At 60.7% G+C, this 55,982-nt stretch overlaps 14 protein-coding genes across 14 annotated transcripts; 7 read left to right on the top strand and 7 right to left on the bottom strand.

Annotated features, from left to right (window-relative positions):
• Positions 1 to 1,397: 1,397 nt before the first annotated feature.
• On the top strand, positions 1,398 to 4,398 carry BXZ73DRAFT_83156 (uncharacterized protein; the record flags this gene model as incomplete). Its single annotated transcript, XM_048023872.1, has 5 exons — positions 1,398 to 2,618; positions 2,670 to 3,363; positions 3,413 to 3,687; positions 3,924 to 4,215; positions 4,259 to 4,398. The coding sequence occupies 5 exons, from the start codon at positions 1,398 to 1,400 to the stop codon at positions 4,396 to 4,398; spliced, it is 2,622 nt and encodes an 873-aa protein (XP_047871131.1).
• A 972-nt stretch (positions 4,399 to 5,370) lies between these two features.
• BXZ73DRAFT_83155 (uncharacterized protein) lies at positions 5,371 to 6,030 on the bottom strand (the record flags this gene model as incomplete). The annotated part of the gene is made up of 1 exon (XM_048023871.1): positions 5,371 to 6,030. The coding sequence occupies one exon, from the start codon at positions 6,028 to 6,030 to the stop codon at positions 5,371 to 5,373; it is 660 nt and encodes a 219-aa protein (XP_047871130.1).
• A 1,530-nt stretch (positions 6,031 to 7,560) lies between these two features.
• Positions 7,561 to 9,770, bottom strand: BXZ73DRAFT_83154 (uncharacterized protein; the record flags this gene model as incomplete). Its single annotated transcript, XM_048023870.1, has 4 exons — positions 7,561 to 7,928; positions 7,982 to 8,069; positions 8,125 to 8,550; positions 8,607 to 9,770. The coding sequence occupies 4 exons, from the start codon at positions 9,768 to 9,770 to the stop codon at positions 7,561 to 7,563; spliced, it is 2,046 nt and encodes a 681-aa protein (XP_047871129.1).
• Positions 9,771 to 10,482: 712 nt separating this feature from the next.
• On the bottom strand, positions 10,483 to 13,009 carry BXZ73DRAFT_83153 (uncharacterized protein; the record flags this gene model as incomplete). The annotated part of the gene is made up of 11 exons (XM_048023869.1): positions 10,483 to 11,051; positions 11,103 to 11,190; positions 11,238 to 11,341; positions 11,475 to 11,655; positions 11,716 to 11,831; positions 11,880 to 12,005; positions 12,110 to 12,184; positions 12,244 to 12,393; positions 12,446 to 12,708; positions 12,741 to 12,835; positions 12,941 to 13,009. 11 exons carry the CDS (start codon positions 13,007 to 13,009, stop codon positions 10,483 to 10,485), a joined length of 1,836 nt encoding a protein of 611 aa, XP_047871128.1.
• Positions 13,010 to 13,351: 342 nt separating this feature from the next.
• BXZ73DRAFT_83152 (uncharacterized protein) lies at positions 13,352 to 15,781 on the top strand (the record flags this gene model as incomplete). The annotated part of the gene is made up of 3 exons (XM_048023868.1): positions 13,352 to 14,374; positions 14,424 to 15,555; positions 15,606 to 15,781. The coding sequence occupies 3 exons, from the start codon at positions 13,352 to 13,354 to the stop codon at positions 15,779 to 15,781; spliced, it is 2,331 nt and encodes a 776-aa protein (XP_047871127.1).
• An 836-nt stretch (positions 15,782 to 16,617) lies between these two features.
• BXZ73DRAFT_83151 (uncharacterized protein) lies at positions 16,618 to 17,457 on the top strand (the record flags this gene model as incomplete). Its single annotated transcript, XM_048023867.1, has 5 exons — positions 16,618 to 16,735; positions 16,783 to 16,820; positions 17,035 to 17,151; positions 17,175 to 17,295; positions 17,336 to 17,457. The coding sequence occupies 5 exons, from the start codon at positions 16,618 to 16,620 to the stop codon at positions 17,455 to 17,457; spliced, it is 516 nt and encodes a 171-aa protein (XP_047871126.1).
• Positions 17,458 to 19,818: 2,361 nt separating this feature from the next.
• BXZ73DRAFT_83150 (uncharacterized protein) lies at positions 19,819 to 20,478 on the top strand (the record flags this gene model as incomplete). The annotated part of the gene is made up of 1 exon (XM_048023866.1): positions 19,819 to 20,478. One exon carries the CDS (start codon positions 19,819 to 19,821, stop codon positions 20,476 to 20,478), a length of 660 nt encoding a protein of 219 aa, XP_047871125.1.
• Positions 20,479 to 21,669: 1,191 nt separating this feature from the next.
• Positions 21,670 to 23,295, bottom strand: BXZ73DRAFT_83149 (uncharacterized protein; the record flags this gene model as incomplete). The annotated part of the gene is made up of 3 exons (XM_048023865.1): positions 21,670 to 22,029; positions 22,141 to 22,569; positions 22,672 to 23,295. 3 exons carry the CDS (start codon positions 23,293 to 23,295, stop codon positions 21,670 to 21,672), a joined length of 1,413 nt encoding a protein of 470 aa, XP_047871124.1.
• A 4,138-nt stretch (positions 23,296 to 27,433) lies between these two features.
• BXZ73DRAFT_108458 (uncharacterized protein) lies at positions 27,434 to 29,231 on the bottom strand (the record flags this gene model as incomplete). Its single annotated transcript, XM_048017159.1, has 3 exons — positions 27,434 to 27,468; positions 27,531 to 28,053; positions 28,119 to 29,231. 3 exons carry the CDS (start codon positions 29,229 to 29,231, stop codon positions 27,434 to 27,436), a joined length of 1,671 nt encoding a protein of 556 aa, XP_047871123.1.
• A 2,830-nt stretch (positions 29,232 to 32,061) lies between these two features.
• Positions 32,062 to 33,884, top strand: BXZ73DRAFT_108457 (uncharacterized protein; the record flags this gene model as incomplete). Its single annotated transcript, XM_048017158.1, has 4 exons — positions 32,062 to 32,641; positions 32,700 to 32,731; positions 32,793 to 32,975; positions 33,657 to 33,884. 4 exons carry the CDS (start codon positions 32,062 to 32,064, stop codon positions 33,882 to 33,884), a joined length of 1,023 nt encoding a protein of 340 aa, XP_047871122.1.
• Positions 33,885 to 34,920: 1,036 nt separating this feature from the next.
• Positions 34,921 to 35,704, top strand: BXZ73DRAFT_57609 (uncharacterized protein; the record flags this gene model as incomplete). Its single annotated transcript, XM_048021597.1, has 3 exons — positions 34,921 to 35,086; positions 35,143 to 35,257; positions 35,308 to 35,704. 3 exons carry the CDS (start codon positions 34,921 to 34,923, stop codon positions 35,702 to 35,704), a joined length of 678 nt encoding a protein of 225 aa, XP_047871121.1.
• Positions 35,705 to 36,198: 494 nt separating this feature from the next.
• On the top strand, positions 36,199 to 36,672 carry BXZ73DRAFT_57605 (uncharacterized protein; the record flags this gene model as incomplete). The annotated part of the gene is made up of 1 exon (XM_048021596.1): positions 36,199 to 36,672. The coding sequence occupies one exon, from the start codon at positions 36,199 to 36,201 to the stop codon at positions 36,670 to 36,672; it is 474 nt and encodes a 157-aa protein (XP_047871120.1).
• A 5,284-nt stretch (positions 36,673 to 41,956) lies between these two features.
• Positions 41,957 to 42,722, bottom strand: BXZ73DRAFT_93547 (uncharacterized protein; the record flags this gene model as incomplete). Its single annotated transcript, XM_048026682.1, has 2 exons — positions 41,957 to 42,404; positions 42,652 to 42,722. 2 exons carry the CDS (start codon positions 42,720 to 42,722, stop codon positions 41,957 to 41,959), a joined length of 519 nt encoding a protein of 172 aa, XP_047871119.1.
• Positions 42,723 to 50,541: 7,819 nt separating this feature from the next.
• BXZ73DRAFT_83145 (uncharacterized protein) lies at positions 50,542 to 51,659 on the bottom strand (the record flags this gene model as incomplete). The annotated part of the gene is made up of 6 exons (XM_048023864.1): positions 50,542 to 50,623; positions 50,677 to 50,816; positions 50,881 to 51,009; positions 51,069 to 51,225; positions 51,272 to 51,480; positions 51,543 to 51,659. 6 exons carry the CDS (start codon positions 51,657 to 51,659, stop codon positions 50,542 to 50,544), a joined length of 834 nt encoding a protein of 277 aa, XP_047871118.1.
• Positions 51,660 to 55,982: the final 4,323 nt, after the last annotated feature.

The following is a 55,982-nucleotide window of genomic DNA, read 5'->3' as shown; positions in this document are numbered from 1 at the left end:
TTGAGCACCGAGGCGACATACTCCTCGCCAGGCAGGCAGCACTGGGCGCTGCCGTACTCGAGGAGTGCGCCAAAGGCCCAACAGGGGATGCTTTCAATGCCTGCGTCGTATTCGGCCACTAACTCAGCGAGCCTTTCGGCGGCCGTTCGGAGCCAGTCGTTCAAGCGCTCAGTGAGGTGGGGGTCGGTGGTCTTGACTCGTCCAGGGCATGCCTCGCACACGTGGTGGATGGCGGACGCGAGTTGGATGAGCTCCTCAAGAGCAGCGTCGGGTATGGCGCCTTGGCTCATTTCGGTGGCCTGAGATTCAGCGGGGAAGAGGGAGGGCCACAGTGAAGGACACGGGGGGAGCGACTGTCAGGCGCGGAGGTTGGCAGGAACGCGGGGCGGGGGTTGGCAGGAAAGCGGGCGGGGGCTGAGGAGAGCGCGGGCCCCGTGCGCGTCCTCCCAAGACGTGGCCGCCCCGTGAGAAACTGCCCCTGCTGGCACCGCGCCTCACAAAGAAGCCGCCTGGCCGCCTCAAGTCCCCACCAGCCGGCCCATACGCCTTCTCACCACCATTTCCCCATCTGAAAAACGCCTTTTGCCTGACCCCATGGCTGTTGGTTTCGGAGGTATGTCGGGATGTGGCTTGAACGCTGGTTTTTCTGATGGCCATGCAGTCTCCGGCGGGCCGCAAAATGGATCCGAGGCCAGAGTTGGCCCTCTGGAGATTCCCTCGGAATGGTTCTGCACCCCTTCCGCCTCCGAGACGACCTTTGAGCCTGGAAACGAAGCCCCCCTATCATCCGATTCATGCATGAGCACACGCGATGAGCCGGGGATGCTTCAGCCTCCGGCTGACTCCGCACCGTCTAGCGGGCAACCCCGAGACACCCCCGAGAAACGGCCCACACACTCTGACCCACCAGGGGGTTCGGCTGTCCAGACACTCAGTCGGCCCCAAGTCCAAGCCCGATCGCCCATCTCCCCACCAGCCCTTCCTTGGTGGCTGTCGCTGATGGGCTTGGCTTCCCGCTGCGCCTGAAGCCCTTTCCTTCGCCGACTCGGGCGCACATGGGGGCCATTTGCTTCGATACTCCGTCTTCGACGCCGGCAACCCCCACCATCTTTCGAGACTGCCTCTTCGGGCCTTCTCCCTGCCCGTCACCGACGTCCTACAGTACGACCGCCAAATGGGAAGCAGGCCTCCCCGCGACACCCATGCACGCACAGCCGGCCCACGATAGCACGCATGGCCACGTTTCCAGTAACCCTTCCGTTGCGCCGCAGCCATCCAGCGAACCGGCCACAGGCCCTCGCAGCCCTCCTGTCGGCCCACCAGCAAGCGCCCCCCCCCATGCGCTTCCAGGATCCGATATAGCCCACCTACTCCTTCCCCAAGTCCCAGCTCAGCCGATGTATGTCGATCCAGGCTCCGTCAACCCAACTTCCGGTGGTGCCCTCTTCTCCGTGCATGCACCGCTGCCCACAATCTCCCCTCCCTTCTTTCCATCCCCGCCCCCCAGGGCACGCAGCGCCAGTCGCTTCAAAGCCCCTGTCTCCCCCGACCGCTCACAATGGGATACATCCGCCGCTGCCTGTCCGCCAAAATCAGTGGAGGACGAGTATTTCCCACCACCGGGCGTCACGGTCTTGGAGCTCATGGTCTGGCAGCCAACACATCAAGCCCCGGATGGCACCTCTCCAGCGGAGGGGATAGTGGAGTTTTCGAATGACGAACGGACCCCGGCATCCGAGCTCCCTTTGTGGGTCTACGAAGCCCACCACCCTCGCGTGGTGCTCCCCTCCCTGCGGCAAACCCTTGACCGGGCTGGGTCGTTTCAATCCGTCATTCATCCTTCCACCCCCGGCCTCCGCCACCCTCCTTGGGCGATTGCGCTATTGCGCGCTTACGACGCCGTCTGGGGGGGCAAACTCTTCTGGGAGGAGAAGATGCGATGGATCCACCGTGCTGCGGTGAGGGAGGGGTGGGCCACAGCTGATGGCGAGTTCGCACCCAGCATATTCGACCGCGTTGATGCCCTCAGCATCCCTCTTCGCCGCATCGCAGAGGCGCTCCTTTCAGACGCACCGCTTGACGTGGAAGCTTTCTCGGCCTGCCTTCCTGCTCTCCAACGCGACGCTCAAGTAGAATTCCCCGACGGAAATTTCGTGGTCGCCGGGCCCTTCGTTTCCTCTCCCCAGACTCCACCTCCCGCGGCCGCGGTTGCAGACGCCGTCGACGCCCTCATCTCGCCCCCCAGTGCCATCATCATAGCCCCATGGTATGACGAGGGGGCAGGAGGCTGGGTCGTGGTGCAGTTCATGATCGCCCCAGCCCACTGCGAACTGCACTGCCCTTTTCAGGCCGCAGGGACTCCTGGCCCGGACCTATTGGCCGCCATCCATGAGGCAAACAGAGAAATCGACCTCCGCCTGGGCCGCCCTGTCACAGAGTGGGTGGTGGCCAGATTATTTCCGCCGTTGCACAAAGATTTGAAGATCGCCTCATCTGGTGCGATCGCCTACGGCATCCTCCACACAGCGGTTAATAAACGTGGCATGCATCCGGAGCCACCGCTGGATGGCTGGTGGCGCCTGAAGATGCTGGGCGACGCCGCTCTTGTGCGGCAAAGGGTAAGCCCTGATGCCCTCCCACAGGCATAGCGGTGCTAAACGGATTTCTAGAACGGGTCTCCCCTGCACGCTGATCGCCAGGGCGCACTTGACTCAGTCTTGGCGACCAGCCCCGTGTCCAGCGATCTCCAAAATGCGACACCTGTGGCCCCTTCCCGCACTGACGTCTCCATCCCGGGCGCCCTGTGCCCTGAGGCGCCCTCCAACGCAAAAGCATCGACAATCGCGAACCCGTTCAGCCTGATCATGTCTCGCAAGGTAAAACAAAGCGCCGTGAGCACCCCCCACACCACATTCTCCACGGCACCAGCGTCAAGCAAACTGCCAGCCCCACTGAAGCGTCCGGAAATGCCCGCGCTCGCAGCGATGGTGGCAAGAAATGCAGCGACGCTGGCGGCGTCGATCCCTCCAGCCCAACAAACCGCACCGTATGACGACCTGGCAGCAGTCGAAGCCCGGCTTCGCGCTGGCGTCACACGCGGCGTGGCCGCCGTTGGCTCCCTTCCGTCGACTGGAGAGAAACGTGCTCCGCCAAACGTGTCCCGGAAACGCGTTCGGGCAGGGAGCGACTTAGGAACGCCGCCACCGGCTAAGAAACGCAGGGCTTTCCTTGAGCCGCGGGGCGCTGCTCAGCAACGGGCCCTCGTTTTGGATGCCGGGGCGGCCTGGCCCTGCGTCAGCCCAGTGGACCTGTCCGGAGGCCAAACGGACCCCGGCGCCCAGACCGCAAACGGCAGGCCGAATGGTGAGCCGCTTCTTTGGTTCCCCGGCTCCCTGCTTAACTCCATCGACAGGCGGGCTCACCGGCCTGCTCAATGGCGTCGTGGCCAAGATGCAGCTCGCCGAGCAGAAGCTCCTTGCAAAGATCACAAAGCGCGGTGACGACGTAGGAGGTAAGGGTGGCCGGGTCTCCGAAGCCTGTGCGCTCATTGGGACGGCCCTGGAGGAGCTGAAAATCGCCCAGCAGGCGGCGGGCGAAGGCGCTGCTTCAGCGGACCTCTGGGCCACTGATCTAGCAGGCGTGGGGGCAAGAGGGGCTCGTCCCACAGCGAGCAAGGCAGAAAGAGAGGTGGATGAATAGCATGATGCGTGTTTATGATCCATGCATTCATATCTTGAAAAGCTTTCGAGCGCTTCCTTTTTCCACCCCGCATCCGGGCACGCCCGCGGCGATCACCCCCGCCGGGGCTCGGGTCCCATGCGCAAGTCCCAGCGCCTTTACAGCCTACGTGGCCATGTCATAAGCAGGTGCCGCAGGGCCGCGGCTCGCCCCATCCTCCCCATGAATGTGATCACCGCTTCCAGCTTCTGGCTCCGGAGCTGCATTCTTCGCAGCAGCTGTTCAAGACCCGCCCCACGACTCCACAATGGGCGATAACCGGAGGATGCGGGTTTGACAGCGGCGCCACGCCTGAGTCCCCTTCCCCACCAGAAACGCTGCGCGAAACCAGCTTCGACCCCCTCACCCTCCGCATGTCCGCTTCGAGGGCCATGTGGCTGACCTCTCGCGTCCCTCTCAAACCGCACCAGAAGCTGCGTGCTAGCAGCGCACGCGCTTCCCCGGCGATGCCTCTCACCGGCCCGGGCATAAGCCAATGTATCCCGGTGTTCCTTTGGTGCGTCATGTTTGCCTCATGCAGTATGCTACGCGCCGAAAACATTCTTCCAACATCCTTGTAGATTTGGAAACTCGAGTTCTGATTGGCTGACGATCAATGTCTCGTGGATGTTTCTCAAAAAGTCCCCACGTGAAGACATACAACATGATGCAGGCATGTAACAACAAAGAAACGGACCGTAACAGCGGCTAATGCCCGCGGCGTCTCCCAACGCTGTCTCGACCCGGTTGCGCCTCGAGCGTGGTTCATTGTATGACTCGCAGCTGGTTTAAGCAGGGCTCGGGTCATCTTTAGTTAGCACCTGTACTAGTGTAGTTGCTTGCCGCGGGACACGTAAACTATGCTGGTTTGGGGGCGGCTAAGTGACATAATCGCCCGCCTCCTCCTCCTCCTCCCCTCGGGACCGTAGGCAGATTCCCCTGCGCATCAGCGCCGATTCCCCCGCGAATTTTTTCTCTTCCCGTCTCGACCTGAAGTCGTGAGTGCGCTCTCTCTTCCGCATTCTCTTAGGGCTTCGCATCACGCCCTCTGTTGGCTCACTTTGCCCCGTCGCTTTCTGTGCGCTTCCCTCCTCTCCTGGGCCATCTATTCATGCAGTGACTTCCATGGCCTCTTTTTTTATCCGAAAATAGCGCGTCGTTGTCCTCCGGGTCGTGCTATTGCGTTCTTTCCCACACTCATTCCGCGACAGACATCCCAGGCGGATGCAGGTTAGGCTGAGGAGACCATGCACGGTCCCGCGGTGATGTACCGCGGCCGTTGTTCTGGTGAGTCCTCCACTCTGCTCTCCTGCACTTGCAACGCCCACCCACGCCCCCTGCCGCCAGCCAAGAACGTCTGCTTGGACGTCCTCTTCCTCCTCCTCAGTGCCGCTCTCCTCCATCCACATCGCCCGCCTGCGCCAACCCCTGCACCACCCGCCTCCGCGATGCCCTACGCTACTCACCCGCACCACCCTCCTCCTCGCCCTACTCCGCCCGCCCCTGCCGCCTCCTTCGTGCAGCCCGCCTCCTTCGCGCCACCCTCCTCTCCTGCGCCGCCCACTGCCCCGCGCCACCCTCCTCTGCGCCGCTCGCATCTGCACTGCCCACCTCCGCACGCGTCGCCCGCTTGCACGCTGCCCACCACCCGCGTCACCCTTTTCCTCCCACCTCATCCGCGTCTGCGTCACCCACCTCCACATCGCCAAGTCCGCCCGCATCGCCCGCTGCCTCCCTCAAGGCCTCACCTCCGCCCGCGTTGGCCATCTGCGCCACCGCGTTGCCCGCCACCTCCATCCCACGCTCCTCTGTGTCGTCCCAACCCACGTCGCCCACCACCTTTTCATCCCGGCCCTCCCTGTCCTCCCGCGAGCCCTCCGCGTCGCCCCCTGCCTTCACGTTCCCCACCTTCGCGTCGCCTGCCCTCGCGTCGCCTGCCCTCGCATCGCCCGGCTTCGCGTCGCCCACCTTCACGTCCCGCGCCTCAGCCTTGCCATCCCCTCCGTCCGCCCTCGTCCCGCCCACGTCCTCGCCCTCCTCCTCTGCGTCGCTCGTCACCGCGTCGCCCTCTTCCGCCCCCACGTCCTCGCCCGCCTTCTCCACGCCCACCTCCGTGCCCACCTCGCCCGCCTTCACCTCGCCGCGTTGCCGGCCTCCGCGCGCGCGTCGCTGCCTCTTGGCGCCGCCGCGTTGCCTGCGCCCACGTCGCCCGCGTCCCGCACACCCACCCACCGCCTCTGCGCCCGCACGTCCGCGTTGCCCACCTCCGCCCGTGTCGCCCGCCTGCACCCGCCTCTGCCTCTGCCTCAGCATTGTTGTGGGATGTGGTATACCGTGTTACTTGCTAGTCTGCCTGTGTAATAGTTCACTGATAAATATATTTTGATCACCAATTGCATACAAAGTGTGGTGTGAAACAAAGGAGGTGAGCTCAGGTGGCAGGGCCCAGGGCAGTGTCGCGCCCGTGCCATGGCTGGTGCCTGCGTGAGCAGGCTCGGGGGCGCAACTGGGCCGGCCGGCACCAGATGCATCCGCACCTGCCGATCGATAGGCTTCCTAGTTGCGTGGTGAAAGCCTTGTGGCGGGCAGGCAGTGAGGGGAGACCATGGCCGAGGGGCGCTCTGGTCACTGTAGCGCCCCGCGTGTTCAGTCCTAGTGAAAAGCAGAGCGCCCGTCCGGGAAGGTCGGGCCCGATGCTGGGCAGAACACGAATGTGAGTCGCGATCCCGGACGGTCCGCTTGAGCGCGAGGCCGGAGTGCGACGCGTTCTGCGCCGCTCTCACAACCAAAGCGCTGGAGTGATGGGTGGGTGCGCTTTGAGCTGCGTGGGTGCGATGCGGGAGGAGACGAAAGGCGATGGCCTTTTGCGCGCTAGCGCGCGTCTCCCTCATCCGGCAACCACCGGCAACCCACGCCTAGAAAGCACCCGTTCGGCCGAGGCGCTCGTTCGTTGGGCCTCGTTCGAACCTCACGCTATCGCAACAGATGCATCTGGGGAATCACCACCGTAGGCTTATAACGCAGCTGTTATGGCCTGCTCCGCCGGTCTGATTATGGGCTGCAGCGCGCACCTGTAACGGACGCCTAGCATACGATCGCCCGCCACCCTGCCTTTATATTCTTGCGCCCGCTTCACTGTCTCGCCACGCGATTGCCTCCTGGCTCCTCCCCGAGGTCAAGCGCGTCCCTCTAATCCGACCCTTCTTCCTGCTCGTCTCCGACTCGCCCGACCTCCGCGCTCCGCGACCGTAACAGCAGCATTGTCTCCGCTCGGATCTACATTGGAGCAGCGGGGCCCCAGTCACTCCGCCAGTTTGGCGCCTGCACTCGCTGCCAGCCCGTTCCAAGCCAATCCAGTTTACCGGCGCCGCCTGCTGGCTTAGCACGGCTGGCTCTGACCGGGGCCTGGCCGGCCGACTCTCTGTCCTGTAGTAGAAGCGTCTGCGCAGCCAGTCGATCTTGGAACAGCTGGCGCCCTGCCGCCACCACTGCCGCTCTCGCCCAGAATGAGCCGCCTTCACGTTCGCCCACGGTACAAATTTGCGACATATCCAAAAACATTGCGGCTAAGGCACAGGCTACTTCATGCAGCAGGCGCGCATAATAGCGCCCCAGACCTACGAATATTGGAGCTCATCTTCGTCCGGGTCGCTGTCCGGTCCGGAAGCCGCTGCTTTCTGTGAGACGGGCGGGCCCGGGGGCCGCACAGAAGGGGCGGCCGCGCCCGGGAGCAGCGCACCTCCCTGGGGCCGGCCCGCCACCGTCCCTCCATTGCGCCACGGAGGGCTACAAGGTCATCGGAGAAAGCGTCGAGGGCCGAATCATGGCCCCGAATGTCCACCTCTAGGCCATCAATTCGCTCATCACGGGCCCGGCCGCAGGCCTCCAGCCTGTGCATCCAGCCTGGACCCGGGACTCAAGGGCGGTGAGACGAGCCTCCAATTGCTCGAAACCCCACTGGGGCGCGCTCCCAGGGTGTGCAGGAGCGAAGGCGGGGTTAATGGGGCGCCTGTGCGTGACAGTGTTGCTGGCGCCCTCCACGCTGCCTGGAGACGGGTCGGCCTCCATATCGACGGCCGCTCCCGTGGGCTCTACTGAGGGAGGCGTCGCCCCAGGACTGCCGTGGCTGCTGAGAGCCATAGGCGGCCTCATCCGGGCCCGTTTGGGTGGGCGTTGGTCATCAGTCGGTGTGCTATAGCCGCTGGAGCCACCTTTTGCACGCGCTCAGAGGGGGTGTGTGGGCCATAAGAAGTCCGCCGCTTACCCGCAGAGCTCGACGGAAACTCGGCACCGTTGTCCTTCTTGACGGCGGCGCCGCTTCTTCGCCGGTGCGCCATGTAGGCCGGGTGATCCTTTGGGCCGACGCGTTCATAAAAACGGCAGCGTGAAGGCAGCTTTGCGGCGCACCTTTGAAAGCTCGCCCTCGCTCATCGTGACATCCCCAAGCCTCCGTCTGAAATCCCGGGGGTACTTGAGGCCGATGACATCCCCCTGAGCGATCGCGCGATCGCGCTTGCGCTTGTCATTCCAGAAGGCGATGACATCCGCGCCCCACGATGGGATGTCGGCTCTCTTCATGCCCCACAGCTGATCAGAGACTTCCACTGGCCAGAGGCCGTAAACCTTCGGGTTTGCCGCTTTAATCCCATACCGAAGCATCTTGTAACGGCCCGTGTCGCCAGCGGTTCCACCCGAGATGGCATTCAGCTCGCAGGGCAAGTGTTTTTTGAGGCAGACGAGGCAAGTGGCCTTGCGGTCGAGGGGGTAAAACTCGCACTGCTTCCCGAACAGCTTGCAGGAGCCGCATCGCCGGTCTACGCGGTCTTGAGGGTGCTGGGGCCGCGCGTTAGCGTGTTTGCTCGATGTGACGCACCTAACTCGATACTTACATAGGGCATTCGGCCAATCGGGTATTTTGTGGTGAGCTGCAACGGAAATTCTGGAATCCCGGCCTCTGGTGGAACAAAAGGCCTTTTCCCTCCCCGTGACTGGGCAGAAGCAATGGAGGGTGCCTCGGGCGGTGGAGGCGTGGCGATCCCGGGAGGACTGTTGGATGGCCTGGATGACGACGACGAAGGAGAGGAACCTGCGGATGAATTGACCCGCCCGGAAGCGCCTCGCGAGGCCGGGCTTGCAGGGCGGACTCCCGCGGCTGGGGCACTCCAGCCGTGGCCTTTCGTCCTTGTTGTCGCCATGTTCTGGAGGCTCAGTGGTGGGAGGCGGATGGCGCGCTTGCCTCTGCTGTTGGCACTCCGTCGCGCCAGTTCACGGAGTCCCGATGGCCCGGGGGTGCTACTGCCAGTCACTTCATGCGGCTTTTTGGTTCGCCCCGCCCCGGCTGTTTCGTCACGTGCCCGCTTTTTCGGAGCTGTGCCGGATAACGGTGTGGCCATGGGACTGGCCTCCCGTGCCGACGGAGGGCTGCCGCGGCTTTCCCCATGGTGCTTTGCATCATTTGTGCCGTATTCGGGGCGACTGGACGCGGAGCCGATCTCCGGCTGGCCCGCAGCATGGCTACTGGGGGCGCGCCCCTGACGCATCGCCCTTTCATTGGGCATGCCGCCCACGGAGCCGCCAGATCCGTGAGACAGATTTGGGGACAGGCGGCGAGATACGAAGGCAATGGCTGGAGGCGCATGAGACGCGGCGGCAGGAATGGTGGGGAAGGGCGCACCTTCGGGGGCCCAGTCGACCGTGATCTGCTCCAAGGGGAGCACCCCTAGTGGCCCATCATCGCGGCCCACGAACGCCCTGCCCTCCTGCGCGCCCAGGATCCGGATGATGTGGAAAGGGGAGGGGCTGTACGCAGTGTCTTCCTGGCTTCGTGCGTATTCGGTGATGGCGCCAAGAGCCCAGCACGGCAAGGAATCGATGACAGGCCCCGCGTCCACGAGGAGGGCCCCAAGCTCCACCACGCAGCCCAGCATGAAGGACTCCCATTCACGCAGGATCTCCTGCCTTGAGGATTGCTGGTCTGGTCGATTTTCGCATAGGTGGTGGATGGTTGAGGCGAACTGCCTTATTCGCTCCACAGGAGGGGTGGCTTCTGGCATGCTGATACTGCCGTGCTGGACCAGGATGAGATAGTGAGTCACAACGATCTGGTGCCAGGCCTGCAGTCCTGTGCAGAAGTAGAGTGAGTTTGGAGCAAAGAGATGGGGCACGCGGATGCTGGCTGGCGTGCCTCTTATTGCCCGTTCAGGGGGTCTTAGGTGGCAGCCTCGTTGCTTGTTTATGTGATGGGCGCCAGCTGAGCACGTTAGGTATCCTTTCCCCGGGACACGTGCTCGGGCAGCGGTCTCGCCGCGTTCGGTTTCCGCCGGGGATCCACCGGAGTCGCTGCCGGCCGGCGTGCGTCCTGCGCCGACCGTCAATCTCCGCCGGCAACTAAGCCCCGCAGGCACCCGTGCTCCGCCGATGCCGACGTCGGCCACCAGCCGATGCTCCCCTGGTGCAGCTTGGGTGCAGCACCCATTCCGCCCTCGCGGTGCTCACTGCGAGACCGTTTTGCATTGTGGACACGGCAATGCATCGAAAAGCGCATTCTATTGATCAGTCGCTTGGCCTCCAGAGCCTCGATTCGAAAAATGATGTACAGCAATGGGGCGGTGCATACGGCATACCGCCGTCGGATGGCCCGCGCGTAGAAAGCGCCGCAGGCGTCGCATGCAGGCCCTGTGGGGCCAGGACGGGTGGCTGCAGCGCGCCACAAGACGAGAGCGCCAGCGCACCCCATCTGAATGGCGTCACTCGCCTCCCATCCCATCACTGCCGATCGCTCTGTCCGTGGCGCCAGAGGCCCTGGTCGAAAGCCCCCGCGCGCTCCAACCGATCCTCGAGGAGCTCGACGCGGGCTGCGAGCGCTTTTGTGCCGGAGGCCTGCTCCAGCAAGCGTGCCTCAAGCGCCGCGATCCGTGTCAGCAGCCTGTCCCCACCCGCGGGGTTTCCCAGTGCTGTGCTCCGCACCGAAGACCCGATGCCCCTCAAATTGCTGCCCGCCGGCATGGGCTGGGGTCCAGGAGCATGCGCCGTCCAGACACCTGCTGAGGGGTCAGTGGGGATCAAGCTGGCTCCTGCCGGCCACGCGGCAGTGCTTCTCAAAGACGGACCTCGTCTTGGGGGTGAGTCGCTTTGCCCCGCGCCAGGAATCGATGAAGCACGGTGCTCTGGTTTCAAGTGGGAGTCTGGGGAGTCGGCGAAGTGCGCTGTCTTTCGCGGGCGCTTGCGTGGCCGCTCGCCGTCCAGTGCCATATCCGAGGACGGCCCGTCATCGCTGGATCCTGTGAACGGCTCGCTCTCCTCACTGTCGGACGACGCCCTCCACAATGCATTGGCTACCGAAGGGCGTCAGGGTCATCGCGTACACCCCAGCAAAGTGCTCTTACCTTGGGCTACAGTGGTCGCTTTCGCAAGGTCGATCTTTGGAGCTCGCTGGAGCCGATCCTTGGTGTGGGCCATGTACTTAGGGTGATCCTGTGGCCTTGTCGGGGTGGGCTCCACATCTCAACGAAGAGGCTTACCTCGGGGACCTGCTTATCGGGCATGCTAACCCGTCCGAGCTCTTTGCAGAGCTTCTTCGGGTATGTGAGGTCACAGCACTTTGCCTTTCTGATGCTCTTCGCGCCTGTCCTTGTCGTCCAATGCACATCAGCTCCAAGCCCATCCGGGATATCCGGTTACCAGCCATAATCCAAATGTCGGAGACCTCCACTGGCTCGTAGCCGTAGACCGTGGGGTTAGCAGCCTGGATGGCAAACCGCAGCATCTTGTAGCGGCCGATTCTGGCAGTGGTGCCCCGGAGATGGCGTTGAGCTTGCACTTTGTGTGCTTTGACAAGCATGTGAGGCAGGTCGCCTTGATGTCCAACGGGTAGAACTCGCACGGCGTCTGGAAGGCCTGGCATGCGGCGCAGCGCATGTCAATGCCGCGGCCGGGATGCTAAGGCGTTAGGGTGATTTAGCATTCAGCAGACTGGGCACAAACAGAGAAGCAGCTGACGTAAGGCATCTGGCCCCTGGGGTACCTCTTGTGCAGATCGCTAGGGTGCCGGGGAATGCCATACTCAGGAGGCACCACGTGCGTGTCCTTCTTGCGGGGGAGTCGTTTGCCGTCGCCTGCGGTGCGTGGGACGGAAAGAGATGGAGAGGGTCCAAAGGGCGCACCTGGGGGCGGAAAGCCGTCTCCTTCGTGGCACGGTGGCCCGGCACTGGTGGAAGCCCCTGCAGTGGCGGTTTCTTCCAGCGTTTGAGGAGGAGGAAGAGACGCCCGCGCGAGGGAGGATCGGCGCGCTGCCGGGATCAGATGGGTATTTTGTTTTCCTGTGGAAAAGGGAGACGGGGTTTGGTCTTCACTGAAGCTCAGCATAAGCCCCTGCTGGTGAAGCGCTGCTCACCTTCGGGCTTCTTGGGACCCCCCCTCTGCCTCTTCCCCCTGGGCCCCGTAGCGGCAAGTTGGGCCGCCTTGCCTTCTCCAATGCCCCAGGGCCAAGATGAGAAAGGTCTCCCGAGAGCAGCCCTGGGCACATACCTTTCCTGTCGGCAACCCGTTCATCACTACTGCCATCGCCGGAGCTCCCGCTTTCAGAGCCGGAGGCGGCGCTGTCGGAGCCACTGATGCTTTGGGACCTCGACGGCACGGCAATGCCATCGTGGGCCTCACCCAGTAAAACCGCCATGACTGTCGCAGACTAAGACACAAAGGGGCGCAGAACAGAGGAGGGTCTACGCACCGGCTTGGGCCCATTCCAAGTCAATCTGATTCAACGGGAGAATGGCGTCCCCATCGTCCTTGCAAACCAAACCCATTACCATGGCGGCATCGCTGGGCGATAGATTGTCGGGGGAGAAGCGTTCGATGTTGAAGGCTGAGGAAACATAGCCGTGGCGTTGCTGGGACCTGCCATATTCAATAAAAGCACCGAGGGCCCAGGACGGAAGGGTGGTGATTCCGGCGTCGTGGCCTCCAATGGCATCCGCAAGTTCCTCCGTTGCCCTGAATAAACATTGCTCGAACCGCTGGCGCACCTCAGAAGGAGCCTTTTGTCTGCTTGGGCGATGCTCGCAGAGATGGTGAATGGCGGATGCCACCTGTTGCACGCGAGATCTGAATTCTGGGCCAGCTTTCATTGAAAAGGCAGTGTGCGAGCTGTGGAGATTGAGTGAGGGATCGGGGTGAGAGAGAAAGAGAAAGAGAGCGCATGGGCCGCCTACTCTAGGCCACACACAGCTCCAGTCACCGTTGCCCTCGTAAGGGCACAGGCGCGTGCGGGCCGTGCCCACCCGCGTCCAACCATCGCTCGCCAGCGAAAGGAGCCACCCACGCGCTACCCCCTCCTCCTCCCTCGCGCGATCTCCCAACGACTTTAGGCGCTCCATTATAATTCATTCGGCTCATCACAGTTCTTCTAAAGGTGCGCCTGATGACGCTTCCCCAGATTTGGTACTGATGCCCACCAGTCGGACATGGACGCCGAACCTCGCCATGGTGAGTGAGCAGACCCCAGCGCCGCCTCGGCAAGAGCATGGCTGACGCGCTTTTACACCCAGCTCCCAGAAGCACACTGCGATGGGCACTTGAGAGCCCTGATAGGTCGGATTGGGACACAAGTGCGGCGTATGAAGCCCCGCGGTCCGCCATGGGCACCTTTTTTCCCAACCCCGCCCCCACTGTGGCGGAGCTCGTGCGCTGGCTGCCCACCCACTCGCCTCCGGAGGGGTTTACGGGGGCCCAGGGCGAAGTGGTGTTCTCTAGTGAACAAAGAACGGCCCCGGCGGAGCTTATTCTGTGGGTTTTCGAACTCGACCATCGCGGTGTCTCCCTCCCCTGTGAACGGGCCCTCCTTGAATTGCCGTTCTCGGCCCAATCGGTCATACACCCCGCAGCCCCACACCTTCGTTACCCCCCTTGGGCAATTCTCGTATGGCGCATTTACCAACAGGCGTGGCTCCATCAGCGAGCTTGGGCGAGGGTTTTTCGGTGGGCAGCCGCTGCTGCGGATGCAGAGAACTGGCCCGACGGCGACCTTCGCTGTCTGCTCACAAAGATCGACGGCCTGCCCGCTTTCCACCTTGAGCTCACCCTGCATGCTGCCACAATCCTACCTCAAGGCCTTCTTTCGGATGGCGCCTTCGAAGACTACCTAGGCTGCCTTCAGCCGCTGATTCGCCGATCGCCCATTTCCGACCAGACGGTGCTCGCCGACACCTCCTTTGCCGCGATGGTGGACGGGCCTGAGGAAAGCCTCGCCATAGCGACGGTTCTGGGAGCATTATCCGAACCACAACAAGGACTCATTCTGGTGCCATGGGCCAGTGCCATCAAGGGCCGCTGGGCCGCCGTCCGTTTCCATATCCCCAGCTCCCGGTACACGGTCGTCGATCCGCATGCTGGTTCCGAACAGCTGAGTCCAGAGATGGAAGCCTTCGTTCATCGCACGGGGCGGGCAATCGACAACCACTTGGGCCGGTGTAGCATTCGATGGGCCCAGGAGGAATCGGCGATGGCGACGCACCTCCCGTCTGGCACGATGGAGTCCTGCGCTGTGGTCTACAACTCCCTCGAGCGGCTGATCTGCCCCAGCGTCGTCCCGTGGGATGCTGCGAAAGCGGGATGGCACCGCGGAAAAATGTTCATGGCTCTGGTTGGCCTCTGGGAAACGGTGAGCAGGCGCCGTTTTCTTGACAAACCCGACGCTGACCCGGATGCAGAACGGGCGCCCGCTGCGATGGCCTGGCCGATGCCCACCGTGTGACATCACGACAGAGCTTCGCAGATTCGACGACCCATTTACAGAGCACAGCGCCAAAAGCGACATCCTCACACCAAGCAGTGCAATCGCTTCCGAACGCAGTGCTCGGCCTTGCGATCCTCGAGATGCCCAGCAGCCTTCAACCGGCAGTAGCCAACCAGGCCGCCGAACACCACCGCCTGCCCTCCAGTCACGCCCTGCATTGCCCACCTCCCTTCCCGCGCACTCACCCGCACTTCCGTTGCCCAGCAGCTCAAACGCGGAGCTAGTTTGGGCGATCCCTCAGCCACAGCACCCAGGGCCTGCTTCACGTGCTGGCCTCTTCGGTCCTGGCGGCGCAGACGGCTTGGGCCCACTGGGAGCGGGCACTGGAGTCACTGCTTTTGCCAGGGGCCACACGGCTGTGGAGGCCGCCTCTGTGGCGGAACAAGAAACGGGGCAAGTGGGCCACGTGCGCCCCTATGGCCTCGGCGCATCGCCGTTCTGGCCCAGCGCAGACACATCTGCAGGCCCTGGGCTATGGCACGGCGGAATCGCAAACGGGGCAAGCCGCGGGGGCACAAGCCGGCCCCTCCTTTTCGCAGATGACACCTCTGGGGCCTCTACGGCTGCGGGCAATGCTGGCCTGCTGGGGCCGGCAGCAATGAGCCATTTGCTGCCCGACCTCTCAGCGCTGCTCAAGACGCGCCCCGCCGGATGGCAGCTCCGAACGCAAACCCCCGTGCATTCCCGGTCGCCTGAGGTGCTCCGCGCGGAGGGCAGAGGTCCCCCACAGCAGGCCATTGGGACCGTGGGCGAGGAGGCGCCAAATCAAGACCATCCGAAAGGCCCCGCAGGCCCCAGCGGGCCTGTCCTGCACGCTGCTCCATCGGCCAAGAGACGACGCGAAGAAGACAGCGACCCGGGGGCAAGCGGTCGTGAGGCCCGCCCGCCCGCGTCGAAGAAGCCACATGGCGATGCGCATAGCGCGATGACACTGCCCCCAAGGCAGTCAAGCGAGCCATCCTCCGCAAGCCAGCTGGGAGGCAACCAAATGGCGGGCGCCCGTTCGATCGAGAGGGCGGACGGCAGCGATGGCGATGTCGCCTCCGGTGAGCGCAGCCTTCGGCCTGCATTCTCCTCCGTCCTGACCAGTTGACAGTCTTTCTGATGCGACACCTGGGCGGTGTGAGGACGAAGGTGCTTCTCGCCCGAAGCAGACTGGAGCGGGCCGTGGATAGTGGCGACTGTGGCGTCGTGGAGCAATGCGATCTGCTGCTCGAGCAGGCCTTGGCTGGCCTCAAAGTCGCGAAGGCCTGGGGCCACGATGCCCCGTAGCGGCGCCCTTCCGTAGCATGCGTGCTTCGGAGCCCCTTGCCGTTATTAGATGCCATAGTATAAGCTGCTTTCATGCCGCCCTTGAAGCTTTGCTCTCGCTGGGCTCTGGGCATTGCGTGTGCGCCGGTGGAGCTGATCCCCGGCGGCAGTTGATCTCCGGCGGCGGCCGTTGTCCGGCAGCAAAAACGCAGGCCGCCAGGCGCCTCTCTGCAGGGCGCCCGACGCCTCGCCCATCCTCAGCACACCATTTGCCTCCCCATGGAGAAGAGGCGGTCAGTCTCCCATTAGATCCCATCATTGCTACGAAAGGACTGCCAGATCGCACGCCAGGCATTGGCGGCGGGAACAGAAGAGCGTATTCGATACATACACGACGACAGCTCAGGCTGCTCAGGACGCATGCGCCCACTTCCTCCAAGTGATGCGCAGTTGACGAGGTGGAAATGTTTTCCTGCATTGTGGCAACTGGCTCGACAAACCCGAAGAGCAAACGGACGGGGGCCGCTCCGAGCTGCAGTTAGCGCGCTCGAGAGCGAGCACAACCACAGCATTCGTGAGGGGCCCCCATATGTCCTCAGCTGTCTGCATTGGCGCTCGCCGAGATGAATTTGCACTACCCGCGAAGGTGCGTTCATTGGCATCCCGCTCACAACCATGTGTGGCTCATGAGTCCCCAGCTTTGCTCCCGCCGCGAACGTGACCGGCCCCGGAATTTAATCGCGCCAAACGCAAAGGGCGCCACGGCGCTGCTCGTGGAAAGGCCGGGCCGGATACGCTCGTCGTCGTTGGCAAAAAAAGGAGCCGTCATGGGCCACAGACGTGGGTGATCACGGACGATGTGGTCCGTGCTGGTATCCCTGTGGCATGCAGACGCCCTTGCATGCGCCGTGGGACCTGCGCGGGAGACCACTGAATCGCGGAGAAGGATGCCGGGGCAGAAGCGTGACGGGTGCGGTATGCTTGCTGCCTGAGGGGGCATGGGGCCTGAGGCTGGGCGGCAGGTTTGACAGAGCCTATTGTCGGCATTCAGAAGGCACAGGTAATACCGAACCTTCACTACCGGGCGCCAATATGCCCCTTATCTGTCGATAAGGGGGTGTATTAGAGGCCCACGCCATCATCTATTCCCCCACTGCCATGTGTTTCCTGAAGACAGCAAAAGGTATATACTACGTTGAGCTTGTGTCCCGCGTAGTAGAGGTCGCTGTTGCTTTCCTTGCCGAGATGATCACCGCTGACCGCTTGAAACGTAGATATCGGACGTTGCCCCGACAATATACTTGGAATGCCCGGTGAACGGCTGCGAATCGGTAGAGGTCGACTTAGACCCGTACGATGTGGCAAGTAATGCCGACGCTCCAAAGCTGTATGTGCGCTGATAATATGCGTCTAGGCATTGGTCTTTCCGCGTCCGAATTTTGGCCAAATGGTCCGGATCCGCGGATTCGTTGAGCAGGACAACGCGTTTGAGTGCAAAGAGCTCATAACGGCACAAGAGGCGACGTGCACCGACGGTATGATCTTATCGGCTTAATATCTATGTTCGCTGACCAGGCCTGATAGAGACCACGCCTCGTATGGCCCTCTTCCAGAACGGGCCTTGGCAGCTGGAGGAGAAGCAAGTCAGATTACGGGATAGGAATGCGCATCGTAAACCTTTGCATCGGAAGGTTTAAATGAAAAAATTGTTCCCGGTGTGTGCGATTGCCGGAGCACCGGGCATGCCGAAGCCTATTAAAGTGCTAAAAGGCGGAGTTTCCGGCACAGAACTCACTGCCGGATGTGTGCAATCGCTATTGCCGATGCGGATGCGTCTATGCAGCTAAATACAGCGCATAATCTGCTGAAGAGGTCTGGGATGCGCCAGACGCACGGCGCGGAGCATCTCTGCGCTTTGCCTCAAAAGATGTGTTGGCATGCGGCGGTGTGCAGGGCAAAAGAGAATTGCTGATGGGACCCCCAGGCGGCGTGGCGACAAAGGCGCAGGCTTCTGCCCGAAGCAGAGTGGCGGATCGATGGATGGCGGCGAATGTAGCGCTGTCTGGCCATCGGATGCTCTGTTTAAGGAGGCCTTGGCCGGCCTCAAAGCCGTGAAGCCGTGGAGGTGCGGCGGCCCATGATAGCGGCCTCCCGTCCCAGGCACACTCTGAGTGTCTTTCCCGCCGTCAGCAGCTATAGGACGTGCGGCTTTTGTATTGCTTTTAACAGCTTTCCCAGTTTCAGGGCCACGAATTCCGGCTGCCGTCAGCCCCTCCGTCCGCATTGGGCGCCCTATAAAGCCGATCTCCGGAGGCTGTTGATCCCCGGCGGCAGTCGATCCCCGGCAGCATGCGATGCATGGCCTCTTTTTGCCCCCCCTTTGCATGAAGCCATATCACTGCCACGCCCCGGTGAACCCCCTTCGCTTCGCTCTCTTCAAGACACTCGGACAGACCTCGAGCCGCGCGGGCGATTCAATGCGATGTACACCCCGTGCGCCACACCCGGGTGGATCCTGCGGATTTCCTCGGCCACCCGGCGTCTTCAAGGGCGTCGGCTCTCTCGGCCTATCACGGGCTCCAGGGGGCGCCTGGGAGCCACGGTGTGATCAGGGCTTCCAGGAGGTCAGGGATTCCGCTTCACGCGTTCCTGTGCCCAGGCCGGCCGGTTCAGTCAGGAATCACGACAGCGCCGGCAGGCAGGGACGGTGATGCGGAATATATGAATGCCTTCATTGCCAACACACCGCCATACAGATTGCACGCCGATGCCTATTTCACCGCTGTAGCATACAAACCTCACTCAAATTGGGGACGAAGCCGTGCATGGTGCTAGCAGCGTTGCCTGAGAAGGAGAGAGAGACGAGTGTGGCGACGGGCGCGGAAGCAGCCATCTCGTCTAAGTTTGCGCGCAGTGAGGGCAGCATGGCGACGCAGGGTCGCAGGCGCGCTGCTCGGGCGTTCAGGACGCGGGCCACGAACGGCGCGAGGGGGTATGCGCGGAGCGCCACGACAAGGGCGACACGAACGGCGTCCGATGCACACGTCCCCGAGGCTAAATCCGAAGTGTGCGCGTATGGTCCATGAGCTCAGGGGCGAAGGAGGAGCGCGAACACGACGCACCCAGATGAGCAAGTGCACGACGAAGCGCAAATCGTGGTCGCGGGCAGGCGGTCGTCCGAGATCTGTGGAGAACCGCGTGGGCATGGCACACAAGCGCGCACGCGCTCGGACAGGCGGACGCACCCGAGGAGGGCTTGCTGCAGGCGCGGGAGGCCTTCGGAGGTTGGCCAGCGCTGCGTCGCAGTCAGTGGCTGGCAAGGCACGGGAGACGAACCTCGAGCACCAGCATGCCCGACGCGGCTGCCGCGAAGTGGTTGTTCCACAGGAAGCGCCTCGCCCCCTTGCCCTGCTCGATGCCCGCGCTGCTGGTACCCAATCAGTGCCCTCCAGGCCAGAGACTTTCGGGATGGGGTGGGGACTCAAAAGGTCCCGGGCAGGGCCTGCATCGAGCCGCGCTCTTCCTGCGACACGCCTTTGTAGCGCAGCATGGAGCACGCGTGGACGACGAGGACGTCCCCGTGGCCGAACAACGCGCCCTGTGCCTGTGAACGTGCGAGGAGGCCCACGAGCGGGGTGAGGTCCGTCGTGAACGGATCTTACGGGAGCCTGCCGAGCCTGTCGGCGTGAAGCTTGAACGCGTCGAGCAGCACGCCTCAGCCGCAGATCCCGTGCTGGGCCTAATCTACAGCGAGCGGGTGCACGATCAGTGCATGGGCCACGATGTAGATGAGGAGCGAGGAGATGGAGCGGAAGAGAGGACGCACTGTGGATCCCGTACTTGGCCAGCTCTGCGCTGACGTCGTCGGGGCCATGGATGCTGAGAGCGCCGTCTTTGAAGAGGGAGCGGTCGACACGCTCAATGATGCCAAACTGTTTTATCCCGTCTGACCACTGCGTGCCGGATTGGGCAGATAGAACGTAGACACAGACACACCATTCTCATGCGTGGCCTCCAACTTGAGCGCCGCGATGTCCACTCCTATCGCATTGCACGCCATGCCCGTGAGGCCTGCCGTGAGCGCATTCCGCTGCCTGCTGTCAGTGGCAAGCTTGGGTGAGAACGTCGTGCGTTTCAAAGAGCGGGACGGCAAAGCTCGACGGAGCAGTCGAACCCTCATGGAGTTCTCCATCGACGCCCTTGGCAGCCGGGGCGACACGGGGAGAACGGCGCAATGCCACGTGTGCAGAGGCCCATCAGGATTCTCAGAGGAGGACTGGATGTGGGCATTCATGGCACTCACCTCAGCGTTCAGACCCCACCCATCGCCCGAATCCCTCGCCCTAACACTTGCAAAGGCAATTGGCCCATTGGTGGCGCTATCAATCGTCTTCATGGGGCGTGTCGAGGGCGCAGATGGGAGGAGGAGACAGGCGGCCCATATTTGGCGCCCGCGGCATCGCGATAGCGCGCAGCGTGGGCAGGCCCACCGCGTGACCGCGAGCCCGCCATGGAATGGCGCTATGGCTTCGAGGAACGCTCCCTCCGTCTCTTTCTCAACGCAAGGCGGGCACAATCCATCAGCGCGGTGCCCGCAGCCGGGCTCGAAGAACAGGTTGAGGTGCTCCAGGACCGTAGACGGGAGCGCAGCTGACAGTTTCGACTGTGTGGCGCGCCGAAGCATAGCAAACGAGGCTGGTGATGAGCGAGGCCTGTGAGAAAACCGGAAGCACGTATACTGACCCTGTAACTGACGGATCGCCCGCCGCCCTGCCTTTATATTCTCGCGTCTGCTTCCCCGTCTCGCCACGCGATTGCCTCCTGGCTCCTGGCTCCTCCCCGTCGCCTCTCCTGCCCGCACTCCCCGCTACCGCGAGCCTCTCCGAGGTCAAGCGCGTCCTCTAATCCGATCCCGCCTTTCTGCTCGTCTCCGACTCGCCCAACCTCCGCGCTCCGCGACCGTAACAATGTGTACACGATTGCAATTCTAGAATAAACAGTCCTCACATTGTCCCACGCAGATTGCGACATCGCGGCCGCATGTGAGGAAGTCCTCAGTGTGAGCAACAGCAGCTGGAGTAATACGCAGTAGGCCTCAGTACGGCGCGCTCGAGAAGAGTGCAAGACTATATAATCCGTGCCTGTAGCAATGCGCAATACTGCACCATTTTGAATTATTCGAACGTCATGCGTCACAAGCCCTCCGAAAGTTCGAAATATCTGGGGTCAGTCACGCATCACAAGCCCACAGTTCGAAATCGCTGGATGGGCGCTTCCCGGCATACGCATTAATTCGTTTCGTATGCCCGGAGCATTTTCGGCCTTCTGGGCGTGCTCTGTGCTAACCCGTGGCATAGATGAGTGCTTTTTTTCTCTAATGATGGTGCACCCAGCGTGTTAAAGACAGTCTGGTTCGAATATTTCAGGGTGGTCACGCCAGCCCGGCCCCCAGTTCGAATCCACCTGGCGTACTTGGGCTGTCACGCACCAAGGCCCGGTTCGAATAATTCGAAACGGTACAGTGGAATACAGCACAGAACGAGCAAAGTGGGATGAAAGTGAGTAAAGAAGTGCGCGTTCACCCTCAGCACGGCACGCTCGAGAAGAGCGCAAGACTGAGGGCAGCGCTGCGCGGGCGGGATGGTGTAAGTGACGAACGCGACTGACGGCTGCGGACTGGCGCGCGTGTATTTCAGCAGGAACGAGAGAACGCGAGGCAGGAAGAAAAGTAATAGTGTCGTAGGATAGACCGTGGCAGAGCGAAAGTCCGGGCGGCATCGAGATAAACATGGGCGCACATCGCGCGCACCACGCGGTGCGGGATCAGTGTGCCGCGAGCGTGGACGGCCAACGTCCGGCGACGTGCCGCTTGCGGGGCGCAGGTTGTGCTCCAGCACTCAGCGTGAGTGTTAGCACAGGCGCATCAATGGGTGCCCCCCGTTGGATAAGCTCGCGCAAGCGGTGCCTTCTTCACGCCCGATCTCGACCGCCGTCCGCCTTGTCCCAACGCTGTCAACCCGCCACCACCGCTCAACGCGCATTGGTCCATACTTCGCATCCTCCTCCCAGTCCTTCCGGTGCGTGAAGTCGGCCGCTCCAGCTCGGGGCCAAGACATCGCAATGGCGCGCAGCGTGGGCAGGCTCGTCGCGAACTCCTCAGGAATGAGGCCACGGCCTCGAGGAATTTCCTCTCTCTCTCGGGACACCCCTCTCCCCATCCCACGGGATGCCCGCAGCCCGCAAAAAGAAGAGATTGAGGTGCTCCAGCGCTGTCGACCGGAGTGCATCCAGCAGTGCCGACTGTGTGAGGCGTTGTGCGCAACAAAAGCATAGTCAGTGAGCCTGGTGAGAAGGGAGGGGTGCAGGAAAACTGGACTGACCTTGTAGATGACAGGCTTGCACTTTCCCTCTGTGACGGTGATCTCCAGGGAGCGCAGGCGCGGATTTCCCTGCAACAGGAAGGCCCACATCTGCCTCGCGTCGTCCGAATTGCCCGCCGGCGTCGGCGCACTCCACCGCGCCGGCTCCGGGTCGTTCAAGACGGCCCGCCGTGAAAACCCCCAGGGCGATAGGCCGGGTGGCGCGTACAAGGGGGGCGAGGAGCCGAGCGTCGTTCGTTTTGACGAGCGGTAAGCAGACCTCGCCCAGGGATACCAAGGGGACTTCTCCCAGGCGCTTGGCGCTTTCTGCAGGAACGCCGATGCAGCCTGAGATGCGGAGTTCCGCAAGGCGGAGGGGACTCCGGGAGCCATGTGCCGGCATAACCAGCGCCGCAGGAGGGCCACACCACTGCAGCTGAAGATGGCACGCTTTGACGTTGGCGCAGGCGTCAACGAGAACGGCGGCGATGCTGGGGAGGCAGCGGAGGGAAAGCTCCCTGACGGACGGGATAGTTACTGAGGGGTATGGACCAGGGATGGCCGGCCCGCCTCGTCGGATCTAAAGCGGAGAGTGCGCAGTCTCGGGGTGCAGGAGAGGGCGGTGACGAGGGCGGCGACGTCGATGGTGATGCTACGAAGCCAGGAGTTGGTGAGCTCGAAGCAGAGGGAGGTGAGGTTTGGGGCGGCCAGGACCATCGGGAGTTGCTGGACGGCCCACGGCCCCGTTCCAAGGAAGACCACCTGCTCGAGGCGGCCCATGGCGCCCAGTGGGACCAAGCCGCACTGCGGACTCTGAAAATGTCCGAGGTCGTCGAAGTAAAGGCGTTCGAGGCGTTCTGTCGCAGCAAAGAGGCGACTTATGTGGGCGAGGTCGGGGTCGGTGAGTCCACAAAGTTTGAGGCGGCGAACGTATCGACCGCGGCGGAGCTCGAGGAGGGGGCCGCTTGTCGATAGGACTTCGGACAAGGCCAGCACTTGGAGGCCGGTGGAAGGGGGCTTCTCGGGGATGTCGACGGTCAGCGATCTAAACGCATCGGGGACGTGCAAGAAATAAAGCCTTTTCGCTGTGTGGGACAGCGAGAAGGCATTTTGCCCATCCAAGAGCGCGAAGACCATGCACAGGAGCTCGTTGGGAAGGGAGAGGAGGCTGAGCATGTCTGAATGAAGGCCGTGTTCTGGGAGGGAGTCGTCGCAATAAAGCCGCTGCGGCAGGGGGGAGACGGGTGGGTTGGTGGAGGGGCGTGGTGGTGGGGCCGTTTATGCATCCGTCCCCTGGTTAGGCCACGTCGAGTGAAGAGTGCGGCTGAGCCGTCAGCGGTGTTCCTTTCTTTGCGCAGTCACGGCCAGAACAAAGGGGCCTTGCGGTGGGCAGGCTCTCGGGTAGCGAGGCATGCGGAGCTTGGCCCCCGGCGGGGATCGATTGCCGACCGGATGGGCGCTGCCACCCGGAGCCCGTCGGAATTCAACCCCCGGCGGGGCTCGATTAGCGACCGGACCGGGGCCGCCTGCTGGCATGCCGTGGGCGTAATCCGACCTCCGCCGGGGATGGCATATCGATGCCCATGGGCTTGCCGCCCACACGCGTGGCTCGAGCGGCGTTCCCCCATTCCCACTGTGGCTGAGAGCTAGCTGAGGCGCCGCCGAGCCTGTGGCCCGGGGGCGACGTATCGCGTATCGATGGGAGCGCTTTCCGAAAGGACTGGGCTTCGCGCCCCCTGCATTGTGGCCGCGGTCCCCGCTTGCCACGCGGCGATGAGCCCGTCAAGGGGTCTTCTTTGTCTTGGTCGACGCACGCTCGCGAAAGCCGGGCCTTTGTTCGCCTTTTGCAGTGCCGTCGCGCCCTGAGCATGGTCGCCCCGGCTGGCTGGCCCTCCGCTCTCGCCTCGGCAGACTGCCGCTGCGCTGTTCTTTGAGCGTCGCTCTGTGCGTAGGCCGGGGTGCCACAGACGGGCGACGGCTCTCGTGTCATAGCTGCCCATTCCACACAATCCCACGCAACGCACAGCGCGCGCGTGGGTCCCCGCCTCCCCTAGCTTGCGACTGACGCGATCTAGGCCTGTGCAGCATCGAGCAAAAGACCGACGCGCGGGTGGTTTGCCTTTCGACCGGGACGAAATGCGCCTGACAGTTCAAGAATCGGCCCATCAGCGATGCAGATGCTCAGCCGGATGAAATGCATGCTTTCTGCCAGCTTCTATCCGCATTTCCTCCCAGCAGGCGCCCTGCATTGCCCATCACGATGCGCCGTGGCAGCGCCGTTTCCCTATTCGGGCCCCGCGTATGCGTTGCTTCTTGCCGTTTGCCGGACGCCTGTGCGCCCACTCAGCCCGCCCCCCTCTGTGGCGACATCATGACCGGGGCCGCCGTCTTCAGCCCCTCTGAACGCGTCTTCAGCCCTCTAAAACCTTCTGAAGCCTGTGCGTTCTCACTGGGCTTCAACCACGCAACGCCCACGCATTGCCCACGTCTTTTCTCACCGCACCGCCACGTCGTTTGCGTCGCCCCCGCGTCCTCTATCTTGTCCCGCCACTGCCATGCGCCAAAGAACCGATAGGGGCGACGTCGGTTTGTGAATGCCTTTCCTCTCCATGCAGCACGCACGCCTTCTCCGAGCAGCGTGCATTCTGGGCTGTCGGGCAGCCCATGGGAAAGCGGCATCCATGTTATGGCCTGCTTCGCCGCCTGTCTGGTTACGAGCTTCGGCGCGCACCCACTACGGATGCCCAGCAAACGATCGCCCACCACCCTGCCTTTATGTACTGCTCCCACACCTACCGTCACGCTGCGCGATCGCCTCCTGGCTCCTCCCCGTCGCCTATCCTTCCCGTCTCCCCGCTACCGCGAGCCTCTCCGAGGTCAAGCGCGTCCTCTAATCCGATCCCGCCTTTCCGCTCGTCTCCGACTCGCCCGACCTCCGCGCTCCCGCGCTCCGCGACCGTAACAATCCATTGTTTGGTGAATGCTATGGCCTGCTCCGCCTATCCGTTTACGAGCGTCGTCGCGCACCCGCAACGGACCTCTTAGCATGCGATCGCTGCAGCCACTAATTAGTGTGCATGGTTCATACGCCTACCTCCGCATCCCTTCGGCACGCGATTGCCTCAGCCTCCCTCGTCATCCCCCGCATTTCCTTCCCTCCCGCTCTGCGAGCCATTCTTACACGCTTACGCCACCCGTACCCACCTAATCGACACCCTCTCCCGCGCACGTGCACCTACCCTTGTCCGCGCCCGCTCGACCTCGCCCGCGCTCCCGCGCGACCCCAACAGTGAACAGCGAACTGGCGGAAGGGTATGGATGCAGCCCAGTGTGAGGGTCTGCATACGCATGAGCAGCGGGAGGCGCGGCCATACGTATGAGCGGTGCGAGGCGCGGGAGCACATATGAGGACGGGAGCGAGGGCGCACATATGAGCGGTGCGAGGCGCGGGAGCACATATGAGGACGGGAGCGAGGGAACACATATGAGCGGTGCGAGGCGCGGGAGCACATATGAGCAGCGGGAGCGAGGGCGCACATATGAGCGGTGCGAGGCGCGGGAGCACATATGAGGACGGGAGCGAGGGCGTACGTATGAGCGGTGCGAGGCGCGGGAGCACATATGAGGACGGGAGCGAGGGAACACATATGAGCGGTGCGAGGCGCGGGAGCACATATGAGGACGGGAGCGAGGGCGCACATATGAGCGGTGCGAGGCGCGGGAGCACATATGAGGACGGGAGCGAGGGCGCACATATGAGCGGTGCGAGGCGCGGGAACACATATGAGCAGCGGGAGACGGGGTGCGCTGGTAAACGCAGGCGTGGCGGTGCTACATACGACCAGCAGTAGCAGCAACAGAGCGCCCGCTCATATGAGCTTATCCGAACGCCAGTAGCGGGGTATTTGGTCATTGATATGAACGCCAGTGGCGGGGTATTCTGTCGGCATGCGCTGGCTCCCCAGTGCTTTAGCTTTGTCATGTGCTACGAGACTATTGTGGGATGAAGGACGCATGTCCCTGCCCAGCTATAGTCACAGACAACGCGCACATATTCATTGTTAGCACATGCACCGAGCGTTTTACCCAATCGATCGCATCGAGCTACCGCTCGTAACGGAACTTGGCAGAGTAAAGCCCTAAACGCATAGAAGATCAGCAGCCGCACCCACGTACTTCATACGGGAGAGGCTCACCATCGAGGCCCCTCGTCAAGCCCAAGATCGTGCGTGAGATTAGCCCCCGCCAATCCTCTCCAAATGTCCCCCGGCCTGTTCGCCGCACCCTTGCCCTCTATCCACTTGCTCGTCTGCCCCCACCGCAGCTTGACGCTTGGTCATCAGTTCTACTAGGGTTAGATCATCTAGCGCCGCATGCGCCTGTCCGGTTTCAAAGCCGGGAGATCAGGCCGGGAGACACACAGAGAGCGCAACAACAGCGGGAGGGTCTCGACGCGGAGGGCCCCGTCGCGCGCCAGTCGTCCACCTTGGCGATGTTTGACGCGTGGCGGCGCTGGACAGCGGCGGCAAAGTGCAGAAAGAGATGGACTGGCTCGGACGAAGACCGGGGTACGGCGAGCAGAGGTTCCTGGCGTCGCGGAAGGTCGAACAGAGGAGCGGCAAACTTCGGGACGAGGAGGGGACGGACCATGTTTTCGCACACGCCGCCCTCGCCTCCTCCAGCCACCATCTCGGCATACCGGGGGCGGAAGGCAGGGGAATCTTTGGTGTCCCAGACACGCCTTGGGCCGGCCATGTTTGGACACGTGACGTTTTTAGCCACTGGTGGTTCGGAGGGCTGTGAGAAGCGGGAGGAAGTCGTGACAGTCGTCCGGGCGGGAGATCCTACTGGTCAACATGAGGGAGACGAGATGCACACACGACCCCCTTCAGAGAAAATGACAATAATGGGCATACAGGACGCGCGGGGCGGGGGATGCGGTCAAAATCCAGAGAAGGGTGCATAGACGGCGGTCGCGTTACATGAGGGTGCGCACGTATGATACATGCCTGGGCCGAGATCAGGAAGGAAACAATATCTGGGAATGTTCTGTTTGGAAGCACTTACATTTCTCCCAATCCTTCTCCTCCCTTGGCCTCGTTGTCGGGCCGCAGCGCCGCAGCCTCCAAGTCGTGATCAAAAACACAGCGCGCAACGTACGCGAGGAAACGATACATCCAGCTATCACGTCGCGCGACGGCGCACCGGAGCAGCGGCTCGCCACGCTTGAGGTACATACCGCGTCCAATTCTCTCCGCATTTCTCACCCACGCGCGCCCCCACTTCTGTCTTGTGTGCATTCCACACGTGTGCGCTACCGCCCATACCGACACCTCGCGGAATAGAACCCTGCAAACGGAACCGGTCAGCCCCCGCGTGCACGACAGACACGGAGCACGACCAGCGCTCACCGTCAAGGCTCCTCGCAGCGTCAAAGTCCGCGTGTTGGATGAGATCCCGCGCCCGCTCGCCGTCCTCCCGCCAGATCTCCACCAGTCTGCGTGTCGCACCCTCGCCCTCGACCCACCACCACCGCTCGTCGCGCGGGACCTCCTCCCGGAGCTGCCGTAGCCTCCGCAGCGTGGGGCGCACGAACTCGTTCGTCGGGCCCCACCGCCGCTCAGCGTCGTCCTCGCGCGCGAGCTCCGCCGCGAACTCTGTAGACAGGGCCGGCACGCGCCCCGCGTGAGCTTCCGGGCCGTCGAAAGCGCTCGGTGCAGGCAGACAGGAGCGCAGGGCGACGAGCCGGAGCGACGGGGCGGCGGCGACGAGCCGCTGCGGGAGCGAGAGGAGTGCCTCGACGCGGCGGACCTCTGTCGCGCGCTGGTCGTCGACCCTGGCCATGCTAGTGACCGACCACGAGTGCGTGGGCGGCGGGAAGTGGAGGGTGAGGTGGACGAGCGACGACGCATGCAGCGCGGGCAGCAGCGAGTCCTGGTCGTGCGAAGCCCGGGGATAGTCAGGGGCGTGGAGAAAGGGCGCGGGGTAGAAGGACGTACCACGTAATCGCGCACCTTGCACCTTGCAACTGTGACCTCGAGAGAGCGGAGGTGGGGCACCGCGCCGCCCAAGGATTTCCATACGTGCTCCGGTTCGGTCAAGACGGGGTCCATCTGCAGTTTAAGAGTGAAGGGCTGGGTTGCTTCGAACAGCGGGAGTAAGTTGAGGACCGCTATGCCTGATAGTGACGCCAAACTGTTCCCTAACGATACAGAGTTGACGCGTCCAATGCGTCGGGCGGTGTCTTTGGTAACGACAGCGCGCGATCGAATAACGAGCTCCTTGAGGTTGGTAGGCCACTGGTCATCCGCCCCCAGAGATAATATCGGGTTCTCGCCATACAGCCACAGCGACAACGTGAAGAGATTGGGGCACAGCGTCACGAAATTCGCGGCCACCGCTGAGGAGCATGTGAGGGAGAGGTGGCGGATCGAGGGAAGGCTTTTATCGGGTGTTCCGAAGGTGTTCAGTAGCACGGGGACATAGTTGAAGTCGACGGTACAAGTGTGTATACTCGGGATTGAGGCAAGGACGGATACGAGTTCCGCGAGCCCGGAAGTTTGATAGTCGGAGTCAGCCAACTCGAGTGTTAAGGATGCAATGTTCGAGCTTGCAAACATGGCTTGCAGAATAGATATCGTCTCAAAGGTGATAAATAGCAGACACGCTTGCTTGAGATAGCGCATTGCACCAATGATTCGGCTGAGAACTTCTTCATCTTCTCCGATGAAGTATTCGAAGTTCCAGAGCTCGATGGTGCGGAGGTTGGAGGCGTGGCTGAGAAGTTCGTGCAGAATCGGTACGTCGGGTCGTTCAAAGAACGACGTGGTGAAGTGGTGGAGATAGTGGACGCGCGGGACCTGAGAAAGCGGCTCTGGTGCGCGCATGTAGTCCGACAGGGCGCGAGCCTCAGAGGAATCGCCTAGATCGGGCACCGATCCGTACGTGTCTCTGCTCCAACGCAGACTGGCGAAGGCGTGGGAGATAGCGAGTCGATACGCGCGTTTGGATGTGTACGCCATCGCGAGTGCCTCCGTGCGGTCCAGGAGGGAGAAGATTTCGAAGAGAACATCGTCGTTCAGCGAGAGGAGGGGGGTGGAAACCACATGCATGTTCCAGGTTTGACGACGTGCCCGGGGTAGATCTTCAGGATGGATACTGGCGCGCGGTGTCGCTGAGCAGCCGGGGAGGGAGGGAGAGGAGAAAGAGTACCAGGCCATCACACGCAAATCACGCGTCTGTGACTCGCGAGTGGCGGGACTTGGGGACGGCGTCTACGTATCTTCTCCTCAACCTCGTCGGCTTCCTTTCCCCTCTCATCCGCACTGTACATTCTGTCTTCCACCCTGTAAACTCGGCGTCTTCAAAATTCCCAATTCGCTCAGCGACCGACGGTCCAACTCTCGCCTTTCAATGGCCCCCATAGGCCTCAGGATCAGGTTATCGCTGTCGCTGGATACGGGGGATCGTAAGCACTCATTTCTACGACCTCCCAGGCGATGAACATGTGTGTTGGAAGCCTCCTTCCCCTGGTGCGTTCCCTTGCCCTCGTTCATCGCGCCGACTACGCACGTTTTCATCAGCGTCCCTGCGCGCCGTCAAGCCCTCTTTCTTTGCTGCACCTCCAGCTCGACTTCCGGACCTTACGTGGCACCTGTCACGCCTTCTGCAAGGTCGGCGACGACGACAAGTGTCCCGTCGCTGCGCTACAGCTCCGCTCCGTGGCCTCGCCCGGACGATCTCCACGTTCGGCCCTCTCTCAATCGCCGCGCTCTCGTCGTGCGCGCCCGCGCCTATACATACCGACAAGGTGTCCATTTAGGTCGGAGGGTGCGTCATGTGGCTGAACCAACGGCGGGTCGAGGAATGGGCGCAGGCACGAGGTCCGCGAGAGCGGGCTCATCGAGAGCAAGTGCGGTCGTCGATCCGGGAATGACGCTGGATGGTGAGTGCTCCCGCGTTGGTTCTTGCACGGTTCCGCGGTACCGACCCTGGTGCTTCCCCGACAAGAGTCGCTACGCTCTGTACTAGTAGACTACAAAGTCAATGCGATGATTCCCTTCTCCGATACGCTCCGCAGAGGTTACCCCATCGGTCCTCCTCCGGCCAAGTTCAAACGGTCTTCGAACTGCTACCCCTTCCTGAGTCGGGGCTAGGAGAGCATCATCGGAGTACCCATGGGGGTTTCGATCCGGCGGGTGAGAGATGGACATGCCGTTTGGTTGGATCGATCAATAGGAAAGAGGGTAAAAGCATTTTAGAAGCGTCTGCTGAGGGCGTAAGTATGAGCTCCGATCGTTGAGGATCTACACTTGGACGTTGGCGCAAGTAAGCAGTCAACAATGGGAACACCAGTATTACTGTAGCGAATACAAACTGCGTTCTTGCCTTACGACATCCTGGCCGTCGCTCGCTCCTCTCCCGCTGCAGCGCCGCCAGCCGCTCCTCCAGCCTTTCGAGTCGCGCGCCCATCGCCGCGAGCCCGTCCTCGAGCGTGGCGAGCCGCCGGGCCTGCGTTGTACCGGCGTCCTCATCCCCACCGTCGTCCGGCTCGCTGGGGTCTGCCGGGCGTGAATTTGCTCGCTAACTGGATGTTCGGCGGCCACTTGGGCACGTACATCACGCATAGGGAACCGTCTGGGAGGGGTTCAGCGCAGTATTGCCTCCTTTGTGGCCGTAGAACCACGAACGACCGCATGAGCGTCATCTCCTCGCGCGCGTCGCAGACGATAACTAGAGTCAAAAGGCGCGTCAGGATGGGGCCTATGGGGTCGGGGCCGGAGGGGGATTCGTCGGACGAACCGTGGCAGGTGATGCAGAGCCAGCACTCGTCCATGCACGTGTACTTGCGTCCTGCAAACCACACACGACCATCCCGTGTGTAGGCTAGCATTACGAAGGTACTTAGAGGCTCTGGCATGAATTCATCATCATCATCATCATCATCATCATCATCCCGTGTGTAGGGGTGCGGGAACAGACCCGGGTGGCGGGGGAGTGGAAGGGTTCTCGGGGACGTTGAGTCCCGCGCTCCGCCTCGCTGCGAACACTGAACGCCGAGGTGCGGGCTCACAAGAACAGAATGAATACCTTGGCGTGAAAGATCAAAACATCAACTCCTCCTCCTCCTGTGGCGTCATGTCTCCGCCAATCTCCACCCTCACTCTCCCGTGCACCACCTATGCCTGTCTGGGGTGGCGACGCACATACCCCACGAAAGCCGAGGATACGGATGCTCCGGAAACATTCAAGAAAAGAATGGCGCAGATGTTCCCGGGTATCTTTCAGGCTGAGGGCACGAAAAGGGGCGGATGAGGAGACGATGCAATGAACCATGTCAAGCAGACGCACCGAAGTGACCAGGAATCTTCGCCTCCGCATCGCCGGTAAGGTGTGCGAGCAATGGTTTCCCTCTCCGACGACAAGTTAGATCCACCTAAGATGGCACGCTGCGATGTATTGCGTCGGTGCTTGAGACTACTTTGAGCCAGCCGGAAAGCAAGTCCGCGCGAGACTGGTTCGCGCCGAGCGATGTTCCCGTGTGCAGGAAGCGGGGACCTTCAGAGAGCAGTCCTACGTCGCCCAGAGAGTGGAGAGAAGGGGACAATGGGAGAAAAGGAGAAGGAGAGAAGAGATAGAGGCTGATTCAGACATTGACGCCCTTGTGCACGTGTTCCCCCCCGCCACCCCTGGGCCCTGGCTGAACCCGGCCCCTAAGCATCTGGCCGAGATGGGGCTCTTTGCCTCTCTCCTTCCTCCTCGTCCTTTGCGCTACCGCACCCGACCGCCAGGCAGCTCAAACCTCCGCCCTTAGGTCGCCAGCAAAGTCTCCAGAATATCTGCTCGACGGCCGACCTCGGGCTCCGACTCATCCGATCATCATACACTGAACGGTAGTGACTATTCTCTTCTTCGCCCTCGTAGTTTTGGAAGTCCCCGAATATGAACCACTATTCGGGCCTCCTCTCTCTCGACGATGACGTCCTCCTCGCGATTTTCTCCTTCCTGGATTCCAAGGCGGCGCTGGCCACAGCTTCCACCTCCAAACGGGCCTATAGTCTCGCCATCTCTCGCGTCTTCGCCGACCTATCCTGGAGTACAGTCTGCTTTTCGGAAGACGAGGACGGCTCTAGAGCCCTCGCCTTTTCGCGCTACATGTGCGCACCTGAACTACCCCACGTCCAACATCTCCGCCATCTCGCCCTCGGCAACGCTATGAAACCGGTCGAACTGCCACCTCTACACGATATTCTTAGTCAAACCTCCAATCTCCGCACCATCGACATCGAAAACTTCGAGGACTTCCTCCACCCCGACGGGCACAGAGTCATCCAAACGATCGGCGCGATGCCCCACCTCGAGGAGGCACATCTGCAACGTATCGAACCCAAGGCGGTTTCTGGACTTCCAGTCATGTTATCTAGTCCGAACCTCACCACTTTGACACTGGGCTTTTCCTTCGCCCACTACAGCGGTGGGGAAGACGCGGATTTGCTGGCGCGAGTTCAAGGACAACCTCACCGTGAGTTTACCGACTGCTGCTCACGTCTACGTCTCTGAACTACCTTAGCGGCTCACAGACACCCCTCTTCGCCGCGCTCCCATCGCTACCGTACACCCACCTCGACTTCCAGATCAGGCACAGCTAATATCGCATCAACGAAACATCCGAGGCCGACACGTCGCGCATCGCCGGAGCGACCCGCGTCGCCTTCCTGAAGCCTCTGCCTGGTGAGCATGCGCGGACGATCCCTACCCTTCGCGTCCTCGCGCTCTCGTCGTGCAAGCCCATGCTCACCCGCCACGACACCGATGAGGGCCGCGCTGGGCGCACGGACGCGCAGACTACTACAACGGTATCTCTGAGAGGCTGCGGTGCGGGAGCACGAAGGTTTGCGGGACAAGCGATGGTGGTGGATCTCGAGGGGCAGGCGCCTGCGTGGGACACGGCAGAGATCTGGAGGGAGGACGGGGAGAGGGCGCGCGCGTTGATCGAGGGGTCGTCGACGACGCTGGGTGGTGGGTTCTCTCATTACCGCTTCTGCGAGCCTTGTGTACTAATTCCGCACGTTGCCAGGGTTCTTCAGCGACAAGTGCCGCCGTGTCATATAGTGCACTTCTTCTGTGCACCGTCCGCGATGTCGTTCGGTCAGAATCGCTGGCTCGATTCGCGATCAATGTTGGGCAAACACCGCATGCTCGGATTCGACAGGGATGACCGCTTCACCTTTCTACATCAAAGCACGGGCAGCGGCTCGGGAAAGTCTGGGCAAAGTGTTCCAGAGCGTCATTGCGTGCCGCGCAGGCGATGAAACGACCAAACAACCGGTGACCGCCGATGGCGGATGACGGACTGGGTGTGGAAGGAAGGCGTAGTGTGTCGGGGGATTCCGATGGTGTCATGTGCGAGGGCGGTTTGGCACCTCGGTGATCGCTACTATTCACAGGATATGTTCCGGTAGACGTGGGGTACGTCGAGTTCAAGTACGTCCGTTCCGATTGCAGCCTGTCAATGGTTCACTCGCGACCCGTGGCAGCACCACGCGGTGTCCGCTCTCGGGTACACGAACGAGGGCGTCGCCGCGTACGTCTACCCGAGCGCGAAGTACGGGAGCGTCCCGCTGTTCCGGATGTACTCGACGTCGGCGTCGGACCACTTCTATACGACCGACGTGGACGAGAAGCACAGGGCGGTCGCGTCGTTGGGCTCCTCGGACGAGGGAGTTGTCGGGTACGTGTACCAGGTGAAGGTCGCGAACTGTTAAGCATGTTATGGTGAGTGAGAATGATGCCGACTGTGATCTACGACTACGGATTGCTGACTCGAAAATCTTAGGAGCTATTCTGTTTTCGAGTGTGGAGTATCTATCCCTCTTTCGTACATTAGGTCACGCCCATGCTGAAACGGTCCAGCTGGGCATTGGCAGTATTCTTCGAGCCAGTGCGTGGACGCACTTCTTTCATATTGTATGCGTACCCAATCCCCTCTCTTGAGCATTCGGTCACGACAAGCACAAACTACGTGTACGCAGAGCACTGCGCGGGCAGTGAAAAGTCGACGGGATGCGAAGGGAAACGGCATCGATTGACCGAACGCGCGAGTACACGGAGAAGGGAGGAGGCAGAGGGCCAGAGCGCGTGCACGGGCGTGGACCAGGTCGACTGAGAAGGACGGCGGGATTGGTGCTTCCTATCAACGCGGAACTTGTGGACGAGCAGCGCGGCAATATGATCGCAGCATGCCCTAGGGCTCGCCGGCTATCTCCGCCTCGCGCGCTCCCTCATCTGTGAGCACCGGTCCCTGCCATCTGTTCCACCAACCCCCATGTCGCTCTCTAAGCTGACGCGGCGCATGCGCAAGTTCCGCAATAAGAACACACCAGCACAGTCAGATGGATCCAGAGATGCGTCAGCGACCTCCAGCACATCCGCAGTGATCTCGACAAATACTCCATTCGATGCAGTCGCCGAAGGGACCGTAGTCTCGCGACACGTCGAACTCCAACAAAGCACCGATTGTGCTCCGCTGCTCTCGCGCGAAGTTCAGATCCCAGTCCTCGAACCGGCCCCAGAACCTGACATCAACATACCCAAACGGAGCCTTCCCGTCGCGACTGCACCAATTCTACACGCTATGGACAGCGCACTCGTGGAGCTTGCGCCCATCCAAGACAAGCTCAACGCTGGATCAACGCGCTCTCCAAGCTCACCGAACCCTCTCAGTACGTCCATACGAGCTCGACGAGGCACATTTCCTGATGACGTGTTATGTGCGCAGAAGAACGAGGTGAGCAGTTCGCCATGCTCGCCAATCGGGGCTATGAAGCTGTGTCGAGCGATGTCGGGGCTCTGGCAGCTTCAGATGTCGCGCAGAAGATTGAGCGCGGCATCCAACGCTTCGCCGACAACATCCCATGGCTCATGAAAAGTCTCGACGAGCTCGCGAAGATCCATCCCGCTGTTACAGGTCAGCTGTACCGCTCTCCGCTTTCAGAGTGCAGCGTTGACTTTTGTCCCACACAGTGGCTGTTCTGGCTTTCAAAGCCGTCTACTACCTGGAGTCGACGCGCCAGGAGAATGACCAAAGGGTCATGACCTTGTATGTGACCATGAAAGACATGATGGTCGCCATGGTGCAGTACGTGCTCGCTGATATCGCTGCGCGATGACATTGCTGATTGTAGATAGACTCAAAGACATAGAGAGCACCTCCCATCGAGGGCTCGATGGACAAACGATCGAGGATCGGCTGGAGGCGCTCTCGAAACAGACGGCGGCAGATATCAAAGCGTGCGCCAACTTGTGCGACACGTTCCTCAAGAAGCGCACCTTGGCGCGCGTCTTCAAAAGCCCTATATGGGCCGACAGGTTGGCATACTGGGTCGATGTCTTCACCGAGCGGAAGGGTGACTTCGAATTCGCGCTCGCCATGCATTCCGCGACTACGGTGTCCGACGTGAAGCGCCAGAACTACGAGATGAGCACGAAGTACTTCCAGGCGCTTTCCCCCCGCTGGCGACACAAGACTCACGTTTTGCCGCAGGCTGGACGTCATCCTCGCGCTCTTCAACAAGTTCGCGCCTGAGTACGAGCGCAAGGTTGAGAAAGCGATCAGCGAGGCCGGTGGCTTTACCGCTGCGCGCAAAGACGACGAGGTCCTCAAGTCCCTCATCGCGATCTCCGTCCCGATGGGCCCCGACGCACCTGGCGCCGACCAGCCGGCGCATCTACGATTCACCGAGGTCCCCGCGCCCGAAGCGCAAGGGCCCGCAGGTGCAGGCGCGGGTGGGCGCCGCGAGATCGTGGGCATTGAAGGCGCGCGGGGCAAGTCGGACGGCACGTCGTTTGATGAGCTCAAGGCTGAGCTGCGCGAAAACGTCGACGACGCGCTCGAGCGCAACTTCGAGACGTTCACGGGGAAGTTTCAGCTCCAAATCGGCATCCTCCAGGACCCTCTCGAGCGGTACATTCGGGCGGAGAACGACAGGGTGATTGACGCGGTCACAGGGGCGATGGTGCGTGATTCGAATGAGCGAGTGGACAGCGCACTGACGTGCAGACAAGAACTGGCGGGGAAGCATGCCCGAGTGCCACCACTGCAGTGTGGTGCCGCTCTTCCGCTTGTACAACCAAAGCGCCAAGGACCACTTCTACACCACCAGCGCGCAGGAGCGCGACAACGCCCTGGTGTCGATCGGGTACGGCAACGAGGGTATCGCGGCCTACGTCTTCCCCGAGGCCGTCAACGGCGCCATCCCGCTCTACCGCCTCTATAGCGCGGGCAGAAAGGACCACTTCTACACCACGAACGCGCAGGAGCGCGACAACGCGGCGTCCAAGATCGGGTACACGAACGAGGACATCGCCGCGTTCATCTACCCGGACGCGAGGCACGGGACTGTCCCTCTGTACCGGATGTCCTCGCCGTCGGCGTTGGACCACTTCTACACGACGAACGCGGTGGAGAAGGACAACGCGGTTTCAAAGTTGGGCTACTTGGACGAGGGAATTACTGGGTACGTGAACCCGGGGAAACACGCGCAAGGCTGCTGAGCGTGCCACGGTGAGCGAGCACGTCACCAACTGTACCGCACGACCAACGCTTGCTAACTTGAATATCACAGGAGCTGGATCGCCTCTAGTGGGGCATTGAAGAGACACCGAAAGTCTCCATCGAACTTGTATGATGTTGCGGGTACGCCCTTGTATCGTCTCCGATTGGTACCTTCGCACTCGCTACGGACATGTCAAATCTAGTGTTTCGGTATCATGCGATTCATGCAATGTTTTCCACCTGCGAGGCGGTCATGAAGAGTGGTCGCCGTATTTATCACCGTATTCAGCATCTTCCACAACGTTCATCTCATGTGTTAATCATTCACCACCCTTTGGAAGTTCGCATTCTTCTCTCCTGTCGCGATGAATCTCATCGATGCGGTCGGCGTCACCAATGCCACTTCGTTTCTAATTCATCCGTGACGTCCGAGGAGTTTTCTGGTTCGTCCTCAAGAGCGTATCTCGAGACTGAATTTGATCTGAGTCCGGATCGTAAGCGACATTGCAATAATATGCCCGGGATCCGGCAGGACAGTGTCATGCTATCTATCCTCCATCTTAGACCTCCAGGGTAATGGACAATGGGAGATATCGCCCGTGTACCTTTAATAGTCTCGTCCAACCCACGACGCTGCGCTTCACTCCCTCGGCTCGGAAAGGGAACGCTGGCGCGGGCGGAGCGCGAGCCGCGGGGTCAAAAGCGGCTGACGGCGGTGCCCAAGAAGACACCTGCAGCGCGGCTGATCACCGGGACGTGAAATCGCAGCGGCACCCAAGTACAAGTGCTCACCGTCAAGACCAGTCCGGATGCGAGCGCTCGATGAGCGTGCACGCGCTCTCACCCAGTTCCCGCCAGGTCTCTACGAGCCGTCCCTCCTGGATCCACCGCCGCCGCACGTCCCGCACGTTCTCGCTGTGGCCACGCCCGCAGTCGCGCGACTGTCGCATCGTCTCTGTATACTCTTCTTGCTCTTGGCGGATCCCCGCTGGGAACGCGATCCGCTCCGAATGAGCGGTCAATCGTGACGAAAGTGCACGAAGCGGAATGATACGACCCCTAAGCGAGGATGCGGGGCGACGGGAGGGAGCGGGTGACCATGCTGTCGGGTTCAGGTCTCATCCATGCCGCCAGGAAGGTGACGTGGAAGAAGAAGCGAGAGGGGCTCCAGCACGGCCAATAGGTATATATATCTACGGAAAGTCCCATCAGAGATTCACAACAAGGTTGACAGCTCGTAAGAAGACTACTCACCGTGAACATCGGCAGGTCGCAGTCGACGAGCTCAATGGTGAGGTGAGAGACCTGGGCTAAGGCGTCTAGGAAAATAACGTTGCCCATACGAGGTCCCCGTAGAAAGGTGGACGAAACGTCGCTCGAGAAACGGACCGAACGAGGTGGATGTGCACAAGAAGAAGACCAGCTCGCGAAGAGAAGACCATCTATGCTCGTCCCACCCAACGTTCGTCCCCCACCCGTTGTGGGGATGGCAACACACTACGGGCGGGACGTCCATAGTGTTGAGACGGAACCGGTGTAAGCGGCGGGTGCAGGGGACCTGGGACACCGGTTCACGTCCGCGCGTGTTTAGACTCGCAAAACGCTTGTGCTTGCGGATCGTTGTCTTTCCCCGCCTCAGAGTCCCTACCGCAGTACAGGCCCGAGGAGACATTGGGGATAGCGACACGATAGGGGAGACGGGAAGCGTACGACACTGAGAGGACATCGGTGTGCTTTTTGGGAGAAAATCGTGGCCTTTCTGAGGGAAAGGAGCGTCGTCGTCAAGTGATGGAAGAGAGTCTTCCTCGCTGAGGTGCGGGTTCACAAGGACAGAGGGAATGCGTTTGCGCGGAAGCTCGCTGATGGTGTAGAACGCAAGAGATATATATCCGAGGTTAAAGAAGACATACCACGTCCCCTGTCGTACGCCCGTTGCATCCACCCCAGCTGTCCGCCACTACCATTCACCTTCTACCCTGCCAACCTCCACTCTCGCTCTCCCACCACCTGCGACTGTCCGGAGTGGCGACGCAAAGATTCCACGGGAGCAGGGAGGTGAGGGATGGATGCCCCGGAGAAATTCAGGGGGAGAATGGTCCGGACATCCGTCCTGAATACACGAATGGGGGCGGATGAGGGGACGACGCAACGAACCGGCAGGGCAAGCAGACGCACCAGAGTGATCAGGAAGCTCCGCGTCTACCTCGTCGGTAAATTTTGCGAGCAACGACTTCCCTCTCCGGCGACGAGAGTTAGATCGGCCTGAGGTGGTACGCTGCGATGGGTTGCGGTGATGCTTGAGACTACTTGGCGCCAGCCGGAAGACAAGTCCGCGCGGGACTGGTGAGCGCTGAGCGATGTGCCCGTGTACAGAAAGAGACGACCGTCAGCGCGGGACAGAGCGGCCTCATGTCGACGAGAGAGTGGAGAAAAGACGACGCCCGGGAGAGAAGGAGTGGGAGGAGAAAAGAGAAGGGGAGATTGACGCCTGGCTCAACGCCTGGGACGGCGCGCTCAGTTGCCTCTTGAGTCTCCTTCCTCCTCTTCCTTCACACTATCGCGCCACACTGCCAGGCGGCTCAAAGCCACGTTCTTAGGCCGCCATCACCGATTCCGGGCTCCGACTCATCTAATAATCAATCATATACTGAACGGTACTGTTTTCTCCTTCGCACCAATCGGAGTCTCTCTAACGTCTCCCAAGATGAGTCACCCTTCGGGCCTGCTCTCTCTCAACGACGACGTCCTTCTCTTGATTTTCTCTTTCCTGGACTCCCAGACGGCGCTGGTCACAGCTTCGACCTCCAAACGCGCCTACAGAATTGCCATCTCTTGCGTCTTCGCCGACCTATCCTGGGGTAGAGCGTTCAATGCGGATAAAGAGGATGGCTCCGAATCGCTCGCCCTTTCGCGGTACATGTGCGCACCCGAACCACTGTCCCAAGTACCCCGCATCCAGCATCTCCGCCATCTCGGCCTCGGTCACGGCATACACGAAGTTGATCTTCCTCCTCTTCGTACCCTCTTTTGTCAGGCATTTAACCTCCGCACCATCCAAATCGTGAACTTCGAGTTCTTCATCGATGACGACGGGCTTGTAATCCAAGCGATCGGCGCGATGCAACACCTCGAGCAGGCCCGTTTCATGCGGAGTGGCCCTGGCACGGTCTCCGCTTTGCCAAACTTGTTGTCAAGCCAGAAGCTCACCTGTTTGACATTGGATTTCGACGGTACCTACTACGAGGAGGACATCTTCGACTTTCCCGCTCTCTTCGCAGGCCTCTCCTCCGCCACGAGCATACGCACTCTGAGCATCACATTCAGCTTCTTCCTCACTGCGCCGTCGACGCGTGCCTCCCACGATGTCACTCTTTCCTCAATTCGTCACCTTACCCTCTCCACCCTTCCGGGCCCAGTCCCTGCACACATCATCACCCTCTGTCCTAACATCGACACACTGTCGCTCGTGCTCTTCTCCTGGAGTGAATTCTCGGCTGTGTTCTCTATGTCTGCGGAGGATCGATGGCCCGCACGACTGAAAGAGCTCGATTTTCCGAAGCACATCGCCATCGCGGAAGACACCGCCCGATGCATGAAGCCCGTCCACTGCTTATCATTAGGGAACGAGACCCCGATTCCCGGCGGAGCCGACTTCAAAACCGTCCTCCCGCTCCTCGAGACCTTCCGACCCACCGTCCTGGAGCTCCGGACGACAGGCGTTCTCACCGATGCGGGCCGAATGTGGGACACCCTGCGCGACGCGACGCCCCAGCTCCGCTCTCTCTCGATCGTCGTGGCAGGTGCCGAATATGACGTGCGTGAATACGTGGTAGGTCCTCTTCCCGTCTTAAGATTCCCGCACGGCTCGCTGATCCTCTCGCGATCGCAGGACCCGCTTATCGCCGCCCTCCGGTCGACCTCGCTCGTCCACCTCTCCCTCGAATTCCCGCCCACCTCCTGGGGCTTCGACGTCGCGAGCCTGGCCCACGCCGACCGTATCCGGACCGCGGAGATTCACCGCGTCGAGACGCTCCGCCCGCTCCCCTTGCGACTCGCCGAGGCCTTCCCGTCGCTCCGCGTCCTCGCACTCTCATCATGCAAACCCGACACCACGGATCTCGACCCAGAGGTGTTCCACACTCTGGCTCCGGCACATCTGATCGCAGAGCGTGAACGCGAGGAGGAGATCCTGCGGCGGTGGGGACCGGACAGCGAGTTCCTCAACGCGTCGATGCGGAAGACAAGGGAGCTCGACGTGGAGATCGCGCGCGACAAGCGGTGGTGGTGGGTCGAGGGCGAGGGGGCGGGGCGGACGCCGGTCGAGATATGGCGGGAGGATGGCGAGCGGGCGCGGGACCTGATCAAACGCACGGACTTCGATCCCGAGAAGGGTCTCGATGGTGAGTTTGCGTTGTGCTGTACTCGTTCGCGCTGTCGCTGATTAGCCTTGTTCGTAGGATTTTACTCGGAGAAGTGTCGCTATGAGCGGTAAATTTTCGTCATGCATATCTTCACGTTTTGTATTTGGTTGATTGGTGTAGGATAGTGCTTGTCTCGGCGTGTTTCTGACATAGATCAGTCACTGCCTTAATATGAAGTATCGCGTTGTTGGCAACATTCAATGTTTTGTCCCGACTCAAAACAGTAGAGAATACTTTCTTTACGATTGACTCCTCTGCCAGCACGCATGGCATGAAGTACCTCTTTTCATGTACGTCTCATTGCAAGTAGCAGAACAGATCGTACATATGTACATGAACGAGAAAGTACGTGAGTAGACGCTCGTTCCCGAAAAACGCGGGAAAGCCGAGTTCGGCCGGCCACCCTGCTTTTCCCATATTCCATCTCGACGTACGCAAATCCTCTTCCTTGTGTCTTTACCTGCTGCATTGTGTACCTTCCCCTTCCCCTTCGCCAGCAGAGAGAAGACATTTTACTCAAGCCGGAGGATTCTCCTGCACGCCACGCGGAGTTACTTCACAGGACTGGCACGGAGCCACGACACCAACGAGGGTCACGCCCGCAGGAGAGCGAGGTAGATGAGAGACGCGGGGGAAATTAAGCTGTGGGAGAGGTATTCACGGGGTATATATGTTGGCGACGAAGCACAACAAATCTGACGTGTACGTGTCTAGTGGGCGGGTGCCAATCGGATAAGATAGAGCGTGTCCTAAGTACATCGAGACTCCTTGAAGCCTTTCAATGCACCGCTCCTGTGATATTCAAGTTAGACGTCGTGATCGTAGGTCACAATCGGGGTCATTCTCACTCACCACCGCATGCTCAGCAGTGCGCGCCCTTCACAGGGTTCACGTACCCGGCAACTCCCTCGTACGAGTAGCCCAACGAAGCGACGGCGTTGTTCTTCTCGGCCACGTTCGTCGTGTAGAAGTGGTCGACCGCCGACGGCGAGAACATCCGGTAGAGCGGCACGCTCCCGCACTGCGCGCTCGGGTAGATGTACGCGGCGACGCCCTCGTTCGTGTACCCGAGCGCGGCCACCGCGTTGTCGCGCTCCTGCGCGTTCGTCGTGTAGAAGTGGTCCGAGCCGGCCAGTCTGAAGAGGCGGTAGAGCGGGACCGCGCCGGAGACGCCGGCGGGGAAGACTTGGGCGGCGGTCCCCTCGTTGGTGTATCCGATGGAGGCGACGGCGTTGTTGCGCTCCTGCGCGTTGGTGGTGTAAAAGTGGTCCGTGGCGGAGGGGCTGTACAGGCGGAAGAGCGGCACCGTACTGTCGCAGCACTCGGGCGGAGTGGGGGAAGGGGTCTGGAGGAGAAAGGGGTGAGCAAGGGCAGCTGAAGATGTGCGAGAAAGACTGTAGACGCACAACGGGCGGAGCGGTGCTGGAATGTGTGGACGAGGGAATCGAGCTGCTTGAGTGCGTCGAAGGTTGGATAGTACTAGTGTAGGTGTAGTACGTGGAAGAGGGAATCGTGCTGTTGCAGTCTGTGGAAGACGGGGGTTCACTGCTCGAGTACGGGTAAGAGGGGAGTGCGTTCACAGAGAAAGCGAGAGCCGAAAGGACGATGGCGGCGAAAGACGACTTCATGATGACTGGGATGGAAAGATCTGAGGACGCTGCTGTAGCTGATGGCTGAGTGAGGTCTCTGCGACGTTCGGTGAGCCTTTTAACTTACGGGGAGACGCGAGGAGACACGCGTACCGTCTTCTATGCCTTTGAATGAAACCATTGATGACTGCTAGAAACGCATCAGGCAGGCAGGCGCGAGAGAGAGCTTCGACCAGCGAGAACGCAAGAATGAGTGCTGAGCATCATTGAACTGACATCGGGAACCACACCGGAACCACACGGCGACGTGAGTTCCAGGAAGAACTGGTCTGTAACAGTTTCCAATATGGGTCCAGGATGGAATGACGAGGCACTCACTGTCGCATCCCTTAGTTCAGGCTTGATGAGGAGCAGTTGGCAACCGGCAGCAAAGCGTGCGTCCGGTCGTCCTTTAGCGCCTTTGCCACGTGTCACGGTCCAATAGACGTCTTCGTACTTCTTCGCGGCACTGTCCTGCTCTCATGGTGCGAATATACGCGGTGAAAATACACATGGTGGCGAAATACAACCTCCATCAAGGCTACCGTTCATAGCGACACTTGTCCGAGTAAAATCCTACGAATACAGCTAGTAATCAGCGACAGCACAAACGAGTCCGATCCGAAGCAAACTCACCATCGAGACCCTTCTCGGGATCGAAGTCCGCGCGCCGGATCAGGTCCCGCGCCCGCTCGCCGTCCTCCCGCCATACCTCGACCGGTGTCCGCGCCGAGCCCTCGCCCTCGACCCACCACCACCGCTTATCGCGCGCGATCTCCGCCCCGTACTCCTGCGCCCTCCAGATCGACGCGTTGAGGAACTCGCTGTTCGGCCCCCACCGCCGCCGGATCTTCTCCTCGCGCTCAAGCCCCGTGATCAGCCGCGGCGAGGCCAGAGCGCGGAACAGCCCCGAGCCGAAGTCCGTGGTGCCGGGCTTGCACGACGAGAGCGCGAAGACGCGGAGGGAGGGGAGCTCCTCGGCGAGCCGGAGAGGGAGAGTCCGGATGGTCTCGACGCGGCGGACCTCCGCGGCGCAGAGGTTTTCGGCTTGCGCCATGCTTGGAACGAGGTAGCCCGGGTCGACGGGCGGCAGGTGGAGGGAGAGATGGACGAGCGGGGTGGATCGGAGGGCGGCGATGACTGGATCCTGCATGTGCGGGAGTATCAGCGCTGGCCTGTCGCGGAGCAGTACGGCGAGGGGACGTACGATGTAATCACGCACGCTAGTACCAGTGCTTCTGGAGGCTGTGACGATGATGTCTAGGGAGCGGAGCTGCGGCGCTGCGGCGGTAAGCTCGTTCCACATATAGCTCGGCTCTAAGAGGGCGGGTGTCGTCTGGAGACTGAGGATGGTGGGTCGGAACACCTTGAGGAGCGGGAGGAAGGCTTCGAAACCGTTCCTATCGGGGATTGTACTGTTACCCACGAACGGTACCCGCTTGACTTCGTGCCGACCAGAAATTTCTCCGTTAACCCCTAACGACAGCCGGTCGACGTGCATCATGCGCTGGACGGTGTCGTCCGCGAGGGTGAAGTCCAAGGGCAGGTCGAGCTCTTTCAGTCTGACGGGCCATCCGTCCTCCGCCGACATGGAGAACGCAGGGGAGACGGAACCACGCATCCTAGTAACGGATAATGATAATGTGAGAAGGTTGGGACATAGCGTCACGATGCGTGCTGGCACGTGGCCAAGGAGAGAGTCGATGGTAAGGTTATGAATCGAAGGAAGGGTGAAGTTTCTTGAATTGGGTGGACGCAGCGAAGTGGGGACGGAGTTGAACGCTAGAGCGAGTGTGCGTAAACTCGAGACGGAGGCGAGGGAGGACATGAGTACGGGAAGGTCAATGGTCTCCCCGGGGCCGTAGTGAGCGACGGAAAAGCCCAGTGTCAAAGTGGTGATTTTCGGACCGGACAGCATGACTGGTAGACTGGAAACCGTCTTGGGGCCAATATGTACTAGACGTGCCTCCTCGAGGTGGCGCATTGCGCCGATTGCTTGGATGGCTCCGTGCCCGTCGGGGTGGAGGAGATACTCGAAGTTTTGGATGTCGATGGTGCGGAGATTGAAGGCTTGACTGAGAATGTCGTGTAGAGGCAACAGTTCGACTGCTTGCATGGCGTAGCCGAGGGTGAGCTGGCGGAGATACTGGACGCGGGGTACTTGGGACAACGGTTCGGGTGCGCACATGTAGCGCGAAAGGGCGAGGGCTCTGGAGCCGTCCTCTTCGCCCGGGTTGCGGACTAAACTCCAGGATCGCTGGGCGAAGACGCGAGAGATGGCCAGTCTATAGGCGTGTTTGCAGGTGAAAGCTGTGGCCAGCGCCGCCTTGGAATCCAGGAAGGAGAAAGTCGCTAGAAGGACGTCGTCGTTGAGAGAGAAGAGGCCCGAAGAGTGGTTCATCTTAGGGGACTTTAGAGGAATGTCTGGATCTACGAGGGCGAAGAAGATAACAGTACCGTTCAGTGTATGGTGATTCAATGAGTCCGAGCGCGGTGCCGGTGGTCGAGCCTGTATTCTGGAGACTGTGTTGACGACCTAAGGGTGTGGGTTTGAGCCCCCTAGCAGTAGGATGCGGTAGGAGGAGGAATAAGCGAGGCAAAGGGCGCGTCCTGAGTCGGGCGTCAACTCTTCGCTTTCTCCCTCCTTCTCCTTCTCTCTCCAGTGTGGTCTTTCTCCACCCTGGCCATGTGACATTAAACTGCTCCATCTTTGCCGCGCTGAAGACCCCGTCCTTGCACACGGGCACATCTCTCACTAGTCCCGCGCGGCTGGCCCAAAGTAACCTCAAGCACCGACGAAACCCATTGCAGCGTACCACCTCGGGGCCAATCTACATGATTGCCATCGTCGGGGAAGGCGGCTGTTGCTCGCACGACCTTGTCAGCGATGTAGAAGCGAATATCTCCGATCACTTCAGTGCGTCTGCTTGCCCTGGTTCGTTGCGTCGTCTCCTCATCTGCCCCTATTCGTGTCTTCAGGACGGAAACCCCGGAACATCTGTGTTGTTCACTCCTGCCAGCCGCAGGCAGTGGGAGAGCGAGGGTGGAGATTGGTGGAGACATGGAGCTACAGCAGGAGCAGAAGGCGAAGGGGAGTGGCGGATAGCTGGGGCGAATGCGAGGGGCATACAGTAGGGGACGTGGTACGTCTTCTATAACCTCGGCAACATATATATCGTGCGTTCTGCGCCATCAGCGACCTTTCACACCAATGCATTCCTTCTGTCTTTGTGAACCCGCATCTCAGCGTTCAGCGTTCCCAGGAAAACCCTCCTCCATCACTTGACGTTGACGGAAATGCACATCCTTTCCCTCAAAAACGCGCGTTCCTCGCAATTTTATCCCAAGAGAGCCCGCCGATGCTCTCCCGGTGGCCGCGCTTCCCGTCCCTCTTATCGCGTCGCGATCCCTGACCTCTCCTCGGCCTGGGGTAGAGATTTTGAGGCAGAGAAAGACAGCAATCCGCCGCCAAAAGCGTTCTGTGGAGTACGTGCGCGGACGTGATCCCGTCTCCCAGATCCCCCGCACCCGCTGCTTCCACCGGCTACGTCTCAATTATTCCGAACCTGCAGACGTCCCACCAGAGGCGGGGTGCCATCCTTACAACGGATGGGGAACGATCGTTGGGCGGGACGAAGATAGATTATGAACGGTAGCCTGGATGGAGGCTGCATTCAGTCACCATTCGTCTGTTCACCGGGTATATTCACATTACATATGGGAGCAGGACAGTGCCGCGAAGAGGTACGAGGACGCACCCTGCGAACCCTGCCGGGGGAAAGGAGCCTCTCGTCTGCCTCACGATTGCCTGGGTCTACTGCATGGTCGAGAGCCTGAGAACACTTATCTACCAGTGACGTCGGGCTCAGATGAAGGTGAGCCGAACGCTTGCAACCAAGATTGTACACGAGGGAGTTGCGAGGTATGGGATTACTCTAGGGTATCGGAATGGTCGCGCGACCGGGGCAAGGAAATCAACGTGTGCTTTCCCAGATGGACTGCACCGATCGCCGTCCGGCGATTCAGGCCGATAGAGCCGCATTGCAGAGAAACAGATTTGCAATTAGGAGAGCACTGAACTACAAGTATACGAGGTAGAACTGGCGGAGATGACCGATTCTGAGACTATGGTTCACGGGTACTCACAAAATGCTTGGACCTGCAAGCCATTTTCTCCCTTCGCGTCGAGCTTCCTGGACCAGGACATCGTCGAGTAGTCTTGAGAAATGGCGAGGCAATAAGCGAGACCGGAAGCGTACGGCATTGAGAGAGCATCGGCGGCCTACTGCGAAGAGTGTCTTCGTTGAGGGAAAGGGGGTGCATGGTCGCCATCGGCGGTGGAGAGGTGAGCCTTGTGGTCTGGGGACGTGTTGACGGCGGGGCGCACTGGGCAAAAGACGTGCTTAGGAGTCGGTCCATAACACAACGTGGGAGAGTACGCACCACGGCCTTCCCCGCAGCGGACGTCCTCCACCACGTCTCCCATGCTTTCCGTAGTGTCACTTTCGCCAGAAGATCTCCTCAGGGGAAGCTGGACGTCACCAATTTCCACCCTCACCAGCCGAAGTTACTATCCGGTGTGGCGACGCAATGGTTCTGCGGTCGGGGAGTTTTGAAGGTGCGGATGCATAGGGAATATTCGGAAAGAAACAGCGTGGATATCCCGCGTCGCTTAGGCTTGAATGAACGAATGGCGGGCGTATCGAATATAAAAAAACAACACAACGAACCAGGGCAAGCACACGCACCGGAGGGAACAGCGATTTTCGTACCTATGAGCGCACCCACCGCCGGTGAAGCAGCACGAGGGACGGTTGCCCTCTCCTAAGGCCAGAGATCGACAAGGTCATACGTTGGAACGTGCTGGATCGGTGCTTCAGACTGTGAGCAAGCCCGGGCGGGAGTGGTGCGCGGTGTGCCCCTTTGCGGGAAATGGATTTCGTCGGTGAAGCATGAATGGATGCAGCAGAGCAAGATCATAGATTCCAGAGAGAGCAGAGGATACAAAGCCGAGATAGAACAGAGGTAGAAGGAAAAGGAGAGATCGGTGCAGCCCAGTCGCTGAAGCGCTGACGTCTCCCACGCCGAGTCGCTTACAGCTGTTGCCGAAATGATTGCCCGACTAACTCCGACGCTACGCGAGCGGCAACAGGCACGAATGCTCCGAAAAATTCGGAGAAATTCGGGAAAGTCTCACCGCGCGCGCACGACCTGACGCGAGCCGACGCGAGCGACGCAGAAAATTCGGAAAATGATGAAAATTGGGGTTGGACAGCGAGAGCGTGCCAGCGACACATTGTACGGTACTGTTTTTACCTCCTTCCTGCTCTAACACTGGCTCTACATATCTTTCCGCCACATGGACGACACAGAAGGCAACAGAGAGATGCGCGACACACGGTTTTGTCTTTGTCGCACGTCACGACTTCCTGCCTGGTCATGGGCGGCGAGAGCCACGGCAGGAAGCACATCTCGAGGAATACGCATGACATCGTCTTGAGCACCACAAAATACGCCACAATCCACAGCAGCGCAAGCGACACGTAGAGGACAACCTGCAGCACACTGTTGATGATGACGACGAGGATCGTACAGCACTAGCCGTCGCCCCGCGCGCCGAGCACATTCCACACAACGACCACCATGATGCACCGCGTGAGACTGACCATGCTCAACCCCATGTGGTACCTTGAGAGCGCGAGCGCGAGATGCAACGCCATCGTGCACGTATGAAGCAGCGCGGGTAGGGACTGGGAGAGCTTTAACGGTGTTCGCGTCGGGACCGAAGCATGAATTCACAGAAGCAACTACAATATATACCTACAGGTAACCGCTATGCCTGTACCAGCCGCGAGCCTTCTCCGGGGTGACAGCAGCATAGCAGGCCTCAATGAGCTCGTTCTCCGGAAAGGCGTCGTCTCCACCCATGTGGTCCCATTGCTGACGAAGGTATATGAGCAGACACCCTTTGCACCGTTCATACGGCGAAATTCCAGCCAAAAGAGCATGTTCCGCACTCACCGGCTGCTTCCACTGCCTCGCAAACTGCTTCACTCGTGTGTGTGCGTCAATTGTCGACAATGAGAACACTATTTGGGCTCGAGAACGGGTTCATCTTGGGCAGCTATCAAAGAGACCGCTGAGACGGGATGAGGACCGAGACGAGTTGACCTGACATACCAGCTCTGTGACAACCCAATCGTAGGACTCCGCACCATCCACCGAACCCTGCACCACCCACACGGTGAGAATGCCGTCCAATGTGAGGGCGGGGAGGACGGAGAAGCGTCGGCCCTGGTCAGCCGAGATCCTCTTCACAGCACGCTGCCCATTCAAAGCGCACCCATACCGCCTTTGAACAGGTCGGTTGTTCTTGCTTGACTCGTCCCGGGCGTGCCACCAATGCCGGGTAATCTCGTCGCGTTGGGCTGCCTCCTTTCACAGTTTCTTGTACGAAAACCCGAGATGGACGAGGGTACGGTGGGCAGTTGTGAAAGAGATGCGAATACCGTGGGTTTGCACCACTTGACGACTTCGTGGAGGTACATCGAAGGGTGGGCGAGGAGATATTGTAGATCCTCTAGGACCGCGGGTGGAAGCAGAGGGCGGCGACCACAGAGAATCCGGCTGCTCTAATGTCTTGTAGTCGTCCTCCCATCGTCGGATAGAGCGTACTGTACCATTTCGAATTATTCGAACGTCACGCGTCACACGCGCTCCAAAAGTTCGAAATTTCGGGGGTCAGTCACGCATCACAAGCCCGTAGTTCGAAACCGTTGGATGAGCGCTTATTGGCATGCAAGCTCGTTTCGCACGTCCACAGTAGTTTCGGCGTTTCGGACGTGTTCTGAGCCAATTAATGGCAAGGCTAAGTGCTCTGCGTCTCAGGAAACGGTGGACCCCGCTCATTCAAGTCCTGTCGGTTCGAATATTTCGGGGGGGTCACGCCGGACCGGCCCCCGGTTCGAATTCACCTGGCGTACATCACGAAACCGGGGGAACTAGGATCGGAGGCAGATCGAAGCCGGCCAAGGTCTGTCGGCGTCGATCGTAGGTGTCTGCATTGGTCTGCTGCTGGTAAAACCTGACCAACAATTGTCTTTTGAGATCAATAATGGCCAATACCCACCGGCGGTCTGATCTGGCCCGGCCGTTGACAGGCGCAGAGTTGATCGGCACCGGTCGGAGCGCCAGCGGCACATGGCCAAGATTGACCGTGCTCAAGTGAACATATGGTCGGTGTAGATCGGCTCCCATGTCCGGGTTGGTCGCTGCTGAACAGGTGCTGGGGGTGGAACGGCCGGTGTTGATCCAGATACCGCAGCGCGATGGTCAGCACAGGCCATTGACGGGTGCGGGGACGGTCGAGTTAGACCGGGTCATGCATGTGGTACGAGCTGTGCAGAACGGCAGTCGCCCCACAGACGACCGGCATCGGAACGGGGTGCACCAACCATATGATCTCTGCAGAACGGCGTGTGCGGACGATACGAACTCTGGAGATCGTTCATCGCGGGAGAAACGACCGAGTCACACAAATAAGCTGATCAGGCAAGACGTGTTCAACATGTAGCCATCAATTCAGAACTAGTAGCCATCACACAATCTGATAACAGCACGTGCACGATAAAATCGCGCTTTTGATTAAATAACAGACAACATACAGAGCAGTGAGTACTAGTGAGTACATTCAGTGGTACCAAGAGATAAGCATGCAGGCCGATCGGGGCCTGCAGAGCGAGCGAGCATGGAACAGCACAGAGAACAGCAGGAAGAGAGCAATGGGAGAGCGGGAGCGAAGACGGGCTTCAGTTTTGAACTAAGCGGACATCAGAGAGAAAGCGGAGTCTGGCTGGCCGCCAATGACGAACTCGTGCTCCTCTCTAACAGACTCAAAGACTCTGGAAGAGGACGTGAGCCAGAATGGGACCGGATTGTCCTTGTGAACACGCACTGGTCATAGTACTTGAGGAGCCTTTCAGTCCACTGAGGGTACTTCACAGAGATCAGGAGGACGGAGTCCGAGAACTTGCGATTGGAAAAACCACAATCAGTCTCCGACCAGAACACCTGGTCGCTGAGCATGAAGCGCAGCTGGTATAGGGCACATCACAGTGAGCAAGTGAGATGCAGCAATGATAGAGAACAGGAGGCTTACTAGGGTCGCAGCGTAGATAATGGAGTGAATGGTGGAGTGCGTGGTGCCGCTCTTGGCAGCGACAGACTTCTGGCCCCGCTTAGACTCCGTGGGGTCCTCATTGGTCCCGATATAAAATGCGGTGTAGAACTATGTCAACAAGGTGAGATGTTGGTGCCAACGGCTCGGACAATGGGTCAATGACATACATTATACAACAGAGGGCCACGAAGGAACGCCTCTCGAAGCTCGTGACCGGAGGGGACTCCGGAGCCATCGGACGGGAACTTGTCAAAGTCAAAGAAGGCGCAAGGGTAGTCGTCAGGTGCCAGTTTGATCAGCGCGAGGCGGACCCGTGTTGCGAACCTGTGCCACAGTGAGAAACGTACAGACAAGCAGGATAGCGACGTACTCCTCGGGATCAGCCAAGTATGTAGCGTACTGGGTGAGGGGAACAAGCAAACTTCCGCAACCTCGTGGGTCATTGAAGCCTCGAGACGCCTTCAGCTTGTCGACCTCGACGGAACCGCTCGCTGTCAGAGGAATTGGGATGAAGTTCCTGGGGTTCCTTTTGATGCGGCTGATGTCGTCGCTACGCATGCACCCACCGAGCCCGATGATCTATGACACCAGATGAGATTGCAACATATAGTGGTCGGAGCGAAGAGATTGGTATGACGTACATAGGAAGAAACAGCGTCCAATGCATCAAAACCGACTGTCTTCATATATTCGGCATGGTTAGCAAACTCTGGAAACTCGTCCATTACCACATTGAAGACGTCGCCATAAAGGCGCATGATGTGATCATGCTCCCAATCGGCATGATCAGTACTGGTGTGTGATTAGCGCAATAAATGAACAAAGATATTGTGTGGGACGTACATCATATCATCATCGCAGCCGATCTCCATGAGGGACAGAGGGAGCAACTTCTTATACGGCGTATAGAAACCGCCCATGCGAAGGATGGTACGGCTCCCCCAGTACAAATCGTCGGTACCCAGCTCCAGGCGTTGCGGACGGCTATAGTGGAGATATGGTGAGCAATGGCCGGGGTACAAGTGAGTGATGACTAAGGCTGTTCGCGGGTCCGGCTCACTTCGCGGGTCAGGAGCCGATTATCCGGAGCCGTGAGCCGGGGATCATGAGCCGGGCGGCTCCGGCTCTTTGCGGCTCCGGCTCCCAGTGGCTCCGGATCAAGGCAGCCGAAAAATGGCGGATCTGCAGCTCTATCCGCGGGTTATCCGCAGATTCTTGAGCAATAGACCATATTTGGGCGTACCAAATACAAAAGTTGTATCGTTCGAAAGCCAATTGAAGCACCTTTTTAATGATGCCATTTGTGTATAATTTGGTAGGAATGTGACCAAGATATTGGTACATTACTCTCTCCTTTCACTTCGAGCGCTTTTGGCGCCCGCATCCGGCGTCTGCCCGCGGGAATCCGTCTCGATCGGGCAGTGTTCGGATTCGAACGCGCGCGTCTTGCACGTCCTCATCTCCAGCCCCCCGCACTCGCCGCTCCCGCTCCTCCTGCCTCCATCCTCCAACCACGCCGCGTGATCGCGCGTGTGCGCGCGTCTGTCCTCAAGCCCAGGAGTGTCGTCGTGGGGTCGCGGTGAGCTCCCGCGGCCCTGATCTTCTTTGGTGAGTTCTACCCTGGTGTCCTCGCCCACCTCACCCTCGTCCTCCGCATCGCCCTCGCCCATTCGCTCCACCCCCGCCCGCGTTGTTCACGCCACCCGCCCGCGTCACCCACGTCGCTTGCGTCGCCCACCACGCCCTCGCCCGCCCTCGCCCCCGCATCGCCCTTCCTCTCTGCTTCGCCCAAGTCCCCCGCCTGCCCCGCGTCGCCCATCAGCTGTCCACGCGGTGCCATCGCGCTCGCGCGCGCGGTCGTTCCGTGGGGTCGCGGTGAGCTCCCGCGGCCCCGATCTTCTTTGGTGAGTTCTATCCTCTGCTCCACATGTCCTCGCCCACCTCACCCTCGTCCTCCACCGCGTCCGCCTCACCTTCGTCCTCCGTTTCGCCCTGGTCCTCCACCTCGCCCTCGCCCATCCCGCGTCACCCTTGTCCGCGTCGCTCACGCCACCCGCCTGCGTCACCCACATCGCTTGCGTCGCCTACCACGCCCTCGCCCGCCCTCGCCCCCGCGTCGCCCTTACTCTCTGCGTCGCCTAAGTCCCCTGCCTGCCCCGCGTTGCCCCACTCTCAGCCGTCCACACGGTGTCATCGCGCTCCCGCGCGCGGCCGTTCTGTGGGGTCGCGGTGGGCTCCCGCGGCCCTGATCTCCCCTGGTGAGTCCTTCCCCACCTCCGCTTCTCCCCCACGTCTCCTCCCCCTCCCAGGTTTCGGCCTCGTTGGCGACGCTCTCGCCTCCATCGTCTTCGCTGGCGTTGTGGGTGTCGTTCCCGGCCCCACGCCGTCCGTCTCGGGCACGCGCATCGCGCACATCTCGCCCGCATCGCCCTCGCCCATCCTTTCCCCCACGTCGCCTTTGCCTCATCGCGCTCGCGCCGCAGCCGCTCTCAACCCCAGTAAGAGGAGGAGGAGGTGACCATCGGGAGTTGGGTCATGGGGTTGCGGTGAGGTCCCGCCGCCCCAATGTTCTCTGGTGAGTTCTCCCCGCCCCCTCTGCTCCCTGCGCGTCCTTGCTCGCGCTCACGCTCATCCCGCACTCGTCCACCTCACCCTCAGGCCTATCCATCGCCATCCCCCGGCTTGCCCCCGCCTCGCCCTCGTCCTCTGCCTCCGCCTCGTCGCCCTCCTCCCACGCTGCCCTCCGCCTCGCGTCCCTGCCCTCCGCTTCATCCCGCTTCATCCCCCAGATCCGCCTCCCGCACTTTCTGGTGCGCCGCGTCGCCCTCGCCCTCCCCGTCCCCCGCGTCGTCTGGTCCTCCGCCTACCTGGCGCTATCGCGCTCGCACCGCACCCATCGCGGTGAGCTCCCGCGGTCCCGATCCCCTTTGGTCAGTCCCTCTGCTCCTCCCTGCTCGCCGCGTCACCTCCCCCTCTCAGGTTCTGGCCGCGCGGGCAACACCCTTGCCCGTGTCCGCATCCCCGTCGTTCCCGTCGCCCATGTCATCCCCATCTCGCCCTCACCTACGTCGGCCGCCTGCCCCGCGTCACTCGTGTCACCCACCTCGTCCGCGCGTCGTCCACGCTCTACCCTCCGCGCCATCCGCATCGCCTGCGCTCCCGCCCGCCCTCCCTCACCCACCTTGCCCGTCTCGCCCTCACCCTCGTGTGCCCCCATGTCGCCTCGTCTTCCTCCTGCGTTGTCCACCTGACACCTCAAGTTGTGGAGCGCCTGCTCCCATCTCCTTCCGCACCTATCCACTTCCCTCCTCTCTTCTCCGCGTTCGGCACCCTGCCCCCTTCCTCCTCCGCGATACCCTCGGACATCCTGTCCAAGGTCCTCATCACTTCGCAGATGTTCCGCATCTCATTCATATACAAACTTCTCGCTCTGGATCCAATGTCCACTGTATTTAGTATAACATGAAATATATTTTTGTGTCCTATATATCTGTGTGATCCGTATCTGTGGATATCCACGGATCATCATGACTTTGCGGGTCTATCCGTGGGTGGAGCCGTAATCCGCGGTTCCGGCTCCTCCGGCTCCGGCTCTTCCAGCGGCTCTGAGCCGCGCGAATCCAGATCAAGCCCTCAAATGTCACATGATCGTGGGTTCGGATCCGGATCATCCGCGGGTAGAGCCGCAAACAGCCTTAGTGATGACTTACCGATGAGAGGGATTTGCTGCCCAAAGCCTCTCAAGCCAATACAAGGAGAAGTAGGGTGTTTCTTCAGAAGCGTGCGCATCATCTTGAGGCTGCTCCATGGTGAGTATATGCGCATGGTAAGTGTGGAGAGACTCACCTCGTCGTCATCCTCACCATCTGGTTCCGTCGTCGTGCCATCGTCTGCAGCTCCGGCTGAGGTATCTGCTGCTGCAGTTGAGGAGTCGGCTGAGTTGGCTGAGGGGTCGGCAGCTGATGGGGAGCCGGTGGCTGGGGCGGGTGCATGGCGGTGGTCGAGCCCGTGGAGGCAGAACTGCCGGTGGTGGAAGAGCGGGACGGCATGGCGGTCTTGGTTGTCGGCTGAGACGGGGCAGTGCGCTTTTTGGGGAGAGTGTAACGCTTGTTCCGAGCCATGCAAGTCAGGGTGGGGATGGGGGAAGGTGGAGGAGGAGGGGAAAGATGCACTGACGAGACCTTGCCCAGCCATCGGCATATATCCTGCTGGGCAATGCACCCGCGTCGCCGGCACCGGGGCAGCCCGCCGACGTGCTCCGTGCACCGTTGACGTGGGAGGACGCGATCACAGGGGAAAAAAGTCATCTGCTCCTTGCGCCGGTCTGGGGCTCAAAGCGCGGGTGGTATCGTAGAAGCTGCGGCGTAATTTGATGGTGAGCGAATTTAATCTATCCCGGGTTGCCGCCCTGATGCAAATCTCACCTCCCCAGTCTCATGTAGCCATGAGTGAGAAACTACATGCTCTTGATATTGTCTGGCAAGCATTAGCAGCAAGCTATGGCGGGAGTGTGTCAGTGCCGGCAATGAGACCCAGGATATGGAGGATCCTTACTCGCGTCCGATGGGTGCCCCAGATTGGTCGATGCTTCTATCTTCTGTGGCGTGCAGGATTCGCGGAAATGTTCGGCTTCAGCATGGTGTTCTGCCGGTGTCTTGTGAAATATCATGCTGTTCCCGTGCCGGATGGCCAAGGATCAACATGCGCAGACTGGCACACCAGAGGGCCTGCAAACGAACTCACTGAGCATGCCCGTAGAGCGGGACGACACGACGATTGTGTTCCTGAATCGACACCGGAATGTAAGCCTGGAAGATGTAGACAAAAATTGCACTGACATGGTTGCACGTATCAGAAACCTTGTTGAACAAACGCTTGTCGTCGATCTTCGACCCGACGCCGTCCTCGCCAGCAGCGCGTCATGGCTCCGCATCCACTTGAGGTGCTTCGGCATCACCAGCCGCGGTCCAGCGCGAGGGCACCCGGTGGCGATGGAATCCGTATCCGTGTCCGCGTCTGCATGGTCCCGTGATGACGTGGCGTGCAAGTCATCATAGTATGCACCCATGCTGATTGTCGAC

This window comes from Epithele typhae (genome assembly GCF_022376455.1).
Source record: "Epithele typhae strain CBS 203.58 chromosome Unknown BXZ73scaffold_163, whole genome shotgun sequence".
In the NCBI taxonomy this organism is placed as follows: Eukaryota; Fungi; Basidiomycota; class Agaricomycetes; order Polyporales; family Epitheliaceae; genus Epithele; species Epithele typhae.
Note: the sequence above shows the minus strand (reverse complement) of the source record. Positions and strands in the feature narration are given on the sequence as shown.